This window comes from Desmodus rotundus, chromosome 10 (genome assembly GCF_022682495.2).
Source record: "Desmodus rotundus isolate HL8 chromosome 10, HLdesRot8A.1, whole genome shotgun sequence".
NCBI classification, from domain to species: Eukaryota; Metazoa; Chordata; class Mammalia; order Chiroptera; family Phyllostomidae; genus Desmodus; species Desmodus rotundus.
Genome location: NC_071396.1, coordinates 109,080,488 through 109,152,576, shown reverse-complemented (window position 1 = coordinate 109,152,576; position 72,089 = coordinate 109,080,488). Strand labels below are relative to the sequence as shown.

At 47.2% G+C, this 72,089-nt stretch overlaps 1 protein-coding gene across 8 annotated transcripts; it reads right to left on the bottom strand.

The window, feature by feature from the left end:
• Window positions 1-21,122: 21,122 nt before the first annotated feature.
• Window positions 21,123-67,896, bottom strand: SOCS6 (suppressor of cytokine signaling 6). Of its 8 annotated transcripts, XM_053912674.2 has the most exons (4): window positions 67,248-67,299; window positions 66,323-66,516; window positions 63,412-63,609; window positions 40,756-46,315 (listed from the first exon to the last, which is right to left on the bottom strand). In XM_053912674.2, exon 4 carries the CDS (start codon window positions 46,185-46,187, stop codon window positions 44,580-44,582), a length of 1,608 nt encoding a protein of 535 aa, XP_053768649.1. In that variant the 5' UTR covers window positions 46,188-46,315; window positions 63,412-63,609; window positions 66,323-66,516; window positions 67,248-67,299; the 3' UTR covers window positions 40,756-44,579. The 8 variants fall into 8 exon arrangements, 7 of the variants coding, with proteins under 7 accessions (XP_053768649.1, XP_053768651.1, XP_053768650.1 ...); XR_008425292.1 differs by lacking the exons at window positions 40,756-46,315; window positions 67,248-67,299 and adding an exon at window positions 21,123-21,757 and having other exon boundaries at window positions 66,323-67,241; XM_053912676.2 differs by lacking the exons at window positions 66,323-66,516; window positions 67,248-67,299 and adding an exon at window positions 67,711-67,896.
• Between the last annotated feature and the right edge of the window lie 4,193 nt (window positions 67,897-72,089).

Below are 72,089 nucleotides of genomic sequence, written 5' to 3'. Positions count from 1 at the left end.
TGTCAAATCCTTTCCCAATTTTTTGTTTCATTTAAAATTCCTTTACTATATTACTCACATTTTCATTTCACTTCTAATTCAAAGTATCCTTAAATTTATTTAAAAAACATGAATTTAGGCAAAAGACCTGGTGAAATTGCTTAACATTTTTCCAGATTTCCTTCCACGAGGAACATCTCTGTAACTGACACTCTATCCTAAAGCCTTTTGAACTTGAAACACAATGAATGGCATTCATGTCTCACTGTGTCATAGTATGTGATGAGGAAGGGTTCCAGGCCACAGCGGGGGCGGGGGCGGGGGGATATACTAAACAGCCCCGACCCAGGAAGAAAACGTCTGAGCGATTAGAATATAGGCAGCTGACAAAGTTTTTTTTTGAAAAATGGGTAAGTTTGATGTCTTCATGAAAGGCCGGATTCTTTTCCTTCTATTTTTGCTTCATGGACTAAAATATTCTCCAAAATCATAGGCAAGTCACTAACAGAGGGCCGCTTCTCTTTTCCTCAAAGGAATAAAAACGTTCATGGACTTTAAATTTGTACTTTTACATAAAAAGAAAGAATTAAGAGCTATGGTAAATCCCCTAGTCCCAGCATGCCTTGCACACTCCCCAGAACTCGCGAGGGCAGGACGCACGCGCACACACACCTGCGTACACACCCGTGCACACACGTGCACGTTCCTACCTTAGAAAGGAACAGGGATTTTCCAAGAAGAGATCAAGGAGAGGTCTACTGACCGTGTCCCAGGCTCGGAATCACCTTCATAAAGAGAAGACGTTGCCAAAAAAAATAAATAACACGAACGTAAAATTTCTCAGACGCTGGTAAAAAATCTCACGTTGCGTGGACATGCGCAGAACGGCGTCCCTCCAGCTGCTCCCGGAGGAGGTGCTGTCAGCGAGCTGGGCTCCCTGCCACAGGTCTGAACCAGGCCTGATTCCCGCCACTGACACTCAGGCCTCTGTGCAGAAGCTGGTGACAGTCTGCAGGTCACTGTCGTCTCACTGTCCTGCAAGAGCAGAGCTCCAGCCTGTGGCCCCCAGAGGTGCCAGCTGGAGTCTAGCAGGGACGCCTTCAAGGTGACCCATGCGCCCTATGGCTCCCTGGCCTGAGCTCGTCCACACTGGCATCTGGCACCTTCGGCCCAAGGTCAGCAGGTGGGGTCCTGGGTAGGACTTGCCCGTGGCCTGGAGCACCTGCGCACTGCCACTTGCAGTCACGTGCAGCCCAGGAGATCCACGCCAAGGCCTCAATCACACCCCCTCCCACCTCCTCCAGCCCCTAAACCCCGCCCCCTCCACATGCATCCCTGTCTTCCCCACGCCCAGCCACACGCCCAGGGCTGCACTTGCGCCTCAGCCTCATGAACGTGGGCAGGAACCCGGGGCCTCAGGTGGAACACAGTCTACGTCCCTTCCCTCCCCTGTTGTGAGAAGCCCTCCTGCCTGGAAGTCGCTCTTCAGAGGGCACTGGGTCCAGAGTGACCAGAGTCAAGCCCAGGGCCACGCCACCCTGACCTGGTTGCAGGGCCCTCCCTGGGGGGAGAGGGCCATGCCCCCTGCCCTCCACCCCTCCAGACCTGTTACTATTTTGCACTCTCAATACTTACCAATAAAGGTTGTTCACCCTGGGGGGAAATGCAAACGTTTGGATTTTTTTTCAATCGCCATCCTCTGGTACATCCTTAGACGAGATTAGTAATAAATGAAAATAATCTCAAAATAATATGGCAAAAAGATAAGTGACAGTAACTCATGCCTTTGCTCACAGACAAGGGCAGCCTTCAAACACAGAGTCAGACCAGAGAGGGATGGTGGTTAAAGGCCGGGAAGAAAACACTGTCAGCGAGGCTAAGAGAACAAGGCCTGTGGCTTCTAGATCGGAAGTCTGCCTTCCCAAGAATACAAAAGGTAATTGGAAAACTGTTCTGCAATTTTCGTGTTGATCCAATAAGGCAGATTTTCCCAGAGTTGCGGCTGGAGGAATTTCGATGGGACCTGCAGGACACGTTCCAGAGTGCTTGCGCCAGTCGCCCTGCGCTGGAGAACACTCCGCCTGGGGACTGACGACGGAATCTGCCACGGTTTTATTATAATCATTCGGGGAACTCCACAGATCATTCCGCTTTTGAAGGGAAAAGCTGAGATATCAGCCTAGAAAGGGAAAATCACTTTCCCTTCCTTATGTAGGTTTCATTCTTTTTCTTTCTGGACAATCGCACCTGAATAAAGAGCCACCATACAACATGTTCATTATGTCAAATACTCATGCAAATAAAATTTTTTAAAAAATCATCAGCCCTGTCTAGCTAACTCAGTTGGTTAGAGCATCATCCCGATACACCAAGGTTGCAGGTTTGATCCCTAGTCAGGGCACAGACAAGAAGCCACCAGTGAATGCAGAAATAAGTGGAACAAAAAATCAATGTCTGTCTGTCTGTCTCTCTCTCTCTCCCCACCCCTTCCTCTCAAATCAATTTAAAAAGTCATATAAAAACTCATCAGTTCAGGTCAAAATGTAGCGGCCATGTAATACAACAGAATGCTTGCCCTACATTTGGCATTAAGAAACGGGAGGAGCCTGCTTGTCCTCTGTTTTGGTTTACATTCCTCACAGCCCAGCAAAAACACCAGAGGCACTTCCGCGGTGACTGATTTGACAAGTGAGCTTACAAGGGCAGCCCAAATTTTACAAAACGCCCAGCCTGCGCAAAACCAGGCTCTTCCTCTTCACCTTTTCTTGACATTTCACGTCTGAAATTAGCTTTTTGATGAGAACACTGCAGTGAGTCATACCAGAGCGAGGAAAAGGTGAGGAAATAACCCTCCGAGATTGAAATGGAGTCGATGCGGCTGGGCTGGCGCCGCCTGGTCGTTGGACCTTGGAATCGGAACCGCTGTGACCTTTCACCACGAGAACAAGCGGGCTCTGTTCATTTTGCTGGAATTCTTTCTATATTTACAGCAGCTTTTCTGAATGAAGTGATTTACTCTCCGTTTTAAGTTAGTGATACCAAAGCAGCCCGTTTTTCATGTCACTCTGCGTGTTTATTCCGTAATTCCAATTCTTACAGCAATAAAAGCCGATCTCTTTCTCATGTTCTCATCACTTTCCCTCCACCCTCAGCTCACCACCTCCTCCCCTTCATATAGCCTCTGCTGGTGGAATTCACCAGCGGGACTCACCGTCCCACTGCCATCCCTGATTTCCACCCGCCAGTTCTCACTACTCCTCTCCAGATGCCGCCAGCTCTCCTCATGCCTTCGGGGCAAATTAGCAAGTACTGTTCCAGGGTCATTGATTTACAGCGGGGTGGGGGAGGAGGTGGGGAAACCCTGGTCCCAAGAGCAAGAACGATATTACATTTCTTTCTCTGTAGTATTTCACTGATGGGGTACAGCTCATTCTCTCCTTTTATTGTTTTTTCAATTTATTTAATTACCTAACACCTATTTATTGTCTGTGCTACGTGTTCAGCCCTATTCAAGTACTTGAGTAAAATTCAACGTGGCTCAACATAGGAAAAAAAAAAATCCCTGCCCTCTGGGAACTTCTATTCTAGAGGACAGAGACAGACAATACCGGAAGCAAGTGAAATACAGAAATGAGGAAAAGCAAGCTGTGTAACAGATGAGGAAGCGCTAACAGAGCTGTGAAGACAAAAAGGAACATGAACTTGGAATTAAGGGGAAGCTTTAGAAGGAAGGTGAAAAGGTCACTTGGAACCTGACAAGATTAGACAGGTATTAGACAAGCAGAAGTCACCCCAGCAGAGATTCAAGTTGGCAGTTGGAAAATCAGGAAGTAGAACTGGAACGAAACTAGAAATGTGGGACCCTGTTTCTTCTATAAAGATGACATTTGAAGCCACAAGACTGGCTAAGAGCAGCAGGAAGGAATGTGGCTGAAAGGCAAAGAAGCCCAAGCGTTGAGCCAAAGGCATGTCAAGATCCAGAGGCCAGAGAGATGAGGGAAAGTAGTCAGAAACCCGGAAAGCCTTTTTCAAGGCAGCGAATGAACCGCTGCATCAGACAATACTGACAAATCAAACGAGATGGAGACAGACTTGGCCAACGGACTCAACAACACTGAAGCCGTCAACGAGAGTAGTGCCGGCAGCATCACCACTCTGATGGCCTATTCCACCCCCAGGGATGGGACCACATCAAAGGCTCCACTGTAATCAGCACAGACCCACTGGACATCGCTGGGTTCCCATCCCAGCAGCCCCAACCCTTCCGGGTTGTAGGACTCTGAGTAAGGCCCTTAAATTCCCTTAAGGATCGGGGGTGTTGCTAATACTTCACTTTCATTGGGCCCTAAGCACATACCAGGTGCAGCTCAAAGTGTGTTACTAACTCATCTAATCCTCAGGACGGCCTTCTAAAGAAAGAAGCATTACTTTAACCATTTGACACTGCCAGGACACTGATTTCAGAATGTTAGTGATAGAAACCAAAAGAGGACTTGCCCACTGACCCCATGGCCGGGCCTCTGAGATGGTCCCCGGTGGCCCCCCACCTCCTGCTACTCACACCTCCCATCAAATGGCAGCTAGACCTAGGGACTCGATTCTCACAAAACATGGCAGAGCAATGGCATGTCACCTCCAGGATTAGGTTATAAAAAGCCCCTGGGTTCTGCCTCACCAGCCCTCTCCTGCTCCCTCTCATTCTCTTTTTCGCTCGTTCTGAGGAAAGCCAGCTACCACGCTGTGACCTACCCAGCAGAGAGTCCCACATGGGAAGGAACTGGGTCCCTGGCCACTAGCCATCAAGGGCCTGCAGTCGGCCAGCAGCCACATGAGGGAGGTTAGGAGTAGCCTTCCCACAGTGGGCCTTCAGATGAAACCACAGCCCAGGTGACATGCATTGCAGGCTGGTGACACACTCTGAACCCAGGGACCCAACTAAACTGTGCCTGGGTCCCTGGCCCATAGGAGTAGTAAGGTAATAAAGGATTATCGTTTTTCAGCTGCCAAATTTCCAGGTAACTTCTCACACAGCGGTATAACTAACACAGGTGACAAATGGCAGAGACTGAATCCAAATCCAGACTTTGCATCGCCAGAAACTAATTGAGAAAAAGAGAGCAGGTATGGAGAAGCAGGCTATTAGGACCTTCATAGGGCCACAGAGGTTCATCTTCCTGTCAGTCCCTCCATTGCCTTTACAAAGTCCCAGGTTCAAGACCAGATAGAATTTGGGAGTGAGAGGACAGCAAATTACACTTGTCAACAAGAGTCTGATCTAGAGTGATCACGTCGGGTAAGCAGTGGCCCCCACCATTCACAGGTGTGCAGGGCAAACAGTCGCCGACTCTGATAACTTCTCTTCTCAGTAGTTAAAACACCCAAATTCATTTCCTCAGGCCCCAGGATTGCATGTATTTCCTATTGTTAGACTCTTCTTAGACAGGCCTTTTAACTATAGGGTTTAATTATTTTTTAAATGATGGGCATGTCAGAGGAAGGGCAGCATGAGAAATCCCACTGGTCTCTCCCCTTGAAGTTTCAACAAGTTGAACAACTATAAGTCAAATTGCACTGGAACATCTGAAGCGACCTGAAAAGCCAGCGCAGTGCAAGGGAGCTAAAAAACTTGCGGTTCCACACCACCTACTGGACAATGACGGAAAGACTTCTTATCAATCGGCGGGAGAGGTGTCACCCATACCTAGATGCCTATAAAGAGAAGGAATCCATCAAGTACCATGAGTAACCACTGCTCAGAGAGGAAATAAAAAACCTCCAGAAAATGAACTTAAAGCCATGGAAATATGTGATTTAAATGACAGAGAATTCAAGATTGCAGTTCTGAAAGAAAAACTCAGTGAGATGCAAGAAAACCCAGACAGGCAGTTAAATGAACTCAGAAACAAAGCCAACAAACAAAATGAGCACTGTGCCAACGAGACTGAAACTTTTAAAAAGAACCAAATATAAATTCTGGAGATGAAGAACTCAATAAAAGAGAAAAAAAATGAACTAGCCAACATAGGAAATAGAGCTGACCGGACGGGGGAAAGAATTAGGGATCTCAAAGAAGAAATCTAGAATGGTACAGAAGGAAGAAGAGAGAGGCCTGAGCATGAGAAAACCGAAGGAACTCTACGAGAACCACCTGACTCCATCAGAAAGAGCGATGTAGGGATGGCAGGGAAACCACAGGAAGTAGAAGAGAGAAAAGGGAACAGAGAACCTATTCGAACAATACTTGAAGAGAACCTCCCAAACCAATGCAAAGAGCTAGATCCTCGAATCCAAGAAGTAAACAGAACACCTAATTACCTCAACCCAAAAAGGCCTTCTCGGAGGCTCGTGGTATTAAAACTGTCAAAAAGTAATGGCAAAGAAAGAACTCTCAAGGCAGCCAGGGAAAAGAAGAAAGTAACCTATAAAGGAACGCCCATTAGGTTATTATCAGACTTGTCAGCAGAAACTCCACAAGCTGGAAGAGAGTGGAGAGAGAAATGACCAGCCGAGAATAATACATCCAGCAAAGTCATCCTTTAAATATGATGGACAAATAAAGACTTTTCTAGACACACAGAAGCTGAGGGAATTTGTCACTAGCAGACCTCCACTGCAGGAAACACCCAAGGGATTCATTCTACCCGAAACAAAGGACAAAAGGTCACAACACTATGAGTAAGTTCGCCAACAAATTCACAGAGTAAATGGGGATAATTTGTGACAACAAAAACATAAAACGGGAGGAGAGAAAGGTCCGAAGTCACAAGGCGGGGTGGAGACTAGGTGCATTCAGGAGGAAAAGGACTACTGAGCATATGAAACTACCTGTTTCATAAACCTAAAGGTAACCACACACAACAACTGAGACATAACTTACAAAAAGAAGAAACAAGAAAAAAAAGGGTGGAATACCACCCATAGACTGAAAACTACAAAGCATTATTAAAAGAGACTGAAAAAGACAAAATGAAATGGAAAGATTTCTGTGCTCATGAATGGGAAGAATGAACATACTTAAAATGTCCATGTCACCCAAGCAATATACGGATTTAATGCAATGCTTATCAAAATCCCAAAGTCATTTTTTAAAGAAATAGAACAAAAGTTACCAGATTTGGGTGGAACCATAAAAGATCCTGAATAGTCGAAGCTATCGCAGAAAAAGGAATGAAGCCGGAGGTATCACACTACCTGGCTTCAAATTATACTCCAGAGCAACAGTAATCAAAACAGCATGGTACTGGCAAAAATAATAATAAAACAAAACAAAAAACAGACACACAGACCAATGGAGCAGAATTGAGAGCCCAGAAATAAAACCACATGTATGTGGGCAAATAATTTTTGGCAAAGGAGCCAAAACATACAATGAAGAAAAAAAAAACCCTCTTCAGTAAATGGTTCTGGGAAAATTGGAAAGCCACATGCAAAACAATGAAACTGGATTACAGTTTGTTCCCATGTACAAAAATTAATTCAAAATGAATCAAAGACCTAAATAAAAGATCTGAAACAATAAGTTACATAGAAGAAAACAAAAGTACTAAACATTTGGACCTTGGTGTTAGAGAAGATTTTATGAATTTGACCCCAAAGGCAAGGGAAGTAAAGGCAAAAATATGTGAATGGGACCATATCAAACAAAAAAGCTTCTACACAGCAAAAGAAACCTCCAACAAAACAAAAAGGCAACCAACTGACTGGGAGAAGGTATTTGCAAACAACAGCTCTGACAAGGGATTAATATCCAAAATACATAAAGAAGTCGTGTAGCTCAAACCAAACAATGCAATTTAAAAATGGGCACAGGAACTGAACAGACACCTCTCCCAAGAAGACCTCTCACCGCCAACAGATACATGAAAGGTGTTCAATTTCACTGGCTACTAGGGAAGTGCACATCAAAACTGCCACGGGATACCACCTCACACCTGGTGGAATGGCCACTGTCAACAAGACAAGTAATCACACGTGCTGGAGAGGTTGTGGGGAAAAGGAACCCTCATTCACTGCCGGTGGGGATGTAGACTGGTGCAGCCGCTGTGGAGAACAGTGTGGAAGATCCTCAAAAAAACTGAAAGTAGAGTTACAATATGACCCAGCAATCTCTCTTCCGGGCACCTACCCCAAAACCTTGGAAACAGTTACTTGCAAAGGTCTATGCACCCCTATGCTCACTGCAGCACTATTCGCAGGGGGCAAGGCATGGAGACCACCCCAGTGTCCTCCCACAGAGGGCTGGGTAAAGGCGACGTGGTGCGTACACGCCACGGAACAGTATTCAGACTTAAGAAAAGATGAGACGCCGCCGTTTGCAACAACATGGGCAAACCGTGAGAATATCACACTAAGTGAAATAAGGAGGTCAGAAAAAGCTAAGAACCGTAAGAATTCACTCGTATGTGGCATATAAAATGGAAACTCACAGACACCGACGATAGTGTGGTGGTTACCAGAGGGAAGGGGGTGGGAGTGTAATAAAGGGGGCCAAATACATGGTGCTGGAAGATGATTTGACTTTGGGAGGTGGACACACAATGCAATATACAAATCATGACCATAGAAATGTACACTTGAAACGTATACAATCTTGTTAACCAATGCCAACCTGATAAATTTAATTTTTAAAAAAGACTGAGAAAGCGAATGGCGGCTGGGAGGGTGAAGGAGGTCCAACCCATGGGGACCGGAGACTATCTGACTCTGGGTGATTAACGTGCAGGGCCGTATACAGAGGAGGTGCTGCAGAAATCCCCGTACACACTCGATGCCTGTATAGTCTATGAAGCAATGATACCCAAATACGTTTCGTTTTTAAAAAGCAAAGCTGTCTAGCACAGATCACGCTGTGGACTCCTCTCCCATGTATAAAACTGGACTTTTCAAAATCAAGAAAATTGGCCTTGAGAGAAAATAAGGGTACGAGAATTCATAAAAATAGTCCAGATATAGTCTTCAATGGGATAAGATTAATTTGCTTTCCATGAAGGATAGTTGAGCACTATGGGCTGATTATAATGAAAATTAGTTTTGTTTCGTTTTTTTTTTTTTTTATCACCACCCGACACCGTTTCTCCCAGAGCTAGCTGCCTGCCCGAGTCCCTGCCCTGCCCCACCATCCCGGGCCCCACAGCGTCGGAAGAAGAAGATGCTGCTGGAGGGGGAGAGAGAAGCAGGGAGCTCTGCCAAGAGTACCGAGTTTCAGTTTTGCAAGATGGAAAATTCCCGGCCATCTGTTGCACAAAGACATGAATAGTTAACACTGCTGTACTGTACGCTAAAAAAAAAAAAAAAAAGGTTCCAGTGGTAAATTTCATCATATGTGACTTTCACCACAAGTTAAATAAACAAGCTAGCAAGCTAGCTAGCAAGCAAAGGAAAGCATGTATTAATGAGAAAACCCAAAGTTTCCATAAAGTTCTAGAAGTATCTTTAACAGATTTTTTGTTATAAAAGAATGTGGTCATCATGAGCTACAAGCCGGGGGCGAAAAACCTCACAGTTCAAAAGTCAGCAGGCCACAAGCCGTGCGCTAACTCCTCTGTTGGAGATTCAGTTACTGGTGGAGTTAGAGTTCTTTATACCAGCGCAGTCTTCATGGAGCAAATCCAAAGCCCTTCTTAGAGTAATTAGTTAGAACACACACACTGAAGTATCACTGAAAAAGCTGTCGCCCAGATGACAGAAAGAGACTGCAGATAGGATTTTAAGTAAAAGAACCTGACACCACTGCTTCAAGAAGAAAGTCTAATTTCCCCCAGAATATACATTCAAAACACATGTAAACCCGATGTGGATTTTTAAATACACATAAGCATGCTAATTCACACTCACACACACCCCGCAAAGAAAAGTCCTGGCTTCTAAACCAAATGCCCTGGAACTGATTACTTGTACAGCTAAGCATCATTCAGTACCCCTGAAACATAATATGCAAGACAGTCTCAGCAAAATTGTATTTTAAATGAGCTCTGAATGATCCCCTACCCTAAATTACTCAAACAAGAGGGAAACTTGAAGGACAGAGGGAAATGTAGTTACAGCGACAGAAACTATGAGGACCAAAAGGGAAACAGTGTCAAGAAGCAGTGTTAACATCTGGAGTTAGAGTTAGCCAGATATTCAGCTCATGTGAAAAGTATCAATTCTGAGTTTTAATGCTGTGCTTGGAAACATGGAGGGTTTTTCTCTTCAAAAGTTAAAGCCGATGGTAACCCTAGTTTGCTGAGTCTATACCTCTCACATATGAAACTTTTATTCAAACAATTTCCAAAGGACTTCCCACAGAGTTCAAGTTGAGTACGAGTTTATGGGGTGTTGCACAAGATCCACATTTTAGTTACGTTAACTAGGTGATGAAAACATCTTGAGATTTATATTCCGAGCTCCAATAAAGAGAAACGGAATACAATACGATGAAATGACGCTAACAAAAATACTTTAGTCTTGAGAAAAGTATCCATACGATTAAAATATTCTCGTGTTTGAAAGCAGGTCAAGTGCAGGAATTTGACACGGGTTCTTGCCAGTTAGTGTCCCTGTAGTTAAAATGTCTTCAAACCTCACATGATACCTAAGCTCAGTCCCCTCCAAGCCACGGACTTCATCCCTAACTTTAATATCAGTAGACCAGTCCCTGATGCCGTAAGAATGAATTCTAGCCTGAACTAATAATAGGTACAGCAAGAGAATACAATAATTAAATTAACAACCTGAAAAACAGAATATAGTTCAGAAATCAAATGTGGCCTCTCCTTGTGCTGGAAAATGTTTCACTATTTATTGTAGAATTAAGGAATGCATATAAATGCCACCAGGGGGCGCTGGTGGTAAACCAACAGGAGCCTTCCCTTAGCGAACGTGGTTAAAAAACAACTGATCTTCCAATTTCCACCCTACTGGAAGATGGAGATAAACTCGGACAAATCACAAAAGAGGAGAGGTTTTAAAATAGGAATGTACTCAAGAACACAGATCCAGAAACGGAGCGTCAAACAGAAACACCGGTATCAAAAGGCAAACACAAGGGACGCCAGGGCCCTCACTTCCCTGGTTTCCTAGTGACAGACTTCGCGTCTTTTCAGCAGAGCACCACCCTGGAGATGTCTATTCATCGCACTCTGCATTCTCTACGCGGGCAACGCACTTATAAAACGTCTCACAGCGCAGTCCCCTGGGGGCGGGGGAGGGGGTAAGGGGGGCGTCTTCCGTGCAGCCAGCCTCCAACTACTCTGCAAGTCACTGCAGCCCAACGCGCTTTTATGTGACATTCTCAAGGGCCAAGAAAAAAACAAAAGCAAACAAAAAACCTACCTCCTGAATGTTTAGAATGCAAATTGAGTTCTGAAATTCTGAGCCAGGTTTTCCTGTGCTCAGAATTAATGCCCCTATTCTTAACGTCCCCTAAGTGAAGTCCCCGAAGATTCACTGAAACTTGAGGACTGAACGTTACAAGCAGTTTCATTATCTGGCCGAAAAGCCTTCCTAAGAGGGACAATACAAACAGGAAGCTTCTCTCACAGTGGCAGGTTTGTGTCTTTTTAATAAAAGCACTTATTTGATCGATAAGACCTGGAATACCTTAGATCCTGCTTCAAGAATCACTTTCAGAACAAACCACAAAAATGGTTTTATTCAATCTTATTAAGCCAACATATTGGGTTGGCCAAAATGTCCATGTAGGCTGTTTTTCCATAAAATAAAAGACACAGTTTTCATTGTCACCAATAACTTTATTGGTCTGAATATTTTGAGTATGTTGGCTAGTTCCTGCTACTGGCTTCTAGTGGGGAGAGGCCAGGGGTGCTGCTAAACATCTTCCAATGCATAAGACGGCCCCACAGCAAAGATTTATTTGGCCAAAGTGTCAATAGTATCAAGAAACTTCACAAACCACTTTTGACACATTCCATCAGTCACAGCACCTTCTCCACACACTGCACAAATCTTTTATTTTTGCATTTCAGTTGCATTTTTACCTTTCTTGAAATACTAAAGCATAATACACTGAAAATGTTGCATATTTTCTTCCATCTTCAATACTAAAATGGCTGCACAAAAATTCACCAATTTTGATAAGTTGTTTTTTTTTTAATGCATGATGATATGACAGCTGTCACAATACAATCTAACAAAATCGTTCCAAATGAAGTTAAAGACAACTAAGCGCTACTAGGGCCATCATATGGAAAAAACTAAGTGAACTTTTTGGCCAACCCAACACTATCCCCAAACCAACTACAACTCAGCTAAAATAACACCTTAAAACACGCTGTTTGAGAAAGGTTGGCCCAGTGGGCTGGGGCAGAGCCGTGCCCTTCCCACCTCCTGGGGAGAACTGACCAGAGTGACTGTGCCAGACAAGGATATACAAGAAAAACAGGGTCCTAGAACAGACGTAAAACAGACAAGGAGGACCCAAATAGCCACGTTTTATAATTAGATCCAGACGTACATCGAACAACTGTCTCAGCTTCTGCCTTATCCTAACTAAGGTCATAGGCCAGTAAGGATCTGCCGCTCTGAGGACAGCAGTGGGACCAGGGCCTCTGAGACCTCAGGGACGAGCCGGGAGAGAGAGCACAGGGGAGGCACGGAGAGCACACATGTGTGCGGGGTGGGGGCGATGGGCGAAGGGAGTCACGAACTCCGTGCTGGGGATACTCGGCCCAGGGTGGCGATCACACTTAGCGCCCCGTGCTGCCTACTGTAAAGTGGCTGAGAGGTAGATCTTCCAAGTCCTCGTCACAGGAATAGAAACCCTGTAACAACGCGGGGACGGATGCTACCTGGACTCCCTGTGGCGATCGCCTCCCAGTATGGACAACAATGAATCGTATGTTGTACACCTGCAACTGATTCAACGTCATGTGTCAATCATCCCTCGATTTTTAATGAGAGGTGTGGAGTCAGAGAAAGTGGGGGCACTGTTATCTTCAAAGGAGCTGAAGACAGAGGTGGTGAAGGAGGGCGAGAAGGGGACACAGGGATGTTGAAACGGAAATGGGTGGAGTGAGGGACAGCTGCCTCCTGGGTCTTCCCACAACTCAGTTAGTAAAGTGGATTCATTTACAACAGAAATGGAAGAGGGGACAGGCAATAAACGCAGGAAACAGCCCCCCACACAAAGGCCCACAACCCTGACCGGGCACCCCTTGCTCTGGGAGCCCCCACCGAGTAGACGTTTCCACACGTCCAACAAAGCCCAGGGTCCTGTCGCACGTGTGGCCTTGGCGAGTGAGAACTGCAGATGGACTCTATCAGCATCCTTAAGTTAAATTGTGTGGACTGAACACAACTATTAATGTGACAGAGAAATTGTTAAAAAGCAAACACAGTAAAAAGAAAAAAATAATTTTTTAAGACTCTCCTGGCCACGGGAGGCCAGGGTTGCTTCAGAGCAAAATTACCCCAAATCCCTTCGGGGGTATGAAGGTCGTAAAGAAATGATTACATTTTCTTCTTTGAAAAAGAAATGTTGGTTTCAATATCCGATTTTTAGACTTACTGAGTGACAGATGGTTACAGCATGCTATAAAATATCAACTTGTTTAAAAAATAAACTTGTTAAAATATATATTTCATGCAAAAGTGAACTTGGATCATCACCATTCAAAAGCAGTAAGAGGGATGGAGGGGGATTTATTTATATGTATAACATGCATCCTCTCTGATATGTGTGTGTTCCATTCAACTCAATCTCAGTGCCAAGAAAAACCATGTTTTTTATTACTCAGTCTGTAACCAAAGAGGTCACACCCACACTTATAACACCACCTGGTAAAAATACAATTTTTTTTAAATGCTCTACTCTAGACAATGAAAGTAGAGATGAGCATTGGCAGAATCATAGAGGTAACATTTCTACAAAATTCCGACTTCGTAGAAAATGTGTCCCATACAAGCAAAACCATTAAAGAATTCAGCAGTAGCTTTAGAATAAACAAATAACAAGTGAGTACAAAATTTAATAGAAAAAAAAAAAGGAGGCCAAAAAGTAGTGATGTATACTATATGCTGCAAAGAAATAAATCTTTAAAAATATGGGCAAGACCTTTATGGAGAGAAGGATAAACATAATTGAAGGACACAAAAACATTTCGAAAGCAGAGACACAGTCCACGTTCTTGGAAAGATGGAAAGACTCATTTCATATATCAAAGCTTATCTTAAAAATGAACCTCCAATTGAAACAAAATGAGTAGGGTTTTTCTTAAAATTGGACCCATATATTTTAAAATTCATATAGAAAAGCAAAGAGCCAGTAATAGCAAAGACATTTCTGAAGAAGAAAAGCTGAGAGGACAGTGAGAACTTGCCTGCCTGATAATAACTATTACAGGTCCACAGTCAATGAGAGGAGTGGATTTGGTTGCAAGATTAGAAAGCAGACCAGTGCTCCGAAGAGCCCAGATGCACCCTGGTCTTCTCAGTAAACATGAGAAAATGGATCATCCACACGGAAAATATTATATCCCTCACTCTCCTCATGCACAGAAATAACTCAAAGTCTATTAAAAACCTAGGCGTGAAAATCAAATCCATTAAAACATTCAAAAGACATATAAAAGCAAGATGTTGTGACTTTAGCTTAGGAAAGAAGTTTAGCTTTCAGAAGTTTGAAAGAGGGACCCCAATACTGTGCCAGTTTCCTGGGGCTGCCGGAACAAATTAGCACAAATGGGGTGGGGGGGGGTGCTTACAACAAAAATGGACTCCCTCACAGCTCTGGAGACCAGAAGTCTGAAACAGAGGTGTCGGGAGTGCTGTGCTATCTCCAGAGGCTCTGTGGGAGTCCTTCCCTGTTTCTTCCAGCTTCCAGTGGCCCCAGGAGTCCTTGGCTCATAGCTGCATCCCTTCAATATCTGCCTCCCACTGTGCAAGGCCCCTCTTCTCCCTCTTACGCCAACACTTGCCACAGGGTACGGGGCCTGCTGGATAAATCCAGAATCATCTCCTCTCGAGATCTTTAACTCAATCACAGAACGACCCTCTTCCCAAATGAGGTCGCATTCACAGGTTCTGGGAGTTAGGATGTGGGCATGTCTTTGCGGGTCCACCATTCAACCCTCTCCAAATATCGTCAATAATTTACAGTTACATGCAGAAGTGAGAAAGTGACTTTTTAAAAAAACCGCTCATGAGAATAATAAACACCACACCCTTCTCTGGAAATGGAGTGGGGGAGGGGCGTAAGAGAGGGGGACCTCGAAGAGGGGTCAAGCATATCTGTAATCCTTCCTCACGTTCATCCACCTGAAGCAAACGTGGCCAAGGATGGAGCTTTGGTAGAGCTGAGCAGGAGGTGCACATGTTGGTGGCGTTTTGCTCTGTCATTTTCTATAATTATGACCTATGTCATAATTTTTACAAAGTGAACAACACAAAGACCTTCTCTCCCTTGGCTGTGGTGGCATTGGGAGGGGTTCCTTTTGACAAGTCCTTCCCCTGCCTGTCCATGGCTTCTACTGAATATTTCTCCCGTCACGCATCACCATGCTCCGCCTTCTTCGTGCCAGCGGAGGCAGCGCTTCCCTGCTCAGCCAGCTCAGCCCTTAACATCAGCAGCCTCTCCTGCCTGCTGAGAGCTCGGGAGACAGGTGTCTTCCTCTGTCACAGGGCTGCAGCTCCAGTCAGGGTGACGGGCTCCCCAAATATCAAAGACGAGTCAGACACCGAAACACACCAGCAAAATCTGCCGATAAGCAAGGCCTCCTCGTGGTGTTTGTGTGCTTCTGCCACGCAACTTGCTCACACGTCTTTTAAATCTCAGTTTCTTTTTTAAGAAAGAAGTTGCGACCTGCGGTGATGGGCTGATGTGTCTCCCCCGGGGCAGCTGGCAATAGCAGAATCACAGCAAATCTCCGCTGATTATCGTTCAAGCCCCCTTTCTAGGGCATCCCCCCAAAATGATGGGGACCATGACTGCCCTGGGCCCAGCCACCTCCAAAGTGGAGTCCCTGTTTTGTCTACAGCCAGCATTTAAAATCAAGACAACTCACTGAGATGTGAATGTAAGGCTAAAGAAAAGCTAAGCTAATTCATCTGAACCTACTTCTATTTCTCTATATTTCTGCTTACAGTGAGATAGTCTCTCTCTCTCTCTCTGCCTCTCTCTTCCCTCCCTACAAGAAATAATGATTTTATATGGTTCAATTATAAAAGTAACAAAATCAATTTAAAATCATCTTTGAGAGCAATCACGATTAACAGTGTTGCCTTTAGAATCAAAAGACTTGAACTTGGTTTAACGTGCTCCTCCAGCGCTCAGCTCCATGACACTGGGCACGTCACCTCTGCCGGCCTCAGTTACAAGGTAGGGGTCATAAGAGCTCCTACTCTGGATTTGCTATAGGCATCAAAGTAGTAAATGGGCATTTGCTATGTCTTAGCCGATATTAACATTAGATGTTCTAAGCCAACTGCTAGCATTCTTCTTAGGCGTATATGTTGTTTTTATTGACCTTTCAGAGAAACTGTGACCCCATGTGGCTTGCATTGCATGGGAATTACATCAAAAGTAAGAGAATCTTCTGAGTCCTTTTTATAAAGTAATTAGAGGCATGTGGACTCAGTCTATTAACTTAGATGTGAGTCACACAGTCACCCTTTTTCTAGCTTTTATAGTCTCTCATCGCTTTCTCCCTCGTTTGTTCACCTCAATGGCGTTGGGTGGCAGAAATGCAAAAAAAAAAAAAAAAGAAAGAAAAGAAAAACGAAAACCACAGTGAGTCTTCTCATGTGGAACACATCCCAGCGTTAAAACAAATTAAAAAATACCGTGCAAATTCCCAGGAAAACGTTGATAATGCCTGGCTGAATTTGAACAAATATCAAGAGGCTCCACAATGCCTGAACCCCAACTGGAGGCCAGCATTTCCCTGTCAGTCAGGGAGGGAGGGAGGGAGTCAAGCTGCAGCCGTGGACTGGGGACAGTGTGGGTCCCCAGCCCTCAGTGCCATCAAGGTTCATTTGTCCCCAGGTTGTGATAAATCCCACTTTTCTGGTGTTAGAGGTTTGTTTCAGAAGCCATTCCACATTTTGACCGTCCCTGTAGGTGGGTTTCGGAAGCCGGAGTGACACAGCATGCCCACGTCTGAGTTTGTGGAAGACACCCTGGGACTATCCAAATGTCACCGAACACTGGCTTTCATAATTAATTTCACTGAAGCAACAGATTTTGATAGGCCAGGTGTGAACTCTAACCAGGGACCTCTGTGGGTCACAGGCTGCCGAGCTCAGAGGTGGAGGGTGGACAGGGGAGTCCGGCGGCCTGGGGCACCCTGGCTTGGTCACACAGTAGGTGTGCAACCACCCCCACCATGCACACACTTCCGCCTCCTAATCTTAAAATGAGAGGGTGATGAGTGTTTCCACAATGGAAAAAGTCAACTCACATGTGGCGCTTAGAGGAGTGAGCGTAAATACTAGTTTAGCCAATGACGTGAGCACATACACAGGCAGACTCGACAAAGCCGAGTGGGTATCCAATCTGTCAGTTTCTTTTAAAGCATCAATAAAAGTCAGCAGTTTCTCTTACAATGTAGGTACTAAATGACCATAGGCAAGAGAGTCTCACTTTGCTTTTCAGATATCACCCAGGTGTACACCTGTGGTGTCTCACTTTGCCTTTCGGATATCACCCAAGTGTACACCTGTGGTACCCTCAGCACCTAGGAGCGCTGTTCAGAGGCGTTCCACAGACGCCCATGGAGGGGGCTGTGCTTCCTGCGTCCTCCCTGCCCTGGCACCTGGGGCCTCACTGACCTCCAGGTCTGGCTGCTCTTAACGATGGCGTGTGCTCACCTGGGAGCTCACCTTTCCTGCACAAAAGAACGTCACACGCCCACCCCATCCACCCTGTGGCTCTCACTGACACCCACCCCAGGAGGCCCCAAAGCACTTCTCTGCCCTAATCATCCCAGGGTGGCCAACCCTCTCCCAGAGACCCCAAAATTATTAAAACCAGCAAGTTTGAAGCCTGCTTGCCCTGCCTGGCTTTTCTTTTCCTGAGGAACCACACGAAAAGCCACTGCCCCCACTCCTGGGCTTCCTGACCCACCCAGGCTGCCCCGTGTGGCCCGCCCCTCCCCTGGGGACTGTGAGCAACAGAGCATATTTTCCATGGCAACAGCTGACCACCATGCCTGAGTAATAATAAAACCTCCATTTAAAACATCAGTGTTGGCAATGACGGCCTTTGAAAAACTTTTAAACCAAAGACTAACATAGTATAATGTAAAAGTATTCATCCTAAGCCTCACCTCCATCCCACATTCCAAACTCCCAGAGCAGCTTCAGAGCCCCGAGGCCCAGGAAGCCTACAACTAACAAGAACCGGTAATTGAGAGATACACAGAGGTATGGGGAACCTGGAAACCGTGGAGCCTCCACAGCACAGAGCATCCCAGGGAGGGCCGCCCCTGGAGCCCAGCCCACACACCCTGGGAGCTGGGTCAAACCCGGCCAGCGGAGAGCCATGGCCAGTCAGCCAGCTGCAGCATCTTCACTGAGGTTTGGTCACTCTGGACACCTCTGGCAACCAGGACTTGTGATCCACCTGAGCTCTGCGGTGGGCAGTACTCAGGAACTGGGATGCCCTTCCTGTCTCTAAATTCTTGGGCCTTATTTTTTTTTTCATCTGCAAGATGAGGGGGTTGCATCAGCTATTTTGTGCAGTACCTCCCAGCTCTGAAAATGATTCAAAGTTACTCTGCAGAACTGCTCCTTCCAGCAAACTTTATAATCCTATAAAATGGTTCTAAGTCACAAAGAGGATGGATGTAAAATTTCCCATCTCTGTGTACGTTTTTCTTTTTTATACCAGCCCAGTTCTCCACACTTCTCTTTTGTTAGTTACTAGTGCCCCTACTATATATTGTGAGCCAGTTAAAATAAATATTTTACTTTGGAAAAGGAAATGTGTTTGTTGTTTTTTTTCCAAGAGCCGTGCCAAACCTCATTCCACACCTTGCTTCATCATGTAATCGACTGTGGGTTTCATCTGCGCTTGGGAAAGACATTAGGGAATTAATGACTCATCGCCCCACCAGAGCCCTTTCAAGTCCACAGCACATGGGCTGCACCCCGCCCCCAAGGGGAGCGCCAGGCAGGACTCTGAACCGGGAACGGCCTTGACCTTTGCTTGAAAGTAAGGAAATGAATCATAGGGCTTGACCGAGACTCACTAGTTCTGCCTCCAAATGAAGGAACAATGATAAAGCTGATGGTTGCCTGATAAGCAAATTGGAGTCAAGAGTAGAAGACAGAAATACAGCAGCTTGATTATCTTCTGCCTGGAGAACTCAGCACCTTGTGAGAAGGTGCTCTGCTGGGTGGCCTGGCACAGTGGCTGCCTGGCCTTCTGCCTCAGGGCTCTCGGGTTCCTCAGGTTTGGGAAAATGTCAGGTTTGGAGCAGGCGACACTGCAAATGAGTGTCTTCTGTGGTCATTAAACAGGGAACTCAAAACTCAGAGCCTTGGCCACACTGCTTGTCCAATAAGAAAAATAGACGCCCAGGTGTTGTTACTGGACTGTAACAAGGTTACAATGAGGGTGCTCCTTGCTCAAAGAAGCATTTGTAAAAAGGGGGTGAAATGATCTCCAGGCGGGGGCATTTGTGGTGCTGAGCAAGCCAAAATTGGAGGGCGTGATGGCACAATTAGGACGCAGCGTAGACAAGCAAACTCCGTCAGGGTCCGGGGCGGGTCCCTCAGGAACAGCTCTTCATGTAAGTCTCACCCTGGAGTTCACCAGTAACATCATTCTGGTGACACAGATCATGTCTAGTGACACTAACCTAAAATTGGAGAAGGTTTTTGAGATTCTTTTGTTTAACAGGAATATCAATACTTTCATGTCCTCTAAAATTTTAATGTTCTCTTAATTTTTTTCAAAACCTCCCAAGTAGGTATTTCAACGTACATTAAGGAGGTTTTAAAGCTACACTGTGTTAACCATGGCTGCATCTGAAGGGGGGAATTCTGAAGTAGTTCCACTTCTTCATTTGCTACATTTTGAACTGTCTGAATTTCTTACAGAGCAAATGTACTTGTCAAGGTACACGTACATTTTTTGCAATCTGCAGAAAATGCAATCTGCACAGCTGAAAACTTGCTGAATTTGTGTTCTATACAAGGCAAGCCCTTTGGCAATCTCTCAGGGAGTGTGTATTACATGCACATTTTTTGCCCAGACCTGAAGCCACTCACTAATAAAACGTTAATGGAATAGAAGAATCAGGAAGTAAATGATGTCGGCCTCTGGGCACCAGGAACTCTGTAGAAAGGCAGGCCCGTCCCTGTGCCCCACCAGTCCCCGCAAGCTACAGTGTTCGGCTACATTCTCACCTGCCCTGTGCCCTTTGGAGCCGAAGCCACCCTGGCTGTAAGACACGTTCATGCCCCCTGGGCCCACTGCATGAACTGAGCAGCACTCCATTTCCAGCGGCACCCCACCCCCCACACTGTGCCCTGCCCCCTGGGATATGTCCCCTCTGTGTGCACCAGCTCTGCAGGGCCGGGTCACCCGCCATCCTGAGGACAGGGTGGATCCTCAGGTCACCTCCTGAGCCTGATGGATTGATTTCTCCAAGAGTCGACAGACTGAGCCCTAGCAAGGCAGCTATTTTTATTCAAAACTTGGGATTGTAAATAAGCTACACCTGTCTGGGAAATTGTGTGCGGAGGAGAAGAAATTCTGCCATCAGCGGCACGGGCTTCGGATGTCCTGGGAGACTTGGCCGCAGGAGGTGGGCAGCAGCCACCTACCCCCGAGCCCCCAAGGCCAAGGGCCAGCCCAGCGGAGTTGAAAAGAACCCCAAGCAGAGTAGGGGCAGACACACAGCGCCCTGGACTCTGGAATGCTCCCTGGCTCCCCCATGCCTAAATCAATCAGCCATCTAATTCAGAACAACCAGAGCCCATGGTAAGTAACTCAGGCCCCTGGCGGGGTTTAGTTATAAAAAACCAGAAACAACCCTAAGTGCCCAGAGCCCTGAATATATAATATTTTATATACTATATATATAAAATTCTTTATTGAACGACGTTTACAGGACCCACGGATCCCCTCACACACCCCTCACCCACTGCCGAGCTCCACAGCCTCGCCGCTCCATGAAAGCAGGGCAATGTAGGGCCTGTGTTTGTATCCTTTTAGGTGATGGTTTAGCATTTATTTTTAATTTTTCAATCACAGTGGACATTCAGTATTATATTAGTTTCCAGTGGACAGCAGAGTGGGTAGGCATTTATATAAATTACAAAGTGAGTCCCATGAAGTACAGTCCCCACCCCAATACCACAGGGAGTGGGGACAATGTTGTATGGTCCCCTGACGGCCTGAAGCCGACTTGGAGGCTAAAGGGGACCGCAGGTGAGGCGAGCATGACCCTGACACCCCAAGTGGGAGCCCACGCTGCTGTCCACCCAGATAGCACCCTGGGCTGGGATCCGGGAAAATCACCGACCCAATCAAGGAGAAGAAACTCGAAGAAGGAACGAAACGTGGCCACGTGTTTTTGCTTCTCCCACTTGTTGCTGCTGTGCTTGCTGAGGCCGTGTGTGACCGAGGAGCACAGGCAGTGATCGTGCCATTTTTGTTTCTGCATGTTCTGGAGAACCGGAGTGTATGGGCTGGGGCAGAATCCTGAGTGGGGAGGGGCTCTGGCCCCACGTTCACCTCCAGCCACTGGTCTTCACTTTCGGTCCCGCCTCCATGTAACTGACACGCTCCCCTTGTCTTCCCCCAGGCACATGCTGTTTCCTCAATCCCTCCCTGGGGAAAAACAGACAGACTTTATATTCATGAATGAAACTTGCAAAGAAAACTTTCCCTTTGCCTCTAAGTTGTGCAAGTGTAAGCCAGATACTGTTAAAGAGAGGTTATTGCTGACATTGTTTTGGGCTCGAGGCTGGCTCTGGCGGTGAATCCATGTGTGTTTTAAGGTAATTAGAAAAATCTAGAGAGAAGAACAGCATCCAGCCTTTACTCACGAGACCTCCCCCCACCACGGATGCTGAGCCCACTCTCCTGGAAAGCGTCCACCAGAGCAGGCCGTCCAAGGATGAGGGGTACCCCACCCAGATGTCCACCGGAACAATGATGACCTTTCTCCCATCACCTTCCTCCATGACCTTACGCTCATTTGCTCTTCATTGTGGGAACCCCAAGACTTCCAGGTGCTGGAAACCAAGAGTCACTATTCTTTCTCGCCCTGTGTCCTCACCCACCTCTTGCCCACTCTCTTCCTTTCAAGCCCAGTGATGAAGGTGCTGGGCTCCGGGTAACACGCAGCCCCACTCGGGGGTCTAGATAAAAGAGAAGAGAGCAGAGAGGCCACGGCAATGTGAGCACTGCAGTCGGCTCGGCCGCCACAGCAGAAGGCCACAGTCTGTGGGTTTAAATAGCAGGTTTATTTTCTCACAGTTCTGGGATCTGTAAGTCCCAGATCAAGGAGCCAGGGCTGGTTTCTGGTGAGACTTTTCTTCTTTCTGGTGTCTCTTTTTCTCCATATCGGGCTACAGTCCCATCAGATTAGGGCCCACCTGTATGACCTCAGTTAACCTTAATCACCTCCCTAAAGTCCTAATTCCCAATACTGTCTCCCCCAGGGGTTAGGGCTTCAACATAGGACTTGGCGGGTGGGGGCGCCATTCAGCTCCTAACAGTGAGTGAAGGGGGGGTGGCTAATGGCCACGAGTCAGATGACGGCTGACTAATAAAAAGATGCTGAGGTGATGACGGTGGTGTTGGTGGTGAAGGGCGTGGGTGTGTGAAAGGTTATAGATATTCCATAAGCAACAAGATTGAAAGGACAAAAGAGCTCACATCTAGCCACGTGAGACTGAGACCAGCATTACTTATTGTCATTTACTTAAAACTGGAGAGCAACTTGAAAATGAAGGATGTAAGGAGCCCTTAGGGAATAAACCACATGAACACTACTGTTTACTTGTTAAGTCCCACAACATCACTTGATGAATTGAATGAAATATTGGAAGAATTCATTCCTTGGAAGAGGAAACCTTTAGTAAAGGAAGCTGGAAACAAATAAGACTGTCTATTATCTAAGTATTAGCTAATGGAGAGAATTATAGCCAATGACATCTTCTATTTAATTCACTCCATTCATTCACTCATCCCGTAGTATTGACTGCTGGTTTTGATGAATTAGACCAATGAAGCCAGGTTGGCTTGTAGCTAGATGACCGGTTGCCCTGTAGGAAAAGGGTGGGAATGGGGGAGGCCTGGAAGCCAGAAGGAAGGTCGGAGTTCACTGCGGTAATCTTGGTCAGAAATAATGGTAGTCTGGACTACCTGCTGACTCAGAAACAGGCCACCTCAAAGGACAGGTACGTGAGCGGCAGAATCGGTTCCTGTATAAAGATAATTTTTATAACCAGGAAGAGAAACTCAAGCTGTTTCTACATCAAGAAGTATCCCGCTGGGGACTCTCAGCTGGATGGCCTTCAGAGCTGAACTGAACCCAGACAAGAGAGCTGGGATCTGGTGTCCCCTGATCTCTCAGGCCCTGAGGGTGTCTACCTCGCAAAGGAGGGGTAGTGTGGGCAGGGCAGCTCTGAGGCCAAGAGCAGCCTGGAGACGCAGCTGGGAGCTGGGCAGGCTCAGGACCTTCTCACAGTACTTTATCGTCACCTCCTGTGGCCACCCCCACTGGGCACCTGCCCACAGCACACACAGGAAGTCACACCATCCTTGTCTTTTCCCCCAGCTTTACCGGGCTTGAATGGACAAATGCAAGGTGTGTATACTGAGCGGGCACCACGTGAGGAGTTAGCGTGCTTTCGGTACGCTGGGGAAATGATTGCCACAGCCAAGTAAGATCAACACACCGATCCTGTCACACGGCCACCTTTTTCCTGAGTGTCGAGAGAACACTTAAGATGTACGTTCTTAGCAAAGTCCAAGTACACACGCAGGGTTACTAACTCGATTCACTGTGCTGTACAGTGGATCTCCAAAACCTACTCATCTTAAAACTGAAAGCTCACGGTCAGTCACATCTTTCAATTCTCCTTAGTACAGACAGGAAAAAAAAAAAGGGAGGTCTATGGAAAGTAATCTCACGGGGCGACCTGGTCATAAATTCCTATCTGGGCAGGTCATGGGGGTGGACATGTGGCAGGCACATAACTTTTCAGTAAAAGGTTTATCTTGGCCTGAAGCAAACCCTGTCCATTGGTTCTGTGCATCTAGGTTAACACATCTTTGAAGCAGGTTTTAACCCTCAAAAGAACAATAATCTTGTAAACAGTCCTGTAATCCGATCCCGCCTTACTCTCTCCCACCTTTCTTGCATCCAATCCTTCATTTCAAATGCACAAAAGAAGCTGCAAAACTGTCCTTCCCGCCAGCACTCCCTCGCATGTGTGGTCAGTTTGGCTCAAATAAACTCCTATAAAAACCATCTACAGATTTGGACATTTCTTACATCATCATCAGTAAGACTCAGTTAAATCCATTTCCCCACAATCTATACTAATTACTGAGGAAAAGGCTTGCAGCAAAATGTCCCGTGATAAAAGCAGCCGGACGAATCACCACCTCGATGAATTCATGTGGCGATAAGACCACTCAGGTCCTTTCCACTGTGAGTGACAAAAGTACATGTTCGAAATAACTTGGAAGCAAGTCCACGTTATCACGTGTCGTAACAGAAAGTCTCATTCGGTGGCATAGTAACAGGTGGGGTGGGTGGTTGCAGGGTTGCTGAAATCACAAATGAGCAACAACATCAAGGATGCAGACTCTCTCCATCACTGTCCAGTCCCTTCCAGCTGCGGTGTGTCCATCTTAGAGTTATGAAACTTTTCTGGGAGATTCCTCATCATCCCCCCACCCCCGGATCCCCCAGAAGCCTGCCATGAGCCTGCTCACCCAGAGGGAGTGTGGGCACTCTAACTGCCTTAAACACTCAGGAAAATAGGGTCCCTTCCCCGAGCACCTGGCCACGGGCGGAGGAAACTGTAATAGGAGAAAGGGAGTGGGCAGAAGACAACGTTGCTCTGAAAGCAAGTGATTAGAAAAGGCCGGTGACCTTACCACAGGTCAAAAGAAAGTTCCTGAAGTTTAAGGAGCACCTCTAATTCAGCCTAGCACTGTGGAAGGGCCTGTTTTTTGAGTATCTGGCAAAACTGCTTCAAAACTCGAATCAGCCACGTAATGAAAAGTATCATCTTCATTTACTGCCACTGACTAAAGTTCCTTCTCTTCACATGCTCAGGAGGGACAGTCACGCCGCGTTTTACAAGCTGATGTCAGGAGTCAATACAGAACAGGTAACCGCTGAGCATGTACGTCTGGGCTCATGGGCCAGCCCCACAGATGCACTGCAACAACCCGCTGAGGCCGCGCCTGGTATCCTCACCCCACCGACCGCAAACCGAGGCTTGGAGACGCCAGGAAGTAACTTGCTCACAGTCACGGAGACCGTGCGCGGTGGACAGAGCAGAGGGCAGCCTGAACCCCGAGCCCCTGCGGTGTCCACCAGCCAGCACCGCTCTGCCTTCTGAACAAGGGGCCTCCCCCTGCTGACCCCTCCCGCCTGCTCAGCGGCACCCTTCCTCGTGGCCACTCCCTGCATCTCGGCCTTGACTTCCTGTCCGTGGTCCTGACACAGACAAGGACCACGTCACAAATCCCGGTTCCACGAGTACAATGCAGGAGCGGAAGGTGGGCAGAGTACAGGCTCGAGGTGGCCAAGCCATCAGAGAGACGTAGGGAGAAGTGGCTCCACATCTGGCAGAGGAAGCCACTTTTGAAGACAGCCGCTGTGCGTGACAGCCAGGTTGGGTAGAGCACACAGACACGTACCTGTCCTTGGAGCTACGCTCACTCCCCGCGTGGCCACGGGCAGGAAGCACACACAGTTTTATACATGTCTTTATATCGTCTAAGATTCAGAACGTAAGTACACCTCCTCATTTTTACCGAGAAGGAGGCTCCGACGCAGACTCTGAATGCCTGCCAGCTCTCGCACAGGTAGCCCGCGTTGAGAAAGCGAGGCAAGAGGTCCGAGCAGCTGTCCCATGCCATTCATGCCACAGGGCCACATGGCAGACGGATTTGTCCCGGCGGTGGCTTCACCAGGGACATACGGGGCGGACATGTGCATCAATAAAAAAACCCTCGGGCTTGATGTCCTATTTTTATCCCAAACCATGACTGATCCTTTCCTTTTGTCCCGGGGGTGGTCTTGGTGCTGCTCTGCCTGGGCGCAGGACTGTCCTTGCTCCTACACTGTCACGTGCCCTTGCTGACGCCAGGAGATACTGTCCCCTTTCCGCTGGGCCTTGTTGACCCAAGGTGCTGCCCAGCTGGCTTGTCTGTTTTCTCCCTGTCCTTGTACTTTGGGTCCTACTTCCTGGCAGCATCTGTTTTTATTTGCTTATGTCTACTTTTTGCTAAAGCACTCTTACAATCAGGCGAGTTTTCATAGTTTATTTTCTTCCCCTCTATAAATAGCAGGGCCTAGATAAGAACTCAGAGCTTCTACTTTCTGATTACACACTGGTTCTACTTTATTGCACAGTCCCATGATACATGACATGGATTTTGTAAGAAATGCAATCCTCAAACATTTACTGAGTACCGCGCTCTGGGCTCAAGGATCCTTCCCTGGGGGGGAAGTGGACGCCACACAGGCACTCACGACAGCATGTGTGGTACCACGTGCTAGGAAAAGCATGGAATCTACAGGGACACCCAGGGCACACTCCTAACCAGTGCTGAGGAACAGGACGAGTTTGCCAGAGCAGGGCTATTTGGGGAGACACAGTCCAAGCAGAGGTGACATTATGGGGAGAGAGAGGGGACAGAGAGCCCACCCAGGTCAGGGGAGCTGTGATGGTCACTGTGGCAGCGTGGAGGCACAAAACAGAAGCGCAGTTGGGGGTTTAAGCTGAGAACCGTGAGAATCATGGGAAGAGATGTGGAAATGACTCAAAGATTTACTCAGCAAAGGAGATGGGTGTATAAAAATGATGGGGACAGTCAGTCCCTGGCGCTCCAAGCTCATCACCTCCTGGGAGAGAGGGGTGTGGAAACAGGTCACTACGGAGCAATGTGTTTAGTTCTAAATATATCACACAAAGGCCTGGGGGACCCAGAGGAGGAAGCCATTGGCACTGCCTGGGGAGTAGAAAGAAAGGCTTTGTGTAAGTGACACTTAAGCAAGATGACAGATGAGTGGGTGGCAACCAGTCCTGGCAGAGGGGGGTGGACCCTTGGGCGGTACCAGGAAAGGCACGTCCAATTCATTACCTAATATTAAATTAACCAAACATCTGCCGCTGTCTGAGTTCCAGACTCCGGCATTGGGGTTGGCCATAGCCAATGTTCCACTGGAATGTTACAGCTCCCTTCTCAAGGACTCGGGATGTTTGATAACAGGGAACGTTCTATCTGGTGCATTCCAGGCACAAAAAGGAGCTTTTCAGAAGTATCTGCAGCACCAGGAAGCTCTGCTCAGGCCCAGACGCATCGCCACAAAACTAGGAGCAAGCCGGGCCAGCGTGGGCTGGACCGATGGGCACCTCTGCACCCACCCCAGTTCCCTGACATGTTGACTCAGAAATGAAGCGTCCAAGTCACAAGATTAGAAAGAATCTTCTTTCTCTTTAGCAGCAGCAGGCTTTGCCAAGGATCCAACCAGAAAGAGTACTTCACCCCCTGTGTTCTTCTTATAGTCCAACGAGTGCACAGAAAACCATGTAATTCAGCATCCTCCGTTTTCCCATCACACACTAGCGAGGCTGAAAGAGTTTGGTTCCCTACTGACCGCCCAACACCCCGTGTGCTTTGCAGACAAGTACGGCCCGGGTGGGTGCAGGTGCCAGGTCAGCACAGTGCCGAGTTCTGTGAGCGGCTAGTCGTGCAGGTGTTGAAACAGGAACCAGGTGACTGGGTTGACAATGAGGGATGGGCAGTAACTTATTGGGTACATGAGGAAAAAGAGGTAGGAATAGCAATACTAAGAGAAGATAATATGATAGTTAAGGCAAAATGTCAAAGGGTTATTTGGTAATGATAAAAAAGCTGACAACGATGACAATCACAAATCTTTAGGTGCTAAATAACATTGCAGGAAATTATATATGATGAAAACTCATCATAACTCATAAATGGGCTAAAAGAAAAAGGGAGCAATGTATAGGAACAAAGGGGTATCTATTCCATATCAGGAGAAATCGCAGTCTTTAAGTGCTGATTGTGGGGTTGGGGATTAAAAATCCCTCCTTTTTGTGGGCCCATTTTTAAATTGGTGTGACAGAGAGCAGGTGTGATTTTCTAAGGTGAGATATACTCCAGGCTCTGCCTGGCTCATGGCCAGCACTTTTATGTGTAAGATTAGGACTCAGCAATTACAAATATTTTTTAAAACAACGGTAAGCACCTATTGTTTGAAACCAGTGAGGGCCTGTCCCTGGGTGCTGGGTGAGGTCAATCCCACCAAGATGGCTTCACCGTCGGAGAGAAGAAGGAAGAGCTGGTTGCTGGGCAGGTCACCACCTGCACTGACCTCTCCGAGTTCACACCCTGAATCACTGAGAAAGACAGTAGGTCATTAAGGATGACCTTTGACAGCGGCTGAAAGAAGACAAGTACGCAAAGATAGGACGGGGATTGTGTGGGAAGCCCTAGATCTCCTGGGAACAGTTTTCTAGGCAAAAGACAACTAAAAAATATGCCAGTTTTGCCTTAATAATTTATCCACTAATATTCCCAGTCTCCTTTTACACTTAGAGATCTGCAACTGAAAAAAAAAAAATCAAAACGCTGTCAAGTGGAGAGAGAATTCTTTTCTTGCTCCCAGGACAATGGGGAGTTCATTTTCACAGGAAGGAGTCTTTGTGTTGCCAGCAGCGCAGGAAACCCAAGAGCCGAAACTGGCTCAGGAAAACCGCCGGAGCCCATTCCAAAGCACTGAAGTTTCACCGTCAAATGGGGCACACGCTGCCAGCATTTTCCGTCTCCTCACTCGACAAGAGCCGCCTCGCTTCCTGTTTCCAAAACTTTTCAAAGTTTAACACTGGTCGCTCAACTACTGAGAGTTTCAAGCATGTGGACAGACACACTAAGAGGTAAGAAGTGTGTTCTTATACAGTAAGAGGTCATTCAACAAACTTCAGAACACACGCCTGGAGTCCGAAAGACAAACGCTGCCTCTGCAGCTCCTGGGCTGGGCCACCTGAAGCGAACTGCCTGCACCCTGTCCTGTCCCCTGAAATGGCAGTGGTCCTGTCCCCCCACTGGGTTGCATTGGAGCGCGATCGAGGTAATACCGTGAATCACGGGGCCAGTCCCTAGAGAAATCACCCACTGAACACTCCAGGCTGTGTTATAATCATCACAATGCAGAGGAAATGTACTCCAAACACCGGAAGCCCAGCCATTTAATGCTAGTTACTATCCCCCCACCCCGCCCCCAGGCACTGGAAAGTGAGGTAGGGCTTTCCTTGTCTCTCAGATGCAAACACTGCAGATAGGAGTCTATATACCAATACAGATAAATCCACAGCACAACCCAAAAAGCAAGTTCTCTCATAACAATTGTCTACAGAAGCTAAAACTGCCAAGGGAGAGGACACCGACTCTCAGAGCCAGAGGGGAATGCATTCCCTAAGTCCGTTGTTTAACTGATGCAACACTCAAGGCCCAGGAGGGCACAAAAAGGCAAAAATCAGGCCAAACAGTTATTTCATGATCTAGCTAATTAAAGGAGTTCCCATAGGCCTCCTCATAGAAGTCATAATAACAACAAGCACACAAAAATAACAACAAGGACATATATACACATATCAAAGTTTGCACAGCAACTAGAAAACTGTCCCCTGTCCTGAATAACTTAGAACCTACTTGAATAGCGAGTGAGTTCTCCGATGCCTCTCACAGGTGGGCAGTCTGCACTTGGAGGGAGCAATAAAGGTACAGGAGAGTAGAAAAGCATCATATTATGGGCTAATGCAATGAACAATGGATTCTTTTCTAAAACTTGTCTTGAACTCTTGTTGCCGAGAGCTTTAAATGCACAAAACCTCCCACAAAATCATGGGCAGACATGCTGGTCAAGTCCTAGTTTATCTGACAAGAGTCAGCTGAATCTGTGATTTACCTGATACATTTATTTGACAGTCTTCATAGGAAAATGTTGGGAGAAAATCCATCTGGTCAAATATTAGCTATATATTCTACAAGTAGGTATTGAACCCATACTGTATAGTAGGCACTGGTACATAATTTTTAAAATGAGCTTACAGTTTAATGCAACAATCCTGGCTTATGCTAGACTTGGAACCCAAAGCAGAGGACCAGATAACTCCTTCAGGTGAAACAGGAAGACCCCCAGGGGCCCACCCAGCCTAGGAAGTCCCTCACGTACGTAAAGACTGATAGTGAGCAAATCAAAGACTGTCAAATAAGTTTGAAAGCCAATCAGAAGGCTCTCTGCCCACTACCCACTCCTACCACCTCCATATGACTTCCAAAAATCCCACCCTAAGAGAAAGTCCCACCTAAATAGGATGCTGACCAATGAAAAACTGTCTTGAGACTTCCTCCTTTTACTGTATAAACTCACTGTTCTTTCAACTCCCGAATCTCTAGCCAAGAAATGCAGTAGCAACTGACTCCCTTACTGCTGATGTTCCCTGACTTAGGATGGTTTGACTTACAACTTTTTGATTATGACGCTGCAGAAGCAATGATCATTCTGTGGAACCCATACTGCGAATTGTGAATGTTGATCTTTTTCTGGGTGAGCAATGTACAACATGATACTGTCTCATGATGCTGGGTGGAAGGGTGAGTCCCACCTCCCAGTGGGCCACATGACCGCGAGGGTGACCACCCAATACTCTACAGCGTACTGCGTCGCCAGCATTTTGGGGGGTATTATGTTTTGTGTTTTATTATCCCAGTCTGTCTACAAAGCACCCCCACCTGTGTGTTCTGCTTCTGGTGAGAAGACGACGGGACTCGAGATCACTGCCCACCTGCGGGCTAATGCAAGTGTTCTAAGCACATTGAACACAGGCTAGGTGCAAGAAATGTGTTTTTGGCTTACAATATTTACAACTTAAATGGGCTTATTGGGGTATAGCCCTATTGTAAGCCGAGGAGCATCTGTATACTAAACCCTAAATAAACAGACTTGGATGAATTCTAAAAGTGTCCTTTAACCTTTCAGTAATCAACTACTGTCACCTGCATGGTTAGTTCAAATCAGTTGTTACAACTCTTCAGAAACAAATGCAGAGCCTGTGTTTGTTCCCCCAGCAACGCCACTGTGCTTGCTCGGCAGCCTGCTTTCAAAACAGGAGGGGATAAAGTCACAGCAGCCTGTGCAGAATGGCACGGGACCCACGCGGCCTCTTTGGGGGTATCTTGCCCGGGAAGGTCTGTAATGTGCACCCCAGGAGAAAACTGTTGAGAATTCCTGAGTATTCAGCTTTAGTTCTACATCAGCCTGTTGGTGAATGCTTTGCCCTGCACACAAGTCATGGCTGCGGGCTAAATACCTGGTGTGTGAAACAGTGGCCCGAACCATCAGGACTAAGCCACTCTGGCAGACACAATAAAAATTATGGCATCGGTCCATCCGTCTTCATTCAACCTCCGCCATCCCATCTGACCAGACTCCAATACTCATTCTTCACGATTAACTCAGGCCTTCTCTCATCGTGCCAAATCAAATTGATTACATTCTCCTTGAAACGCTCAGAGTCATAAGCCTTAGAAAGAAAGGAAGATAGGGGAGAAGAGAGGGAGGGAGATAAAGCCTTTTTATAGTCTTGCTGAGAATGGAGAGGAATACGACCAAAGATCCTCGCAAGGATACATCCTCTACATTTCAATTTGAAAGACGACAGTCTATTGGCAAATAACACCACTCTCTTTCTTTCTCTCTCACACCCATCCCATTGTTCAGCTTTTACCCAGAATTGTTGCCTTGCTTCACATGTACTTTCCCTCCAAATCTCCTAAGACGCGTAAGCTCAGTTCTGAATCAACAAAGGCTAAACAAAAGGGAGACCTAGCAACGTTATGCTCAGCCCAACCGTCCTTTCAGTCCTTTTGTGGAATAAGATTTGCTGTTGGTTTGAGGTTACAAAATCTGATAGGAGATACCGGCTTCGTAGAAGCAACACCTCTCAGACAGTCATTCAGAAGTGGCTGGGTTGTGAGCTCACGCGCGCGCTCGTCTTGTCTTTAGATCTCTGCACAAAGGGCCTAGGTGGGGCCCACTGAGGGTCCTGTGGGTGGGAAAGGTGACTTCTTTAAGTCTTTCCAACTTGAAAATTTAAACAAGGTTCCTAAGACAAAACCTAAATAGAGAAAAAGAAGGAATAGGGGGACATTTGGGGGGGGGAATGTTCAAATTGGTACCCCAGTTGCAAAGGCCGACCGTGGGTGAGTCTGCTGGAGTGGAATGCCTGTCACTCTCAGGTCCCAGAAGGCACTCGGACGGCGATGCGGCAGGGTTGTGCACACAGCGTTCCCTGCCTGTCTGAATGCACTGTTGACCTGCTGCCTGTGACGCCATCCAGAGTGTCCCTAGAGACCCAGCTGGACTGCCCGGCCAGGCATAGCGGAAAACGGGCCCCCTGCTGCTGACTCAGCCTTGAGCTCCAGTCGCCTGCAGGTCTAGCTGTGGCTGGAATGCTGGTTCCAAAAAGGAAGCCAGGATGCTCAGGCACTGTGGGGACACAGCGGTCCCAGGATGAATCTCAGGCCCCTCTGACAAGCCAATGACTTCTGCCCTCCAAAATGCACTTACCTCCCAAACAAACCTTCACTTCCTCACCAAAAATGGGATCCCATGTATAAACTATGCACAGAAAACTGGAAAACAAACCTCAATTCTGCTCAGAAGCATGCGTGGGAAGGTTACTATCGCTTCCCTGAAAAAGAAATAATGATAGATGCGCTTTTGCTAGCTCATCCCTTTTACTTACACTTACTATAGCAATAGACGTTGAAAGTGATGACAGGCAAATGAAGTGCAGACGCCATGCTTGGCCTGGGGGTGCCCGGTGCAGTGCACAGTGACAGTTGTTTAGGCGACACCGCCTCCCCATATCACCCTCATGCAGGAAGCCTCGATTTCTACAGCAGTGGCCTTGTGTCCAGCTACAATCCTACAGCCACCTGACTCTGGCTGGGGACATGGTTCGGGGCAACAAGGTGTATGTTCACTGGGTTTCTGGAAATGTTCCAAGTCCTGAGAGAGCCTTACCCTTTCTCTTTCTTTTTTTCTTGGTCCCTGGAATGCGGACATCATTGTTCGATGCTCAGCACTTACAAAGGATGTCGGAGCAGACAGGTAAAATGCTCCAGGCCCAAGGGCCACTGCACTGGACCGGAAGTGACCTCCTCCATCCTTTCTGAAGGAAAAAATGAACTTCTTATTTGTCTAACAGCATCAAAGTTTGTCACTTCCAGCTAGATCATTCCCAAGTACAGAGAGTGGATCAAGAAACCCCAGACTCGCCGAAATTCCTTGGCTTTTATTCATATCAAGTTGTTCCCCTTGTTTCTGATAAAGGGGTCACCTTCAGAAGATGGGCTGGTTGCCTTCACTGCCACAAGAGACCCCGTGAGGAAGAAGACAGGTTTGGGGTCCTGTTGTTTTGTGATAAAGTAAAACTAAAAGACAGTCACTTCATCGTCCTTCTCATCCAAGGGGAGCGACTGAATCCGGTGTCTTACTGGATACAACACAGGCAAAGAGAAGTGTCCAGGCCAGCGTGGCCAGCGTGGCCCTGTACAGCGCCGTGCAGGGGAAACCTCTCTAGCATCCGCACACAGCGTTGGCTGTATTGTGTACTGTCTGACTACACGGCGATGCCATGCGATTCTCCAACTACTTAGAGCAGACAAGGCACAAATTCCAACGTACAGGCACGGAAATCAGAGAGACACCGATTTTCAAAAAGAGCTCCGAAACCCTGGCCGGTGTGTCTCGGTTGGTCAGAGCATCTTCCCATAACAGAAAGGCTGCAGGTTTGATCCCCAGTCCAGACAGGTACAGCAGGCAACCACTCAATGCTTCTCTCTCGCATCAATGTTCCTCTCTCTCCCTTCCTCTCTCTCTTTGAAAGCAATGAAAAAATGTCTTCAGGTGAGGATTAAAGGAAAAAAAAAAAAACACAGCTCCATGGATTTCAGGTGAATCCCAGCTATCAGAGGACCTACAGGAATGTGTTTTGGACAAAGAAGCTTCCAGTCCAGGCACCTTCGGTCATTCAGCGCCTAGAAATCAAAGGGCTGACCCCCAGTTCCCAGCACCAGAACCGCTACCGACAACCGCTCACTTTATGCACAGAATCTGTAGGGTCGATGGTGGCCTGCCCCCCACCCTGGGCCCTTGGGGCAAACAGGTTGAGGCCAGTGGAATATTTTCTGCTCGGTTCCTCAGTTGGCAGTTGTGGGGTGCTCTACAGGGAAAACTTCAAAACAAGTTAAATCGACCTGTCCATACACTCATGTAGAGGAGCCCATTACTTTTCAAAACCAGCGGAACAGAGGCAGAGCCCCGCTCTTCCATCCTCCTCTTCAGGGGCTGGGGGGAGACATCAGCTGTCCTGATGGATGGGGACCTCTGTCGGAGTCCATGCCCGAGGCTGTGGGGGTGGTCTGTTTGCAGTGTTTGTTGGGAGCCTGGCAGCAGGGAAAGGGGGAAAGGAAGCAGGTTACTTGTGACAACCACTTTGGTCTGGGAAGCCTCCTCCTTCTCAACCACTTAGCTCTTGTGCAGACGTGGAAAAAGCAAGGTGCTCCCTCTTCCTGCCACCCTGGTGGCTCCAAGAGGCCACAAGACCCCCTTCTACCCTGGTGGATGAAAGGTGGAAGGACTTCTGAGAAAGATGTGTGTTCCTGGATAAAAGTGGAAGGCAGGTTCTTTTCCCTTGCTTGCTTGACAGCTTCCACACTTGGACAAGTCTTCCACACTGTGTAAGACCTGCTGTCTACAGGTGTGGACACCCTTTGGCAACCAGGAAGCATCAAAATGAAAGACAAGACCTAAACATGCTTCCAATGTCGGAGAGGAAGGAAAGGAAGAGCATGGGGGGCCCCCCATGATGTCATCACCAGCCAATCTGGAAGCACCTACCTCTGAATGTCTTACTAAGTTGACAGTAAGTGTCCTTTCTCAACAGGTAGACTGTTCCTCCCAGCTCTAGGATTCTGCCTGTGACCAAAGAACATATTCCGACTCAGATTAAGCATGGGGACCCACAACATGATAGGGGTTCTAAAACACAGGACGAAAGTAACTCAAGAACAATGCAACAGTAACAGCCAAATCTGTGAATAACCCGTCCAAACCAGCTCATTAATTCATGGGAATATTTACCTGCAGAGTAAGAACCTGGAACAAGTCCAGGGTTCCCAGCCTCCAGGTCTCTTTAGAATAAATGCCCGATTTCACTGGAAGGAATTTCAAAACACCTTACTCGTTGAGAAAGTGCTTACTCAACCTACAGACACAGCGACAAAGACCCCGGGATTCATGAGCATCGTTCTTCGTGTTTACAGAGCAAACACCTCCAGAGAGATGGATCGCTCTATTTTGTTTTAATAATAATTCATCCTTGCAATATCCTGGTGGGGAGCAGGAGGGATCAAGATCTTTGCTGCCATTTCAGTGAGGGAAAGACACAAAGAACATGAAGTTCAATGATTACCTTTAAACCACAGTCAAAAAGGAACCCCACGGAGAGGCAGCCAGTAAGCCAGCGGACATTAGAGTCCAGATATCTTGGTTCCCAGTCTATGCTTGGTCCCTGGGTCACCTTCCTGAAGACACACAGATGATGCAGATGGGTCACTCGGCTCCTTGCACCTCCCAGAAACTAAGCTAGGATGCAGAGAGAACACAGACCCAAAGGCCCAGCCCACTCAAATCATTGTCATACAGGTGCCGTAGTTATCTTTTCACTCCTAAACATTTGGAATAAAAAAAAAAAACCAGAAAAGGAGAAAAATTTAAGGCGAGCACCAACACAAAAGAATACACAAGAATACTTAAACGTCGGAGAGATTTTTCAAATACTGCCTACAAAGTTAGCAAAAACAGCGTAACTATGAGTAGCAGAGAGGGAAGAAATAGTTTAGAAATGTAAGTATTATTTGTGTTAACTGAGGTTAAGTCAACATTTTACTTTCATTTGTTAATAAAGCATCCTGCAACTCCTTCAGAACAATGTGAGGGGGCTTGAAATAAAGTCTGCGAGACCACAGAGCAGTTAGAACAAAAAGCAAGCTGCCCAGGAGCGAACCTTGCCCTGCCTAACACGGGACCCGTGACTCACCCTCGCATGCCTCTGGCTCACTGACCAAGTCCTCCGTGGGAGCAAGGGCAGCGCCAGCTGCCAAGGGCTCTTACCTGCCGAACATTCGTCTTCCTGAGGGAGCTCAGAGAATGCCACGCAGGATAAATGCCTGGCTGTTAAACAGATGTGAGGGAAGGGCAGAAGGGCTGTTGAGATTTGAGTGAGGGTGGAGTGAAGGGTGGCGTAGGTGGCATCTGTGGCAATGGGGTAGAAGAGAAGGACAGCCGTGCAGGGGGAAGTCAGCCAGTTAACCAGAGTCCAGCACAAGCAGGCCCCCCCCCCCCGCAGATCCACTTTAGAAAAGAACAGACATGGTACTTCAGGACCTGGGTAACTGGTCCCTTAAACAGTCCAGGCCTGCATATTTTAGAACATTTTTCAGGCACTTAACTTCTGGCCTTTCGTATTCTTGACCTAATTTGAAGACTGCTGTTCTGAAGCATCAACTCCCCCCAGGAGTGTGGGACCCAAGGGGCAGGGAGACAGAAGCACGCTGGCCTCCTCACCCTCCCTCTCATCTTCACTTGTCATCCTCAGGACCAGAAACCAGACACGTTAGCTACTTCTTTGTTCTGTCCCACATCCTCCCTGCCTCCTGGAGAACAGAGGCCAGCATGGTTGAATGGCCTCTTCGTGATTCTGATGTTCGATAACCTAAATCTCTCTAGTTTAACATACTCAAATGTAAATATCAATGATGACAATTTTCCTTTCTTTTTAAATTTATACTGGAAACTTGGATGGTCCCCTTTACAATATATGAAGAATTTAAGATATATAAATTTTTAAAAAGACCTATGACTTTTAAGGATTTAGGAAAAGGAAGAAAAGACTTCTAATCACCCAAATCTTTACTGTGAACAAGGTTGGCGATGTGCCTACTAATGAAAGTTATTATTAATTTTAGTAATACTTAAAGAAAGTAACCAAGGCCTAGACGCTAGCTATTGTGGCAGTGTTACAATCTCAGTTGTCAGCATTTTATCATCTTTGTGGAGACCCAACAGCTGTACGTGAACAGTTAAGCAGTCTGATTAGTTGTTACAATGAGCTATAAACGTACAACAATCAACTCCGCATCGTGAAAGACCTAGGCAATCACAGTTTGCGCCAGAACCATATCCTATAATCTGTTCAGATGAAAAATGAAATTCACTAAGCTGTAAGTTTTTAAGGCATGCAATTGAAGAATCACGCCAAAATGCAAACAGATACCATAATATATATTCAACCTCTGGGCATGAGCATACTCCTGTCTACAAGTTACAAACAGAAACAAACATTATGACATTGAAATTGAATTTTTACCCTAAGGCTACCATGGAAGTGAAATCTGAAAAAAAATTAGTGCATGTGTTTCCTTTACTCTGGGCTTTACTTGCGTTTTGAGTGACTTGAACGTTTAGACTTGCTTTTTAACTTCCTCTGAAAACAATAGAAATCTATTCCCACCCTGTTATGCCTTACTACACAGCTCCAGTAGAGAAGTTCTTTCAACTGAAACAGTTTCACAAGGTTAAAATCCAAGACTGTATCAATCAATAAAGTTTAGCACTTACTAGTTGATAGATGTTACATATTTCAAGTACTTAGATGAACTCTTTCATGCCCTGGAGCTAATCAATAACTCAAATTAATTAAATTATTAATTTACTTAGTTTACATTTATTCTTCTTCTCACACAGCAAACACAGATGGCTTAAAAAACCACGAATGAGTAGAAACCATATAAATGTGTAGTTCTTTCAGTATATAAAGCAGAATGGAAACAAAAATCAGTAGCATCTTATGCAAATAGCTCTAAAAACTCAAGTAGACAGATTTCCTTTTCTACAATAGTTGGCATTGGCTGAAGTTCTAGATTCCACCAATTGTCCTTAAATTCTTAACAGTGAAAAACTACTTCCTCAGAAGTAGGAAAAAAAATTAAGTCACTTTTTAAAGCAACCAAAACCAACCACCAACCATCATCACTGAGGAAATAAGGAGTCAGGGTTTGAGTGAGGCCCCAAAGGCAGAAATACAAACTCCCATCCACCACACCTCAGCTGTACTTTCCAACAGAAGGCTCCCCGAATTACGTGGTGTCTAACAAGTGAGTTACAGTCCTACGGAAGTTTGGTTCCCCCAGGCTGCTGCGTCCTGGAGAGGCACTCTCACAGGAATACGAGGCCACAGCCCAGGTAAAGGGGGACTCCAACTCAGAAAGTGACCGAAGTCAGGAAAGACCATTTGGCGAATTATTTAGGGACATGCAAGCACACTGTGTGCACGTTTTGAGAGCTCCGAGGTCGCTGCAGAACAAAGTATTGATTTCTACGTTTGCCTTGTGCACTGCCATCTTTTTTCCCATGAAAGCTGCTTCACGTGGAAAGCTGTCCAGAAAAACAGGACTGGACCAAAGGAGGCACAGTTTGTCGATTCTACCCTGTAATGGAAGAGCTCCGGCCACTTACACGCCCTTTCCCTTTAGTTTGTTCACATGCGCAGCCCAGATGAAATACTGTGGAACTGGATCTCTACCCCGAAGAAATCAGGCCCTGTTTCTGCAAAGGGAATTTTGTGAGATTCTGCAAGGCCAGGCATACGTGCGATGCAGAATTATAAAAACGCTGTTTCTGGAAAGAAAAACAGGCTGGGTTAGAGTTGAAAGACTCCTGGGGTGGGGTGGCCAGGGCAGAGTGGAAGAAATTACTTACAGGACGTTTTCCATCCAGAGCAGATTCACTTTGACAACAAAAGGGGGAAAGTTCTCTGAGTCGTGCATTGGGGATGTCTGGAACTTTTAAACAACCAAAACACTATCACCGAGTCATACACAGTATCAGAAATACCCGTACAACTAAGATTTAACTTAATGGGGCAAAACATGTAAGTTCTGTCCGTTAGGCATACAGAGTTTTTAACCTTATTATAATTAAGGTTGTCTCTTTAAATAATTCAATAAGAGAAAGACTTTTATTTCCCTCGTGGGTCGAAGGAACACTCAATATCTGACACTTTTCTATAAAGTACAGCAGAACCTGAACACCACGGCAGACAATCTCCTTAGCGGAAAAAGATGGAAATGGGAGTTTTATGTCAAGGGAATCTTGTGTCTAGTCTGCAATTCACTTATCTAAAAATTATTAGCTATTGAAAGACTGTCAACCAGAGTGATTCTTAATTCAGGTACCCTTGAATTTTTAAAAATGTTTCCGTTCAGGCAATATCTATTAAAATTAAAATGTAGTCAAACCAGTAATAAAAGTCAGATACCTCCCCTCTCAGCTCCTCACCCTGATGCTTCTTAAAAACCATGGACTTTTAAAATTAAGAATTCCCAACATTGTGTTCATTTTTCTTCTCACTTTACATTATCCCTTGTCCCAATTAGTAAAGGCTTTATTCTGCCCTGACAGTGTGTCTCAGTGGGTTGGAGCATCGTCCCACAAAGCAAAAGGTGGCCGGTTTGACTCCTGGTCAGGGCACGTGCCTGGGCTGTGGGTTCAGTCCACAGCTGGGGCACGAACGAGAGGCAACCAATAGATGTTTCTCTCACACTGATGTTTCCCTTCCTTTCTCCCCCTCCCATCCTCTCTCTCTAAAACCAATCAATCAAAAAAGTCTTTATTCTGACATGATTTTTACATTGTCTTTGATCTCTATCAAAACTCTATGTGCACTGATGTAACCCACAGACCAGCCTTTTACACAGTTCTTGAGGCCTGACCATTCTCTCCCCGTAATTTCGTGCTTCGGCACCACCCACAGCAGGCAGATTAAATACGACATGAAAATCAAAGTCAATACTGCCGATTGAGACGGCCTCTGGAACATGAAAATGTGATGCTATTTGGGTTCCTCAAAATTCGTGACATTTCCAAACAAGGTCACTTAAAAATGTATCTTTGAATTAGCTAGGATTTTTTTAAACAAGATTTGCTAAGAAGTAACAGCACAACAAAATCTTAAAGTGAACTTTTAACCCAATGCGGAGTTCGACAACTTTAAAAACCTATCATTAAAGTTAGTGGATATGAGAAATTGTCATTAGCTATGGATTTCTAAATAACTTCTACACAACGCACTTGGATAACTTGGTTCTCTGAAATACTATTAATAAGACACATGCTTTTTTAAATGTCACAATTCAAACATTTTTTATTACTGTGTTGATTTTAATTATTCTGTTTAAATGTTTTGCCAGCTCATTCCAGCCTTGGCATTGAAGACTTCAAGTACTAGCAATACCGGGGGATCCCTAATTTGATGTCCCCCATGAATGACACTATTTCACTTCCCCCTTTTTACTAAAATTTGCTGCTCCCTACTGTCCCGTCTCTGCCTCATTTATGGCACATCCAGAAATTATCTAATTAACCCTATACTAATTAAAATCTGCACCTAGGTATTAAACAGACTACAAGACAGATCTTGGGAACGAAATTTTTATTTACACACTGTATCTAGAAGCAGATACATAAATTCTTATACAATTTCCAAAAAATGTGCAAGAAATTACTATAATTTGTGTACAAACCAAAACACGTAGTAAAATCAATGGACTTTGGATAATTCATTCTATGGTGTTCTCGGTACAAACGGCACACACCTGATTGGAAACACACAGAAAAGTGTAAACTACAGCAATCCGATTGCAAGGATTAATTTCATGGCACTCCAACGACTATAAAATTTCTTTAATCCAACATGTGTACTTATTACAAAAATCTGTAAGAATGTTTCATCATCTCTGGATGGGCTGTTTGGGTCACTTTTCAGAAACAGCAACTACACATCCACCATGCTGTGACTGATTAATTAAAAATGCTTATAAAAAACTTTTGCAGGATTAAAAAACTATTCGAAGAAACCAAATTTCTGATTACTAATGTACCCATACTTTGTTTTAGAATTTTAAGTTATTCATGGAACTGGTCATTGTTCCCTATTAGTTTTCAACAAAACTGTCTATTGCTGGTAGCGATTTCAATTTCAAATTGAGACTTCACATTCAATGAAAATTCACAATAATTGAAAATGTATTATTGGAATCACTCAAAGCAAATCCCTTTCGCATTCGATGTGAAATGTACAATGATTAAGACCGGCATTTCTGAAAGCACTGTTGAGAAAGATATTTAGACTTCGGCACTAGCAGAGACTTTGCATACAACCTCTATTGAAGATACTAGTAACTTTTAACCTGTTTCACTAATACTGGCTCAGAAAGGACAATGTATTGGTTTTATTTCCTATGTGCCAATGATCTAGGCTTTGGCACACACTTTTCTTCAATAGCAAGATGGTTGCCCTGTGTGGCTGGTTTCCTTAAAGACTATTTTTAGCTCTACAATCATTTCCTGTGATATAAATTTTTGACCTCCTAAATCTTCAGATTATTGCACCAAGTAGAAAGAGAACCGTTTTTCTTGGAAAAAGAAGAGTGAGATTATTTTTCAAGTACTTTCTATGCTTTTTTTTTTTTTTAAGTAAAACTGCATAATAGTGTCCTAGTAAGCCTGGAAATAGCTTCTGGCCTCTATCATGTCTTGTGATGAACTATCTGATAAAAACAACTCCGATTCACTTATTATGGCAAAAGGATACAGCTTTCCTGTTTTCTTCTTCATGCCTGCAGCTCAGACTTTTAAAAATCACTGAGTGCTTGTCCCCATGTCATCTATGCTGCCACTCAATGTAACCCAGAAATTCATCCAAATTGTCTCTAGACCCCGATCATTTCTCTCTTTTCCCCCTGTCCATTTTTTACCGGACTGTTTGGGATCTTATAAAGTCAACCTTTCATATCGTGTTGTGTTGCCTACTTCAAATGGTTCTCTCCAGGCACTGACAGAAAATATTGCAATACTTCTTTCATTGTAATTTCTTGGCAAATCCATTTATTTTTATCAACACAGTATCAGACCCCATTTTACTTTATATTACGAATATACAAAAGCACACAGAATTGGCTTTCTAAATTAGAATAGTATCAAGACTCGCCCTCCATAAAAACACAAAATACACTTTTTAAAACATTCAAATGAAAATCAGAATAATCTGAACTCGAAACTAAATGGCTAGATCTTATGTCCCACAGAGGAAGACGTGGGGAACGGCTGGGCCCACATGCTAAGACGGGGTCCTGGGCAGAGTCGGAAGGCCTCTGTGCAGAACGGCCTCACAAGGAGCACACGGACATGCTTCTACAGACGTGAGAAGCCACTGCAACACCTAGTATTAAAACACAGGGACTCCGTGACAATACCTGCCATCTAACAACGACACACAGGGACTTTTAATTCACCCTAGATATACTTTAAATTGTTTAAAAATAAATAGTTTTGCAAAAAAATAGTTTAAATGTCTTGCATTAATTTGATACGTTTACAACTCTGTAATAGTTCTCAATCCAAATAGCTTATAGTGAACACTTAAAATTATATTATTACAGTATACTCAATATTCCATCGTATTAGGTGAACACATCAGAAAGTGAGTCTTTGCAACAAGGTACAGTTTACATTCCACTACAATTAAGTACCTTTTCCCCTTTAAGTCAAAATACCATAACAAGATTATCATGGTACTGTGGCTTTTCTTGTTAACTCTCCGTTCTGACCCTAAAAAGCAAACAGAGAAAAAATGGGGGTACTGCTATATCTGAATGACAAAGCTGTCAAGTTTGACCTACGATGTTTGCTGTTGTTCTTCAGCGGGGCTAAGACCGAGGAGAACTGGGTGACAAAGGACGAAATATCTTAATTACATGTGTCATCTGAGATGGGAACATTTCCTGGATGGGGCAATCCCAAAATATGGCACTAAGGAACCATACAGTGAGTAAACACTACATTTCAAAATAACTACAAAGTATGGGGGATATCACGCCCCCCCCACTCAAAACAACTGAATCAAAGGGATAAAAGAGGTACCAATGCCAACTTCTCTAAGACTAAAAAAGCGACCAATAGGAAACCGGTACTAAAACGGCACTCTCTATGGTAGGCAACGAGGCCACCATATTATCTGAGATGGTTTCAGTTTCTTGTGTGGTGTTCCATAATTTCCACAATTTCTCAACTACAGTCACTGGGCTTGTTTGTCTTCTCGGTGGGATGAAGGGTCAAATCTAACACATTTTAATAGTAACTGCATAAAGAAAAGTCTAATTCAAATCAATTTAAATTCATTCCAATTGATCCGAATTAAGTATTCATTCAGATCAATTGAAAACTTAATATAAAACTTGAATGTTCCAACAGAATCTAGTCCATTTACGAAAACCAGTTCTACATCAATTTCACCCAAGAAAACGTTGACGAAGCTAAAGAAACCACAGACAAAACATTTTAGCAAAGGAAACTAGAGATAACACAAAAAATAGCTATCACAGGAAACTATGACCATCTAGTGTTAATTATTTCTGGTTTGATATGGTCCAGGTCTTTACATGTTACGACAATTTGTACCAGAGCTTGAAGACGGAAAAGGCAACAATTTCTAAACTGGTGGTACATATTTCTTTATGCTTTTTTCATGTAAGGCCATTTATTAAAATAGACGAACCACAAGACAAAAATGAAGGCAACAGAAAAATCCAAATTTTCACAACCAATGTAAAAAAGAAAAGAAAAAGAGAACCCAGCACAACCTTACAAATAATTTAGAAACAAGTGTCACAAAAGATAATGCTGCAGGTCCGCGTTCCCGTACCCAAGACTCCATCATTCCTAATTTTCAACAGATCCTTCTCAAGTATGAGATGAAAAGATCATTTTCAGTGTATGCGAAAATTCTGTGTTTTATCACATGGGTATGTTCACTCAACACTCTCTTTGCAAATGGGCCATTTAAAGAGACTAACAATTTTCATTCTCTAGGTTTCATTCAACTTTACTTAGGGGTGAATACACACGAAATGTGCTTCTAATGCATAAAAATCACAGTGGATAGCAGCAAAGGACCGGGTGGGGGTAGGACAATCTGATCGTTCACATTGTGGTTATTCCGCACGTGGGTGAGAGAGAACTCATACTTCTAACCCTTCAAGCCTTCTCTTTTTAAAGAACCAAAACAAACCCAAGACACCTTGCCAACACTTCCCCACCGGAAAACAAACGGATTACTCTTTTACATACATAAAACTGAAATAAGTATGGCAGCAAAGATTCTGATAGCGATGAACGTCTGTAAACTGTATTTCAATTTCTTTTTCTTCCTCCCAAAGTGCAGGACGCAGGGCCCCCCTAACTTCAGTAGTGCTTCTCCTGCAAATAGTCCTTCATTTTGTTTGGCAAAGGCAGTTTCTGAATTAGGTCTATCCTGGTATACTGACGGATGACAAAGCGACACAGGTACTGCAGAGAGCGCACCTGCATGAACCGGGACACCGGATTGGTCAGTCTGACTGGGTACGTTGCAGACCCAGGCAGCCGAGACCGCGAGTAACAGAAAGCTCCGTTTTCAGAGTCCCTGATGGAATGCTCGATAAGATCCACGATGGACGTGTGTCCTTCCACGTCCGGCTGCTCATAGAAGCTAAACCTACCGTTGGAGTGTTCGATTCTCGTGTGCAGGGTTTTGCCGTGGGAGCGAAAGCTCAAGCTGAGAAGGTAACGGTCGTCGGAACTGTCCCGAACAAGGAAAGAACCGTCGGGCACGTTGGCGAGCTTCCCTTCGGCCTCCCAGCGTGTGATCGGTCCCCAGTACCATCCTTGTTTGGCAAGTTTTTTCAGCTCCTCGGTAAGGCTGGTCACCACCATGGGCCCACTACTCTGCACTGAGTCGTAAACTCTGGCCACCCCAGGGGCGGAGTTGGGGTCAAAATTCAAATGACAGCGCACACTTTCTGCCACGTGGGCGTCCGTGCCTGTGAGCCCGCTGAAGTTCCTTTGGATTGGATTCGTCTGCATAGGAGGTAGCAACGGTGAGAGTGGGGGGCCATCGTCGTGACCCGCTCTGGGGCTCTGCAGCACGACCCCCGTGGTGCCGATGAGCAAGCCGTTCCCCGATGGATCCACGAAGATCTCAGGGGCCACCACAAGCTCCTGGTCCCCCTGATGCTCGTCCTCGGGGAAGGAGCCCCGGCCGCCCGGGGCAGGGACCGCGGAGACCTCCATGGGAGAAGACCCGTCCAGACAATAGCCGCGTGGCCCCTCTAAAGGGAACATCCCCTCCTCTAAAGGCACAGTATACTGAATGTAGTCCTGAGGCATAAGTCCGATGACGACAGGCACATGCTCGTCGAGGTGAAGGTGCAGGTCCCCGTGGGGGGACTCCGAACTCTTCAAGGAGTTCCTCTGCTCCTGGCACACGGGGTCCGGCGGCAGGTCGTGAAACTCCTTGCGGACGCCGTTCAGCGCTGGGCTCGGGCTGGACGAGTGGACCAAGGCTTTGACCCTCACCTCCATTTTGATGCACGTCTCCTCCGAGTTGGTGGGCCGCAGGGGCCACGGCGTGGGGCTGTAGTGGTGGTTGCGGAGGGACGTGGACCGGATGGGCCTTTGGGCTCGCACGTCTTTGAAGACAATGGGTGCTGAGGAGGAGGAGAAGGTGTCGTCGTCAGCCGCACTGCCAGAGGGCGCGCCGCCCTTGCCCTTCTGCTTCTGCTTCGCAGACAGCCGCCTCTTCAACGTCCCCATCAGGCTTTCGCTTTTGGATCGATTCTTGCCCCCTTTGTCGTCGTCCCCGTGGAGGTCGCAGCTGGCCATGTCTTTCCCGTAGCAGCTGCCGAACAAGGAGTCTTCTTTTCCAAAATCACTGGTGAGGGATGGCGGCTGTACTACCATAAAATCCGTGTCTTCTTTACTTTTATTCAAATTGAAAGATTTCCGGAAGGTTTTGAGACTGATTTTCTTCATTATGACAAAGGACCTAATCCGAGGGGATCAATTTCTCTCCGGAATGTTCTCCTCAAACATCTGACAGGCTGCATGCAACAATGCATCTGTGTATTTTTCCAGCTTTATGTATCCTTTGGAGCCATTTTCTAAAAAATAAAAAAAAATTAAAAAAACTGTTGAAAGAGGTCACATCAGAAAAATTTTCACAAAACTTTTATTTTACTCAGTTTCAATCTGTTAGCCTTTGAACAAGGACACCAGAGTGGGTGCATCAGAAGCTGGGCCCCTTAGGACGGGGATTTTCTTCCATTTTGCCCAGCACGGCAGGTAGGTCAGCACCTACTATGCAATCAGCACTTGACAAATATTTCCCAATGCTTAAGGATCAAACCCTCGTCTGCCTCCTTCTCCTGAAGGACGGGCCAGAGTTCTCGTCTCTCCAAATGCTCCTCTTTGGCACCAACTCACGCAGGGCCTGGCCGCCAGCCCGTGTGCCGTGGGCGGCAAACACTCTGGGGTGGAGGCACCACACTGAACTGGGAGATTAACGAACCTAGTGGACTCCTCTACAACTTACACACATTTTTAAAAACTTAAACCTCTGTGAAAATGAAGGAAGAAAAAGCATCCCACAATCTGTGATAAATTCTCTGGGAAAAGCCCAGCAATGCCCCTCCCTCCCTGCGAGGTCCACTCACCTTTGCCCCTGCGCCTCACCTCCACACGCCCGCAGGGCTGGGTGTGCCCAGAGGAGAGCGGTTTGGAAGAAGGTCACAGAGCCTGGTTCCAGAACTATTATGTCCTCCTCCTCTTCTTTTTTATTTTGCAATTTCCAAAGGCAAATTTTTACTTCTGTATCCAGAAATACAACTTCTAAACTTTTTTTTTGTACCCTGTTCCATCATTGAAATGACACGATTTTGATTCTGTAAAGACTTTCTGGAAGTCACATCACAGGGAAAATGCTGGCCTCCTAAATCATACTAACTTTATTAACAGATCCTGGGAATCGTTCTGCTGAAACAACACATTTCATGTTCTCGGGGGCCATGCTCTGCAGTTTGTGTGGCTATTGAACTACAAGGGTCATAACAAGATGCTTAGTTCGAACTTGAGCAAATGCTAACACTAGTAAGAGTGAAATTCTGACCTCACCACCCCACAGATCGGCACCACTCAGTTCTGTGGTAAAAGACTATACAGCTCTAACCTGGATGACATTCACGAATTCACTACGCAGTCACCAAACCTACCACATACCCAGCAGCGTGTGGGGAGATGCAGATGAACACAGGGTGTATGGCCTCATAATCCAGCGGGGAAGAGACCGATCAGTGGATAGAGTCTAACACAAACTCATCAGCAACACAGTGATGAACACACAGTAGGAGTTGAACGGAGAGAGACTTTACCAACGTTTACTTAGTTATAAATCGGATTTGCTTACTAGGTGGACAGAATCCACATGAAATCATTTATAGTAAAAACCGCTCAGATCGGACAACCTACTAGGGGATCAGCCATATCATCTCTATAAAGGAAGAAACAAGCTAAAAAAGTCTTACTGTTATGTCCTATGGCTTTGAGCAAGTTGTGAAAATTAAAATAATCTCCACGTTTAGAACACCCAGTTACTTTTAGCATTACTGTATGTTAGATGAACTCACTGTCCCAAGTACCACTATCGTCTACTCGAGCATAAACCTGTAACATTTAAATCACTAACATATATTATTTGTCGGACAACAATATGGCCTTTCATAACTGACGGCGATTTCTACTTTTGCCTCCTGGCTGCACCCTGACCTGCTGCAAGACAGGGTGCTGGTGAAGCCACGGGTGGGTCTCCGAGTCTCTGTGAACCCCAAGAACTTACAGACCCAACAGCTTGCCTGTGCTCTTTCCTCCAGCCGTCACCACCATCACATCCTCCAGGAGACTGGACCCACAGAAAGGTCTGTCCTCAGAGAAAACGTAGTAAGTGGCAGGAAGAATGCAGCCGGGTGGTAGCACAGCCCCACAGCCCTGCCGTCACACCACCGTTTCCTGGGAGAAGCCGTCTGGGCAGCACAGACAAAACAAGTGAACCAAGGAGGACATGACAATCAGTCACGGTGACAGAGACCACAAAGGAGAAGGTCATTGGCGACTACTGGGGTTCTTACTCTAGATTCCACACACACCTGAGGGCCCCCCAGACCCCTCAGAGGAGCCGGTGTTCATGCCAATGCCAGAATGATGAGAAGGAGCGAGTCACACAAAGGGAAGACTGGAGTGGATGGAACAACTCTTTAGATCAGGGGTGTCAAACTCATTTACCCCAGGGGCCACATCAGCCTCGAGGCTGCCTTCAAAGGGCCGAATGTAATTCTAGGACTGTGTAAACGTAACTGCTCCTTAACTAGGGGCAAGGAGCTCGGTGCTGCCACCGGGTAGAAACAAGGTGCTGGGCCGGATAAAACAAGGTGGGGGGCCGGATCCAGCCCGCAGGCCATGTGTTTGCCACCTGTGCTCTAGATTAAGGGAAGGGCAGGTACCAAGGACCTGAGAGGGGACCAGCAGATGCAAACGCTGAGAAGCCCGATGTACCTGAAGCCTGGCACACGAATGAGGGGCACATGAGGGGCCAAGTTCAAAGTATTCGGGTCTGAGTCTAAGTGCAATGAGAAGAATTAAAAGGCTTCAGATATCAATATGGTCTAGTTTATATGCATACTTCCCAGTTTTTGAGCCCACACAGCATCCTCTTCGATGCACACACCCCAGCCTACCAGGAAAGCAACTCTGATGACAAGGAAAAAACAAAACAAAGTAGAACAGCCCAAAGGTCTCAAACTGACTAATTTTTAAAAGGACTAACAGTATAATAAAATATAAGATGTTAAAACAATCACTTGTAGCTCTAGGAGAACCATTTGTAGCTCTAGGAGAGTACTATCCACTTTTCCCTAGTAGGCCACAAGCCTCTTAAATTTTCCTGACAATGGTTTGATTTAAAGAGTTCAAGTTCAACATAGAAGCTTTGGTAAGTCTCAAACCTGAGTCAACTGCAATGAAAGTTTTATTCACATCTAATTTCTATTTCAAGAAATTCTTCATAATGCCTCCGTTTTGTGATTTAATGTTGGTGACACTGAGGAACATTCAATTAGAATTATTAATTGGCTGAAACTTGACACCTGACGGTCTTAGCTGCAGACACTGCTGGGTCCACCGGTTCAGGTTCACGGGTACTCGTGATGACGTCAGAAACATGCGTGTCGAGGTGTAGACAGCGCTGATACAGCAGGAGTATGGACAGACCCATCTCGGGTTGGGTGGAAGACACTGGGCACCACACACATGGTGAGTCCGGGCTCTAGGATCCGCAAGCTGGTACGAGTGGACAAGGACAGAAGATGCAGACCCAGCCCGGGGTGTGGAAGGCGGGCGTGGGTGTGGAAGGCCGCCCAAGAGGAGGCAACAGCCTAATCTCCTGCCCACACAAACTCGGGTCTGCGCCAAATCCAACAGGCAAACTTCAGGAAGGGTAAATCCCAAGACAACGCTCCCTTTCACTCAGTACAAACCTAAGTCTTTATGGGGTCTGCAAGCAGGCACAGGGCTGCGGGGCCCCACATGAGGTGACGCCCCCATCCTCACTCCACTGTTCCCTGGCCCCTGCCCAGACCACCTGGACGCTCGGAATTCGGCTGTCCAGGCCTTGGTGATGCAGATATGACCAGCTGCTCCTCACTCCTTCCAGCCAGGGCTGACCGCCCTTTCTCAGGGAGACCTGCCCTGACCACACCACTGAAGCCGCACCACTAACCCTCTTTCTGGGCGGTGTTATTTTTTTCTAGCATACAACGGGACTTTCTCATTTGTGGCGTTCTTTGCCTGCCCCTGCCCCCTTATATTGAAGAATGTAAGCTTTACAGAAGCGGGGATTTTAACTGTGCTTTATCCACTGACATCCCCCAAGAGTCCAGGGCCTCTGCAAGGGCGTAGGAGGAGCCCAGTAACTGTGAGTAGATGAATTCAGACATGCAATTCTAATCGGGTACAGCAATGAGATACCCCGACTGCCTCCACCCTCCAGTCCCTGCCTGAAGGGATAATTTATCACTACTTAGGAAAAAGGTATAAAACAAGGCCCTACCAGGGGTGTCCCACCTGTGGCCCAGGATGGCTAGGACGGCACAACACAAAAATTTTAAATTTACTTAAAACATTATGAGATTACTTTGTGATCACGTGTCGCAATGAATTTAACATGTGGCCCAGAGACGCCCAAAGGCTGGACACCCCTGGTACACAGTCTGTCTGACCTTGACTTGATTTCTGGTCCATTCCCATCGAAAGCATTCATGTCCCCCATATTCTCTCTCAATACAGAACTGTTTAAGCTCCTGGCCCTTTGATTTGAATTTCTGTTTCTCAGTCTCCTTTCTGATTAATTTGTTCAAACTTCAGTGCGTCTCTCAATTCCTCAGGCACCAGGCACACCCCGCTCTTCCTGACGACGGAATCCCCCAGCCTCAGGCTCTCAGAAGACCGGGCACCTCTCCTGCCCAGAATTTTCACCTGCTGTGAGCGTACGTGTGCTCAGGCCTGATGGGTCACTGATGCGTCACCATTTGACGAATGCCTGGCATCCCGGCAGATGCTCATCGACATGAAAGCAGAGAGGACGTCAATTCTTTTCTCAGCATTGTATCCCCAGCCCCTTGCTCACACCTGGCCCAGTGTAGGTGCTCCGTAAATACGTGCTGAGTGAACACTGGATCCAACCCAATGAGAACTCTGCGGGGACAGGCAGTTTGACGCTGGCGTATCACATGATTGCTCCCATGTGACAGGTACTCACATTTAAATTACCCTCACTAAACTCGGGGTCATATGCTTCTGCTCCCCACTACTGCCTCCGTTTCATAGGAAGCAAGAGACTGATAATCACTTTAGAAGTACTCAGTAATTATCTATTTGATTAATCATTCTTTTTCCCACTATGGATCCGTACGCAGCTCAATATTAACATTAAATAAACAAAATCCAATCCCAGACATGAGAAACTATAAAAGGTTCTATTAGGCTTGTGGTCTTTTATCCCTTCCCTTCATTTTCTAGGCAAAGACTACGCTGGAATTTTTAGGAGTGTCTGTTTTTCTGTTTGCGCTTCTAAAAATACATGCCATCTCTTTCTAGGGTTACCATCTGCCGCATGCTGCCTAAGGAAACGTTCTGAATTGGTTTCGCTGCTTTCCTAATTGTAAAAATTTAAGTTTATACATATACTTGAAAATATGTACAACGTGGCAAGGGAAAAGGTTTCAGACATGAATATTTCATACATTAGGGCCGAAGATACCATCTTTAAGCAACCTACTATTCGTTTTTAAAAAATGACCGGACGTAGTCACACCCGTCATAGTAACACCTCATAAAAAAATTAAAAGATGGCGTTGAACTACTTAACCTTCAACCACTGAAACAGCTTTTTATTGTCATTTTGCAAGTAAGGAAGCCGGGTCCCAGAAAGCTTAACATTTGCCCAGTGAAGTTAAGACACCTGTGCCACTAGGAAGCTGCAGATCCAGAACCTGAGCTGGACCGCTGGCACCTGGGCTCCTGCACATCCCCTGGGACAAGCTGCCCTGCCGGTGGGCCGGCCTGCTGCTCACCTCCGTGGGTCCCACACCGGCCGCGCTCAGCGCTCCTCTACCTCCTTAGAGGTGAGAGAAGACCACACGAAGCTTTGTCTCTATGGGTTACACTGCCTGAAATTTATACTCTTAGAAATGAAAACTGAACAAGATTTAAAAATACATAATTATTGATTCATTTTAAAATGACAACATACGCACTCAGGTGAACATAACCTGTTCACGAAGAAATAAACGCAATTTCTCAAACGATGAAGCTTCAGTGCGAGAAGTGGCACTGTTGCACGTGACTGGAGACCTTTTTCCCCTGACTTACGAACGGCTGGTGGGCTCTCATGTCTGCACCTGCATTCTGTCCGTTCCAACACGCAGCTTCAGTTACAGAAGAAAGCCTAACCTCCCACAGGTGGATGGCTGGAAGCTCCAGGGAGGAGGGTTTTATGCAATAATAACCTTTCGCGCACCTGCGGATATCCTTCTGTAGTACTTCACCAGAACTCAACAAGAGGCAGTCTGAGGGTAACTGTGCTGCGAAATCTGAAACCATTTCAAGCATTTTACTCAGAGGATCACCCTAGTTCTACAGAAAGACAGAAAGACACACCTTCCTCTTAGATGAAGCAGTTCCCTCCTGTCCAAATATGCACTCAAGATCCCAAGAACACATCCTGAAATGATTTTCCAAGAAACCTGACAAACGACAAAGCTACAGTGGACAGATAAAAAAGAAAGAGTAAGAAATATTCTAAGGGACAAATAAGAGAGAACAGGCGGCCCACGATATTAAAATACATTGTGACAGCATGTAACTGGAGGGAAAAGAAGACAACAAAGTCGAGAAACAGGCGAAGACACATTGAAAACAGTATGTGACTGAAAGGGAGTGTTCAGCTGCTGGGGGGAGAGGGGTTATTCAAGAAGAGATGAGGAGTAGGCTGGATTACCATGGGGGGGGAGCAGGGCTTTGCACTTTATTTCTCACATAAAAATAAGTTCCAGGGGGATCAAATATGCAAACATTAACAATAAAAGTTGGGGGAAAAAATTCCAATAAAAACCTTGCACTACAGAAAGCCTTTCTATGCGTTACATAAAATCTTGACTCCACAAAGGAAAAGAACAATAAGTCAAATGAAGCAAAATTTATAAATTTCCAGATCGCAAAAAAATGGCTTAAAGCAAAAAAAGAAACTGGAGAAAAACTGCAAACACATGACAGAAGACCAGTTTTTGTAACGGAGACTGTGCCCTCAGAAATCAGTAAGAGAAAGGCATGCGGCCCCATAAGCAAATGGGTAAAATATCCCAGTGAACCATTCACACAAAAAGAATGACAGAGGAAGGGAGAAGAAAGAAACAAAGGCAAGAAAAGTAGCAAGAGAAATAAAGCAAGAAAGAGAGGGGTAAACCAGCTCAAGTGACCGGTCCCCAGCTTGGAAGTTGCTGAGTTCACTGACCACAAATACGTCGAAGGCACTTGGGGGAGGGGGCAACTCTTCCGAATCGTGGGTGTGGGTGGTGCTGGCCGGCCGCACACCCAAATGCACTGGCGTAAACAGCAGACAGTGAGCTGGGCAAGGTGAGTCTCGCTGCACGCAAACGGTATCTCAACTCTAAAATCTCACTGAAAAGGAAATTCAGCACAAGATGAGATAGCATCTTTCACCCGCGAGCTCGAAAAGTTAAATCACTAACAACGTGGGCAAGGGTGTGGGAAACTGGGCACTCGTAAGTAACTGTTTAGTGTAAGTGGTACAATTGTGGAGGATTATTTAAAACACTTACCAGATTTTTAACTCACATATGCCTTAACCAAGTAACTATGCTTCTAGGAGTTTGTCTTCTGGGTATACACTCATGCCTAAAACAAGGACATACGGAAAATGATGCTCCTACAGCATTTATTAAAAAATTAAAAAAGGCTAATACTACTTGATTGTTTACCTGGTACCAGCCTACTGTGGGTAAAAATAGGCCACACACACTGGCCTAATGGGTGCCGGGCCTTGGTTGAAGCCGTGGCAGAGCTCTTCCGGAGCAGAAAGCACAAGTTCACGTGCGTCCTGGCTGCACCGTTCAACAGTTGTGTGATCTTAGAAATAACAGTATGGACCAGTCAAGTGAGGTGTGGGGTTAAATGTGTTCGTTTACGGGATGTCCTTTAAAAAAGTCCAGCACGTATGAGGCCACAGAAGTCGCAGTGCTTGCGGCTCACAGTAGCTGTGACGATAGCAATGTTCCCGTGGCACAGACGGGGAAGCTGAGGCAGAGATAAAGAAGACTCTTGCCTAAAATCACAAAGCTGATTCAAGAGAAGGAGCCCACTTAACCACTTCACGGACTGTTACTGTCTAAGTCTCTTTGGTGAAATCGGGGACTTAACCTAAATATCTTCCAAGAAACAGTAACCACACGCATCAAAAGTCAGCGGACTGGTTTAGGAAGTTATACTCGCCATCAGTACAATGCGGTATCGCACAGGTAAAGTAAGAGGTCCGAGACAGATGCTGGAGAAGACGAGCTACAAAACAAGATGCCGCTGTGACCCCATTTGTGTGTGTATTTATAAGCCTAAATAGGTAAACGTCTATGAGAAGAGCCAGACATTGGTGACTCCCTCCGGAGAACAGGAAAAGGGAGCGGGAGGCCCAGGGGCCCAGGGCTCACGTGCTTTCTCCCCTAGATCTATCAGTGACCGCGGGGCGCGCGTTCTTTCAGGACAGAACCGCCACCCCACCCACACTCGGGACGCCAATGGTCCAGGTAAACAGGGTGCATCTCCGCCACCAGGAATCATGGGAAGCAGGACTCTGCACCCCTCGGGGTCCAGGTCTCAACAGCCTTCCTTCCCCTCTCTCCCTCAGCCTTCCCAACCACTCCCGGTTCCTCCCCCTCCTAACCCACAGGGCGGTCTGCACACCCCTGCTGGCCTCGCTCCACAGACCCCCCCCCATACACACACACACACACACACACACACACGTGGTCTTGGTTTCCCTCTTCGCAACTCAGGCTCCTCTGGGGCTCGGCTTCCATGGGCACCAGGCGAACAACCCCCCTGTGCAGCCCTGGTGCCCGAGTTCACCCCACACAGCACATGGTTCTCATCACCCACCACGATGCTGGAAATTCCCGTAATGCAAGCCCACCTCTTTGCCTCCCTTGCCTGCCTATGTTTTTTATCCTCACACCTGAGGATGTTTTTCATTGATTTCAGAGAGAGAGGACGGGAGAGAGAGAGACAGAAATATCAATCAGTTGCCTCCCATATGCACCCAGACCTGGGATCAAACCCGCAACATTTTGGTGTAGGGTGCGGCGCTCCGACCAGCTGAGCCACCCGACCAGGGCCCCACACCTGCCTCGTTCTAACACCCCAGGTCACCTCCCGGTCTTGACACCGATGAAACGCTGCCCTCCCTTGAACAGCAGGAGACAGCGGCAAGCCACAGTCCAACCCCAGGGATGAAAAACCAAGGCCTCACACCTGCAAGGCTCCTCCAGTGCAGAGGGTAAGCAAGCGAACTCGCAGAGGAAGAAACACGTGTAGAATGGCACCATCATTGAGAGAGACGCCCCACCCACACCAGGAGGAGGAGGGGAGCTTTCCTGTCGCCCTGCTCCGGCTTCGTCACCACCACCACCTCCGCCACCACCACCCACCACCCAGTCGAAGGTTCCCAGGTGTGTACTAAAAAACATGCTTTGATCTTCTTGAATCCTCCCAAGAACTGCATTTGGAAGGTACTAATGCTAGAAAGTTCAACAACTGGCCCAAAGTCACAAAGGAAGCTGCCTATACACAAGTGCTGACCCCTTGGGACGGGATTGGAAGCCAGCACCTTATCCGACTCTGGAGCCCATTTCCCAGCTCTGGGGACAGAGCCCAGCAGTCCAGAGTGCAGCTCCGGAGCAGCGTTGCCTGAGCTCAGGCCACAGGCAGCATTTTCCACCCGCCTTGGGCGCCCATGCCTCAGAATCCCCATCAGAAAATGGTCAGAATAAACACAGACCTGGGGGGATTCGCTTCTGGAGGGAGGGAACGAAGTAGTCGGTAAATTGTCTGTGCAAAACCCAACGTTCAAGTGGGCCACCCTGTCCAAAGTAACCATTCCAGCAGCTTGGAGACAAACAGAGCCAACTGAGGAAGTGCTGATGAAAACCACTCAACTTTGGGGTTCAGTGAAATCCCAGACTTTTGTGCTCCAAAACGCATCACTGAAAGACAAGCCACAGAAAGGGAGGAAATACCTGCACATCATATATCTGATAAAGATAAAGGACTTGGACCCACAACATACAGGTAAGGCAGTAACCAATTTTTAAAACGGGCAAGGGACTGGAATAGAACTTTTACCAAAGAAGACAAACAAATGACTAATGACTAATAACCACCTGAAAAGGTGCTTAATCACACCGGTCCCTGGTCACTGGGAAATAAGCACTGGGAAGTACCCCCACACACACTGGAAGGGCAAGCCCAGGGTCCGCACCACTGCAGAGACCGGGGACCCTCACTCGACATTGGTGGGGTCGCCCAATTAGTTGGCTTTTAATCAGTGTTTTTCTTTTTCTGATTACTGTGGGAAAAATCATTTAAACGCATGGCCAAATATACACAACAAAAAGATTCGTGACTTGGCAGGTCCACTCCCGACCCCTACATCACTCCACGCCAGTTCACAAAGATCGCCCCCTTATTTTCTCTGCTGCTGTACAGTATCTGGGCCCCGACATTCTCTTTTCTGTGTGGTACCTTGAATAACAGAAGTTTCCCATTTTATTTCAGTCAATTTGTCAGCCTTCCTTCACTGCTTGTCCCTCTATTATCTCAAAAAATCCTGACACTTGAAAGCATTCGAGTCTCCTGTGTTACCTACAAAAGTACTGAGGCTGGACTTTTCAAATGTGAGTCCTTGATTAATCTAGTATTGGTTTACGTGTGAGGTGGAGAAAATTATGTATTTTCCCCACACATTCCCAGGAAAATACTGACCCTCCTAAGAATCAAAGATGTGCAAATTAAAACAGTAACGATTTTTCACAAGTCACACATCAACAAAGATTTATCTAAATAATGATACTGATTATTTGAAGATGTCTTGATAGAGTTGTAAAAATATAACTTGGATATATGCAACTCAAAAATGTTCATGCTCTGTGACCTAACAATGCTATTTTTTATAAATCTTAAAGAAATAATACAGAATCAAAGCATATGTCCCCTGCATTACCATATATGAAAAAAATAAATTTAAATCTTAAATATCAGAGGCATTCTAATTTCCAATAGTAAGAGAACTGTAAACAGAATTCTGGTACATCTACATAATGGGCCTTGAGGGAAGCACCAACACTGATATTTATACAGAGTTATAAATAACATGGGAGAGAAGTTCACATTGTTCATTTGTTACGTGCAAAAGCACAGGAAACAAAATTGTAGTATGTAAAGTGTGGTCTCGATTATGTAGAAAGAATAGGGAGGAAAACGGGACCAGTAGGAAATACAGCGAAACTGTCACCTGATCGCAGAAGTCTTTGTAAATGTCGTTTTCAGTACTTGATTTTCAAAAGAATAAAGTATGTGAGCTTGTTTGTTCTCTAAAAGGGAACGGTTACGTAAATCCGTCAGGTTAAAGCAAAATGCAAGGCCTTTTCTCGGCGTTCAGTTAACTGTGACAGCCAGACAAAGACATAAGTCAGTAGATAAAAATAATTGTTATTATTTCTGTTTTATTAGAACCTAGGCAGCCCCCCACTTCTCACCCCACTAGAAGTAGCTTTTTGCAAATCTAACCTTCGGTTGGGTGTCTGTACATTCAGGGAATGGTCTGACGTGCTCCAGACCAAAAGGTAAGAGTAACAGCTCCAACTTGTCAGCACCCCTTTGCCATCCACACTCAGCTTATTTTCCAAAATTAATCCCACTCTCCAGCACAGACCCTCAGTTCCCTTCCCTCACTCTCCTGGCAAAACCACAACACTGGCGACATCCAACTCTGCCGAGACCACACCTGGCCCTTACAGGGGAATGTGGCCAGAGAAACCCATGACCACTCTGACTGGCCTCGCCTGACAGCCAGGGCCATGAACTTCAGGGGGAGGCTCCACGCTGCCTGGAATTCAAACTGCATCTCCCTGGTCCACTCCCTCTCTCACTGGCATACCCAGCTTTCCACACACCTGTGACACTTACTCCCCCACCGTCAATCTCAGCTGATGGCCGAGCTTCCTGTGTCACCGAGAAAATGAACATCACAGAAAAAACCTCAAACTCCAGCATCATTCCTACCAACCTGGCGACTCGGGTTTCCCTGTCCCCCTCCATCCTGTTACTGTGTAGGGGCACACACCTTTCTAACACCCCCTCCACCTGCACACATCATTTCCCTCACTGTCCAATTTCCCCCACTCTATGGGATCACTCCTGAAAATGTCCATTCTCACACGTGTAAGCGAGCTTGTCCTGGCCCCGCTTTCCCACTAGCTATGGGCAGAGAAAGAGCTTCCATTTTTCAATCTCCCTGCAGCAAACACGGTGGGAAAAGCATGCACCCCCGAGGTCTGCCATCCCCTTCTCCCAGCATCCTCTCCAACCACCCCAGACACCTCCTCCACCACCGCCACACAGAAACGGCCCTCCTCAAGGTCCCTAGTGACCTCCATGCTGCAATTCCTGCCCCAGCTCTTGGGCCTCATCTGAGGGCACTATCAGCAGCATCTGACAGGTGGGTCATGCCCCCAGCAGCCTCCAGTCTCTCCATCTTGGAGCTCCCAGCATGGCATGCGTCCTCAGTCATTTCTTCTCCATCCACACACATGCCCTCAGCAACTTCGCTCATGCTTGTACCTTACATAACACGGATGCACCATCCACTCCCACATTTCTCTCTCTTTAGCAGCGCTGGTTACCCTCAGCTCCATTTCGGCGTGGCCACCTTGCTGTCTTAGACACAACCGAGACTCAGCAAGCTCAGAAGAGGACTCGGGATCTCTCCTGTCCTGCCCCACACCTGCTCTCCTCGCTGCCTTTCCCACTCGCTCGTGGCTACTCCAGCTGTCCAACTGTCCAGCTGCGCAGATCAAACATCTGGAGTCGTCCGTGGCTCCTCACTGTCTCCCACACTCCACATCCAGCAGGTCACGAAATCCCAGCCGCAGTCACGTTCACCGTACATGCAAACCCAATCACTTCCTACCACCACACTCGGAGCTGCGGTCCCATCGTCCTGGCATCACGGCCCTGGCCTCCGAGGTGTTTTCCTTGCTTTCCCCGTGGGTCCCCTACTTTCTCCGCTGGACATGGCAATGGTGCTCGGGGAGGGGGCACAAATGCTGACCCCTGGATACCAACCATATCCTGGAAAAAGTCCTTGCTCTCTGGCCCAGGAGTCTCATTTCTTCTGTTTCAAGCTAACTTGTTCATTTGCTCATGGGGTAAAATCTCTGACTCTTCACATTCTTGAGAACTACATGCAAATAAAAATAACTGAAACACAGTAAATGCTTTGCCTTCTTTTAGAGCCTCTAGATCTTACCAAAATAGGCTTTATTTAAAAAAAAACTCTAATACCTACATGACTACAAAGGTGGGTAAAGAAATTTAAAGATCACCAAGTTAAGAAAAATGGACTTAAAGTTGTCAAATAATTTAAAATTTAATACATTAAGAATGGATGTATAATTATAACAAAAGTGCTAATAGTCAAGTGATTCACTTCCACATTGTAGGGCTGCCTCCATAACAACACAGGGCGGCACCACATTTGCCGGGGACACAGAGCGAACCTTCCAAGTCTCCGTTTTCCCATGGAAACAAGTTCATCTCGAAACCACACCCTGCTCTAACAGCATCTGACTCAACAAAAATAAAACCTGCAGACACTCAGACATTAAACCTGCAGAGAACTTTTACCTGCCCATTCCTAAGCATCTTTTCCTATCACTGCGTTCAAGCATTCCTATTAAATTGAATATGAAATATGAATGCTAAGTTGAATAGGAAATCATGTAAAATATTAATGGAGCTGCCTTGTAAGAATTAGTTAATGAAATAAACTCACTCCTTAATTTTCTAATTTGAGTTCTAACACGTTGGGAGTTTAAAAAGTAGTGCACGTATATAACCATTCATCTCTGTCTTGATACATGTGCATACGGAGTGTTAACAGACATCTTTTCACACCTTTCCAAACACTTGCCAGGGTTTGGGCTGAAAGCACAGCCGATTCCCTGAACGACCTCAGCGCCCTGCCTGCCGATGACAAAGAATGACCTCACTGTTTAAACCACCGGCAGGCAGCACCCTCGGGAGAACTCTGACACGGAAACAGGCCCCAAAGACCTACCTCTGTTTTCGTTTTCATCCTGTGGCACCGGCGCTGACCAGACAGTCCAATGACAAAGTCCTTTCATTACTTTTCATCCTTCAAAATTTAAGGTTACTCACTTATACACAAAATCTCTTCACCATACCGAACTCCTGGAGCAAAGACTTTTTACCTCCTAAGGGCAACAGGCACATCAAAATAACCAACAGCCTTTAGATCTTAACACAAAAGCTCCAATTTTAACATGCAATTTGTCAACTATTCAAAGGCTTTTGCGCAGAAGACCTGAGTTTTTCACTCGGCTCCCATTAGAGAATGTGAGCTGTCAGTTAAAATAATCTTTCCACATTTTCTGTAAGCACACTGAAATTAAGAATAGCAGATTTGGGATACAAAAAGTAATCCACGCAAGACTTACTAAAAAACGTATGTTAGGATCAAATGTAAACCTCACTCACTGACCCTTAGAGATAAAGGGGATCCGGAGGAGCAATAATTATTCAAATTAATAACACAGCCCTATTAAGCAAATAGGATAAAAATCTCGCACAACAGAAAACTTAGGCATGTAAAACGATAAGGGTCAAATGTCACCATTTATTACAAGCTGCCAGACACGGGGTCTCCTGACTTTAAAACGATCCCACTTAAACGACGTGTACTGCCCACTGTAGGCAGCACACAGCCGGCACTTCGTATTCCACTTACACGGAGCTCCACGACACAGGTGTGTCTTCAGGACAAGGACAACCGAAAACCTCTGGTTAAAGAGAAATTAGACGTGAGCTTCCCCCAAGGCGAAAGGCTTGAATATTCACTGATGCTAGGAAAACAAACACAAACTATGAAAAAGAACAAAAAAAACTTTAAATGAACTTAAATACTTCTGTATCTACACTATTCCCCCTCCCCGCCAAAAAAAACAAAACAAAACAAAAAAACCCCACAAAGACAATGAGAAATGGAAAACAGACAGCAGTGTGAACTGGCTTAGAGAGTGAGGAAAACTGAAATCTAAATCTACTGGGAGGGAAAGCAATAAAAAAACGCATCTAAGAAAAGGTATCACAAATCCGAAACAAGAGTCGTAAGCTATTTATTTTAACAAGTGGGGAGAGGCCCTGGCTAGTGTGGCTCAGGGGATCGAGTGTCAGCCTGCAGACTAAAGGGTCCCCAGTTGGATTCCCAGGCAGGGCACATGCCTGGGTTGTGGGCCAGGCCCCCAGTTGGGGGCATGCGAGAGGCAACCACACATTGATGTTTCTCTCCCTCTCCTTCTCCCTCCCTTCCTGGATCTCTGAAAGTAAATAAATAAAATCTTAAAAATAAAATAAAATAAAATAAAAAGTAGGGAGACAAGAGTTAGCAAACAAATCCTTCTATAGCCAAAATTAAAATTCAAAAACCAGAAAAATTGAGAAAATTCCCCTCCCCACAGAGCTGATTTTAAAAAATTGAGGAAAAAAAGCTAAAAAATAATAATTTATCAATTCAGGAGGTCCAACATGTAACACAGAACTTCAGTCAAAAAAAAGAAAAAACTTCAAGTGGCAGAAATTGTAAAAGAAATTTTAAACATTTTCCCCAAACCAAAGAATGCAAGTTTACAGCGTCTAAGGATCCATGGAATGCTCAGTACATCCAAAAAAGAACAAATAATAATCAGGCACATCACAGCAACATTTTAGAATTTCGGAAATGATACAAAGGTCCCACATGGCATCCGGAAGGAGGAAAAAAGATCACAGACAGACGGCTGAGACATGGCGATGCTGACTGACAGCCAGTGTGGGGCGGCATCTGCAGAGCCAGGACACTGACCTTCCACACGGCACGGGCTCTCAGCCAATGACTGCTCTCAGCACCCCAGCAGGGCACGGGACTGGCTCTGGACGACGGACCGTGAGCAAGTGTGACATGTGCCACTTCGGCAGCACATACTTGAGTGCCGGCCCTGTCACCTGCCTGTCAGCTCCCCTTGCCCCTGCTGTGGTGGTGGCCCGAGCCACTGGCCCGAGGGGGTGCCGGTGAAAGCAGGCTGAGCCCCAGGAAGACACCGCGGCAGCCCAGACCCACAGCAGAGGCAGTGAAGGCAAGAAACACACCTTTTCTCATTGTGCTGAGATTTCCCAGTTAGGCTGCCACTGACTTGCACAGCAGTCTACACGCAGCCAGACCCTAAATCAAATACTGAGAACTCAGACACTTTCTGATACGCAAGGTGCCGAACCCTCCCACACACACCACCCCACTCCCCGCCATCCGCTGTCTGGGAAGTCACTAGAAGGGCGAGCTCCATCAAATCGAGGAAGTAAACTAAGAAACAGCAAACAGGCAACCCCACTTGGGAAAGAGGAGAAAAGAAACTCCAGGTGGATGATACAGCTTGGGTTTGAATCAACCTGTTTGCGATAATGGCCCTGTCATCGCTAGCCCTTCCCCATCAAACACAGGTCACCCTCCGAGAGCCAGCTCCGCAGTGACATCCTCCAGGAAGACACAAACCCAAACGCCCCTGCTCCCAGGAGTCAGTGCAGCATCCTGCATCCGTGGCGCGAAGGGCAGCAGACTCTGGACTCCACTATGGGGTCTGTCATGGGGTGTGGGCCTCTGGCCACTAGTTTCAGTCTCCTCCTCGTCTGGCTGAGGACGAAGCCAGTCAACCCTCATTAGCATCCCTCTAAATCTACAAGGCAGCAACTCTGCCCGTGTGCCAAACCACTGCAGTCCTAACACAGTTGGCTTCCTGCTTACACGATCTGCGTCGGTGATATCTGGTAATGACGTTACTCCCTAAGTCCATGTGTGTATGTGTGTGTGTGTGTGCGCTCACTTTTAAAAACTGTCAACAGACAAAAACGACGACCATCAAAAGGCTATTTCCTTCAAAACCAGAACTGAGTAAACAGCCTACGAGGAGGAGTTCATCTCAGCTTACAAGTGGACCACTGCTGCTTCGACGGCGCAGCGGGCGCCGGAGCGGCCAGCACAACGGCCGTCCCCACCAGGACAGGGCGAGCAGCATCACACAGGAGGCTGTCTGGGCACCTGGTGAATACGCCCCGTCTACTCGGTTCTAAAGAATAACATTACACTCTTTACATTGTTTCTGACGAACATCTTACCTAACAGGAACCAGGCATTCCTCTGCTTTCTGGAAAAAAAAAACCCTTTAAACACAAGTGTGTCTATTAAATACAATCTCATCTGCCGCGAAACTGCGGTCGGCAGGCAGCAGGTGACTCTTCAGAGAACCGAATTTACCTGTTGGAAAACTTCAGGATGGCATGGTGGCACCGTCAGGGCTCAGTGAGGCCCAGATGACGGCTTGTCTCCCAGGCCTTCCCAGGGTCGGTCTTGTCTTCCTTCTTCTCCTCTCTCTGTCTTTCCTACTCAATGGTCGGCGCCCAGGGACAAGGGGGCAGCCACCGCTCCCCACACATAGTCTCCGCCTGTGATGCCCTTTTTGTAATTAGAAAGAAAAAAAGTCAGTGTGACAGCTGTCGAGAGTGATAAAACCAGCACAGGGACTTGCAGAAGGCCACAGGTAGGACCTTTCGTGTTCTCGATCCCTCAACTCACAGCCACGATGCAGGGCCAAGCAGCCCAACCAGCTGCTCACAGCGAGCCTCTGTCACCTCGCACCTCTAGCAGCTGGACTCCCATTCTCCCCCCTTTCCTTTCCACCTCCCTCCTTCCCCACACAGGGCCTCCTGAACTGGAAAGGCCAAGTCTTATTCAGATGCTGAGGAAAAGCAAGGTTACCCCTGTTAACCAGTCCCGGCATATTTTCGACTAATTGTGACTACTAGTACTGGTCCTATGCCAGGCACCAAACTCACACACCTACACGCATTATCTCATTTAATGTTCTCGCCAAGGCTGAGAAAGGCGTGATTTTACAGACGAGGGAAATAAGACTGACAGTTGATTTCCAAAACCTACCCTGTGAATTTCTGCAGAACCAGACAGGAATCTTGTAACCCAGGGCAGGGTTCGGATTTTAACTTTAAATAAAATGCGCTCACAATACAGTGTCGAAAGGCTGTGGGGTCAATTCCCACTTCGGCCCCACGTGAGGAAGAGACTCAGAGGGAATAGAAGATGCGTTGTAGGTCTGACAAAGCACATTCTTTCTTAAAGACCTAACACTTCCAAAATGTCCTCTGGGTGCAACACGAGAAATGAAATCTTCACTGGCTTTACCTACTGTGTCTATTCTTGAAATATCTACAAGACCAACAGCCACCTAAACCCAACTATTCCAGCTAAGTGAAATGTGACGTTTGTGGGCATCATCACAGAAGACACTGAGTTTAAAATAAGATGCGCCCTCAGTCCTAAAGCCCTCACTACATATTGTGCTACAGAGCATAATAACTTCACCATCAAACGGGTGCCAACTCCACTCTCAGTCCAACGGAATCACGTCCCCCTGCCGTTTCCGGTTCCCTGCCTCGGCGACTCTTTCGATCAGCCCAGTCACACAAAAAAGTTTGGCCTGTCCGTGACATACACAAATTGTTATAAATGCCTCTCTTATAAAGGAGTAATTTCACAAAAGTACTCCGGCACGACAGGTACACCGTCCCCAAACTGGAGGCGGCGAGGGATGAGGACAGGGGACTGAAACAGACAACCTTCACTTCCCGTACAAGATGCCACAAGCAGAACACGGCACAAGGGGATCTCAGCTCTGGGTCACGTACCTGTCTGCCCTTGTGAAGTACTGAAGGGATGCATGCACTCCCATTAGCTAGAGCGGATCACAGATAAATAAAGGCCATGCTTCAGCATAGCTGTGTGCCAACCCATTTCACAGGGCTGCATGTTTCTGAGCAAAACAATGACGGCAACAAACTGGAAACGGACCGAACGTTTCCTCTTTTCAGAAGATATCATGACTTTTAAAGAAGACTGCAGGGTGATCTCCACAAGCAAAAGAAAAGGTACTTAATTACTAGTAACACAAAAGTTTCCTGACAACAGACCGCAATGTTTCTACTAGTAACACTGTTTCTACTAGTAACATGGTTTCTGCTAGTAACATTGCTAGTTACTGCTAGTAACACAAGAGTTTCCCGACAACTGACCAAACTCCCCAAGTTATCCGTGAGGCATGAAGGTACATAACAAGACAGTCTTAAGATACTTGCTTCTGTTCCCTAAAAATAGGACCATTAAAGGGAGTCCGCAGGGCCCTGGGCCACAGAATGAGCAGGAATCTGGCCAGGACAGGGGAGCTTTTCCTCCCAGGTCAGGCACAGCCCAGGTCAAGGGCTCCCAGCCCCCTTCTCTGCCACTCCCTGCAAGGGGAGGCGCTGCCGAGGGAGGGCAGGGTGCCAGGTGACGCCTGGGGGTGTGTCCCTGGATACCGTGGCAGTCCTGTTTAAGCCCCACCAGTCTTTCCACAGAAAGAAGGGGAAAGGAGCCGTGGCTCAGTTGGTTGGAGCATCATCCCCTAGATAGAAAGGTTGTGAGTTCAATTCCCAGTCAGGGCACATAACCAGGTTGCGGGTTTGATCCCTAGTCGGGGCGCATAGGACAGGCGGCTAATTGATGTTTCTCTCTCTCCCCCCCACCCCATTCCTCTCTCTCTAAAAGCAATGAAAAAATGTCCTGGGATGAGGATTAAATAAATAAAAAGGGAAAGGAATAGCATACTTCCCCCACCAACTCCTAAGATATTTAAGGACCATAATGAAGAGGAAAAGTGTTTCAAAGAGATGTGGGAGTCCTAAAAAGGACAAAGTTCAGGTGAATAACCAGGGCCATCCTCCAGTCCCGCACCAGAGAGCCAGCTTCCCCCAAAGCAACCAGAGAACATTAGGGTCCCTGCTGGAACCTAAAGGCGGGGCAGATTCTGACCCTCACCGCGGGGGCTGCCAGGTCAAGCAGCAGGAAGGCGAAACCCGAAGTGTGGGGAGAGTTGTATCGCAGGCTACATTTGGGGGCTTTACCAGTGAAACTTGGTCAACCGTGCCATTCCTGTTTTTAAGCAACGCTGGACTGTCCACAGCACCAAATAAACCACTTAAAATTCATTCATTCAAGGAAGTGAAGCCCATTTCACGTCGCGGTAAGTGCTGGGTTAGGAAAAGAATCGAGAGAAATGCACGCCTCCCAGGGTTGAAAACACCCCAGCCCCTTCACGTAGCAGGACAGGGCAGTTTACTTTTGTTTGACGACAAATACGTCTTCTTTCCAAGGAACCCGTTCAGTCAGGACCCTGTTTGGGAACCGTTCGGTCTCAGTCACATCACTGCACGTCGCGTGGTCCAGGGAAGACGGTCAAGGAGCATTTCTGGCACCGAGCTCAACGCCGTGTACTTCCTTTCCGGAAGCCTGCGTTCCACCGCGTGTTCCCACCTGGCCCCGAATTCCAGAAAGTGAGCATGGGATCCCACATTCCGACTGCACGTGACCCTCGCGCGGAGATACCTGCGCGCACGGCGAGTGCCGCGCCACGACCCGCACTGAGAAACGTCAACAGTCCTGCTCCACCGCGAGCCACCACGGGGTCCCCGAAGTTGCCAACTCTGGAAATCGCGGCCTGCCTGGGCTCCGGGGCGTCTGCCCGACCCTCCCCCTCCCCCAAACACCCGCAGCCCCGAAAGTGAATTCGACCAGCAGCAACCCCAGCGGAGCAGCCCCGGGGCCCCGGCCGCCGCCGCCCCGCCAGGGCCCCGCCGACCCCGGCCCCCGGCCCCAAGCCCCGCGGTCCGAGCGGGCCGAGCGCGGGTGCGGAGCGCGCAGGCCCCGCGCCGCCGCCCCAGGCCAGGCCGAGCCCCGGCCTCTCCCTGGCGGCTGCGGGCCACAAAGGCGGCGGCGCGGCCCGGCCGGGCGCCCGGGAGGCCGAGGGGTCGGGCGGGCGGCGGCGGAAGCAGGCCTCGGCCCTCCCCGCCGGCTCCCCGGACGCGCTCCCCGCCCGCCGGCCGCCGCGGAGGCGCAGGGCCTTGCGCCGCCGGGCCCCCGGGCTGCGCCGGCCGCCTGCCCGGGCCCGGCCCCGCCGCCCCGGGGAGAAGCGCCCCGCGGCCGGCCGGCCGCCGAGGAGCGAGCAGACGCCCAGCCCGGCCCCGACCCTGCCCGCACACGCTCACCGGCCGCGGCCGCTCCGCTTCCTCGCCCAGCGCCGGCGCGACTGCGACGCTCCGCCCGCCGCCCCGCAGCTCCTCCTCCCGCCGCCTTCCTCCTCCTCCTCCTCCTCCTCTTGCTCTTCCTCCTCCTCCTCCTCGGAGCCGGCTGCCCGGCGCCCACTCCTCGGCCCCGGGCGCAGGCGGGCGTCCGGCGCGGGGGACCGGGGACACGCCGGGGGCGGGATCGCGACGGGGGCGCGGGGGGCGCACGGGGCGCAGGGGATGGGGGCGGCGGGGACGGCGTGCGCCGTGGGACCCCCGGGCAGTCCCGCACTGCGCTGGGGTCTGGGCCTGCTTCCTCGCCCCGCACCGCGCTCCTCCCAGAGGCAGCGCCTCGGACCACCCTCCTCTCCCTCTGCTCCCCGCCTCGGGGCCCGGGCCACCGGGGTAGGGACCCCGCCGGCCCCTGGGACCCGGGCTCGCTCACCTGTAGCTGCGACCCGGGCCCGTCCTCGCGGGGAGGGCGAGACCCGGGCGGCAGGGCCCCCGGGAGGAAGGCCTTCCCACACCCCCTCCGGCTTAATGGTGAACTCGCTTGTTCAGAGAAAACTTAGTCTTTGCTCCAAGCCACCCGCTTCTGCACGTCGTCCTTTTTAGTGGGGTTTTCCTTGAGGGCGAGTTCGCTCTGGTCCGCCGCTCAGTTCCAAGGTACTGCGATGCCCGTCACTTGACTCATTTCTTTGGAAATTGGCCCAATGCGCTACTCATGTGGGGCAAGAACAGCGCGTTTGATTTTTGTCCGTGGGGACCAACAGGAAAATGTTTGCTTCTCTTTTGAAGAAAGCGATTACAGACCAGTATCGTGAAAATCTAACTCGAGTTATTTGATTGTTGACTTTAAAAGTTGTGTCTGGAAAAATAGAGACCTTTTACAAAAAAAAAAAAAAAAAAAAAAAAAACAGGCTAGAGGAAAAAACTCTTAAAGTCGTTCCCTTGTGAATTTATATCCGAATTACACCTCAATAAAGCTGTTATTTAAGAAAGTTCCAGTAATTGATCTTAATTCCTATAAATGTCTGATGTACAGCACTCACTAAACACAAAACCTAGATTAATGATTAAAAAATTGGATTGTCAGGTGGCTCGGTTGTTTTGTGTGACCAAATAGTACACCTGAGGTCGATGTCATCCAGCAGACCCGACTTCTTACCCTAATTTAAATAGAACTCGCTTCTCAAATATCTAATCACAGCGAGTGGAGGCTGACAGAATGGTCAGAGAGGTTCGTGGTGAGAACAAGTCTCATTAGAAAAGAAGCAGACTCTTCCACTCCACCGCCTCTTGTTTCCAGCCCTTTCAGAAGAAGGCACAGGGTAGATTGGGGGACCTTGGGCACAAGCTTCCGTACCTAATCTCGAGAATACCAGGACTGGGAGGCCGTGCAGCAGGGCTGCTGAGCGCTAAGCTAGCAACGAGCTGACCTAGGAGACAAGGTCACGTCCTTGGGCTTCTGAGTCCCACAGAACACGTCTGACATCTCCACTTTGACAATTCATGTAGTTGTGTATCTTTAACAGAGTTGCTCAGTTGTAACCTCAGTTTCTGCTTTTGTGGAAGGGTTTGGGGGGAGCGGAGGGGCCTTCGATGTTAACTCTTATCAAGTAGTTGTGAAGATTATATGAAACAATGCAGAATAACCACCTAATGTGGTGCCTGATCCATAAGCATTATTGCTGGGTGATGTGTATTTTGTGGGCCAGGCTTTGCATTAAGTTCTTTTGTATGTGTTATCTCCTTTCATTTTAACAATTGAAAGGAGATAAGCTATCTCCTTTGTGAGGTCAGTATTACCCCCACATGACAGATGAGGTACAAGCTCCTTGTATGTAACTATAAGCAATAAATAACTTTCCCAAAGCCACACCGCTACCGTGGAGAGCTGGAATGCAAACTTAGGTCTCTCTCACTCCAGAATGTGAGCTCTTTCCCACGAAATTAAAATAATAGCGATAACAGTATAATAATACAGAAACAACTTTAGTGTAGAGAAACTAGTGGCTAAATATACCATTAAAACCTCCATTCTTGGCTGAATTCCAAACACTTATTGATGTACACGTGTGTTCCCCTGGCAGCCCACCGTCCAGCCCTTCCTCTGATCGGCCCTCTGGGGAAAGTCGCATCTTCTCTCTGCCCACACCCAGCGCAGCTGGGAGGTGGGCCCATAACTGAGACGCTTCCCAGAGCTCTGACACTCAAGCGAGGTATACAAACACAGAGGTTCATGGGAGCGCAGGAGGACCAGACTCACCCTGCTGGGGTACTTGGACCGGGCTGTTCTTGGTGCCAGCCCCCAAGAGCCTTCTGATAACCTCCTGGTGTGCTCACGATAATCAGTCTCTCTCATTTGCAACCGCAAATACTGTCTGATAGATACACTTGGTAAAAGGTGGGGATGGCAAAGGGTCCCACTGAAAGTATCCTAACGCGGGCAGCAGAGCAGAGTCCCTCTTCTTCCTCCTGACGTCAAAGCTTACAGAGCCAGGAGGACCCTCAGTGATCCTCCTGCACATCCTCCTTCTAGAGGGGAGGAAGCAGACACAGAGGTCATGGGACTTGCCAAGGTGGCCAAGTGAAGAGTGGTTGAGTCATGACTAGAGCTGCTATCTCCTAATTTCAAGTCTGGTTTGATTTCTCATCACTAGACGTCTCCCCTTCTTCCAGCAGGGGAAAAGAGAGGAGCCTAGAGTTGAGAAAATTGGGTGACACAGGACAGGATACAGCGGGCAGCCTTCCAAGGGCATCCTCCGCGCTGGAAGTGCCCCTTGGGCCCCAGGGGCAGCCTCTAGAGTCAGCACTATCCCACGGTCTGGACTTCCCTCTCGCCACCCAAGGTCCTCTGCCCGAGCGTCGCGAGCATCCTGCACACAGTCACACTTCCCCATTTGGTACTTCTGCTCAGCCGAGGAGTGTTCTCCGAGATCGCATCCTTTCTGGAACCTCTGAACATGACCTTGCTGGGAAGTGGGGTCTGCACGTACCTACATCATTCGTTAGTAGGAGGGCATGCTAGAGTAGGGCGGGACCCCAACTCAATATGATTGGTGTCTCTGGCAGAGTGGGGACACAGAGGCAGCCATGCAGCGGGGAGACCATGTGAAGATGGGTGGAGAATGCTGCAGGGTTGTGGTGAGTGCTGATTCGTCCACAAGCCAAGGATGGCGGCCAACCCCAGAAGCTAGGAAGAGGGGGGAAGGATCCATCTCTAGAGCCTTGCCAACACCTTGACCTTGCACGGGTAGCCTCCAGTACCATGAGAGAACGTATTTCCATTACGTGAAGCACCCAGTTGGTGGTACTTTGTGGTGGCAGCGGTAGGGAAGAATACAGTGCTCCTAGGCCTGCCCGTCCCTCCCCCCACGTCACCCCCGTCCTCTGTCCTGAAGTTACTGCAGTCTCCTGCAGTAACTTCAAATCAAAGCTGCTCTTGCAGGTTCCCAATTACCAGTGTCACCGTAGAATATTAGCAGGTTATAATAAATTCTATGTTCACTCTGCCTTCCACCTAAAGTGTAAAGTGGTGACTCAGTTGCCTGACATTCAAATCTCTCAGAGGCCTCTGCTTCCTCATACTCCTCTTTGCAGGGCCAAGCTGGGCCACTCCACCTCCAGAGTCCCAGCCCTGTGCTTCGAGGAACTCCTGCTTTTCTCCTTGACTCGAGTGTTCTTCCCGCTCACCCCACCCTCTCGATTGTTTCTATATATTGACAGTCTTACCCCTCTTCAGTCAAGGTTCAGATCTGCCCCATCAGAAGTGCGGTAGGCCTGTTTAGAAATGCTACCGAGGTCAACCCCTTAGAGCACACCTCACACTGTACCCTGCATTGCAACAACTTTCTTCTCTCCTCCTTTGAAGGCAGGTGTTTTGTTTATTCTCTTTCTATTATGCGTGGGAGTGCTTTGAACAAAGACTTTTCACACAATAGGGACTCCAGAAATGTTTGATGAATACATATGAATATTCCATTCCTCTCTCCATGTATTTGAGACTAGCCTGGTGGTAAATAGACATTCAAATTGCTTTCAAAGATTCCCTTCAAGATAGAGAGGTGGCTGGCTTGTCCTTTGGAAAGTGAGAACACCTGATTTCCAGCGTGATCGTTAAGGGAAATGTCTGTGCCCTTCTTCCCACGAGCAGCTGGGTTCTGCTCGCTGGGAATATGCTGACATCAAAGGAAAGATGCCTACTGCCCAGAATCAGGGACTCTGAGGATTTTTTTAAAGACTTTATTTATTTATTTTTAGAGAGAGGGTTAGGGAGGGAGAAAGACAGGAAAAGAAACATTGAACGGTTGCCTCTCACATACCCCCAGCTGGGGACCTCGCTTGCAACCCAGGCATGTGTCCTGCCTGGGAATCAAACTAGTGACCTTTCAGTTTGCAAGCTGGTGCTCCATCCACTGAGCCATACCAGCCAGGGCTCTGAGAATTTTTAAGACCTGGCAGGTGTGTGGGTACCAGCTTGTTTACGCAGAAAGACAGTGCTTCAGCCAAATATTGGTCCTAAATGATAAGAGTCTCTGGTACATCAGGCCCAGCTTGACATTATCTTCTGTTTCTGATCAAACACTTTTATCTGTAGACAATTAAAAGAAATGCCTCACTCTTGTCTGCCCTCTGTACTTACAGGATCCAGACCCCTCTGACTACTGAGGAGTCTTTTGCTATGTCAGGTAACACGATCGATTCCATGCAAAGTGATCCAGCAAATACCCATTATTATCTGGGGCAGTTAATGGCATGTGTTTGCCTCTTCTGGAAACTTAGGAGGAGAGATATCCTACAGTCGAGAGTAACATCTCATAG

Excerpts from the sequence above, each read along its gene's own strand:
- SOCS6 (XM_053912676.2), bottom strand. The coding sequence starts at position 46,187 with ATGAAGAAAATCAGTCTCAAAACCTTCCGGAAATCTTTCAATTTGAAT.